This window comes from Humulus lupulus, chromosome 4 (assembly GCF_963169125.1).
Source record: "Humulus lupulus chromosome 4, drHumLupu1.1, whole genome shotgun sequence".
Taxonomy (NCBI): Eukaryota; Viridiplantae; Streptophyta; class Magnoliopsida; order Rosales; family Cannabaceae; genus Humulus; species Humulus lupulus.
The window spans coordinates 182872681-182944769 of NC_084796.1; the positions used below are offsets into that span (position 1 = coordinate 182872681).

General features: G+C 39.6%; 2 protein-coding genes across 3 annotated transcripts; both read left to right on the forward strand.

Moving 5' to 3' along the window:
* The first annotated feature begins 8795 nt into the window (after positions 1-8795).
* Positions 8796-11998, forward strand: LOC133831012 (uncharacterized). Its single transcript, XM_062261171.1, has 12 exons — positions 8796-9109; positions 9196-9414; positions 9507-9599; positions 9690-9800; positions 9894-10006; positions 10089-10339; positions 10438-10575; positions 10661-11007; positions 11189-11362; positions 11447-11551; positions 11647-11812; positions 11905-11998. The coding sequence occupies exons 1-6, from the start codon at positions 9002-9004 to the stop codon at positions 10327-10329; spliced, it is 885 nt and encodes a 294-aa protein (XP_062117155.1). The 5' UTR covers positions 8796-9001; the 3' UTR covers positions 10330-10339; positions 10438-10575; positions 10661-11007; positions 11189-11362; positions 11447-11551; positions 11647-11812; positions 11905-11998.
* Positions 11999-33837: 21839 nt separating this feature from the next.
* Positions 33838-51821, forward strand: LOC133831011 (E3 ubiquitin-protein ligase UPL4). Of its 2 annotated transcripts, none has more exons than XM_062261169.1 (17): positions 33838-34071; positions 34718-35362; positions 35448-35558; positions 35721-35837; positions 35938-36096; positions 36195-36356; positions 46815-46967; positions 47043-47164; positions 47248-48415; positions 48614-49912; positions 50013-50243; positions 50336-50440; positions 50674-50754; positions 50855-50923; positions 51013-51141; positions 51244-51327; positions 51446-51821. In XM_062261169.1, the coding sequence occupies exons 2-17, from the start codon at positions 34730-34732 to the stop codon at positions 51509-51511; spliced, it is 4689 nt and encodes a 1562-aa protein (XP_062117153.1). In that variant the 5' UTR covers positions 33838-34071; positions 34718-34729; the 3' UTR covers positions 51512-51821. The 2 variants fall into 2 exon arrangements, with proteins under 2 accessions (XP_062117153.1, XP_062117154.1); XM_062261170.1 differs by having other exon boundaries at positions 48638-49912.
* The last annotated feature ends 20268 nt before the right edge of the window (positions 51822-72089 follow it).

Consider the following 72089-nt stretch of genomic DNA (forward strand, 5'->3'; position numbering starts at 1 on the left):
TAAAATATGCTGCCCATGCAGCAAAATTAAAAAGAAATCAGTCTTTACATCACGACCCGTAGGTCGTGTAATTAAAGAAATATAAAAGAAAATTTTTATGGAGCCTGAGGAGCAGGAGGATCCTGTGGAGCATTCTGATCGACCACGTCTCCTGCAGCTTCTCCTCCCTCCACTCCGGCGGTCGGCAGAATTTCTGGGGAAGTAGGGACCCTGGCTCTTTCTTAGGCAGCCAGCCTAGCAGTGCAGCGAGCTAGCTCTGCCTTCCTAGCATCCTCTGGAAGATAGTTGAAGTTGGCACCTTGGTTGTGTTTCCAAAAATCATAGAAACACCGAAGTGTCGCGTTCTTATACCTCTCCAGGTCCTTGGCATTGGTAAGCTTAAGCTGCTCCACCTGACTCTTAAGGACAGCAATGGCCGTGTCCTTAGCAAGATGCTCTTCCTTCAGCTTTTTGACTTCGCGCCAAGAGGTCCGGTTAGCATCTTGATAGTCGTCCCTTTGCTTCCTGGTAGTTTCCAGAGAAGCTTGCTTCCCTGCCAGCTCTGCCACCAAGGCATCCTTCTACTGGGTGACCACCTCCAGCTCCCCAACATGCCTAGCCTTTGCGGCTTGAAGCTCCTCAATGACCTTCGCTCGAGACTGCTGGATACTTGCACCCGCGCGGGTACGAGCAGCAGTCATTGTCAGCATGGCTTGCAATCAAATAATAAGAGTTAGGCCAGCTGAAAAGAAGAAAAATCAAAACCATAATCACAAAAAGAGAAAGAGTACTTACACTGGCCACTTCATTAAGGGCTCGGTTGAGGAGCTGGTCGACCCCCATGTTTTCAGGCTCAGCCATTGCCTCCCTGCAACGGTCGTACTTCAGGATATGAGCGAGGCGATCCTTAGCTGATCGCAGGGAGCGGCTCGAGAGTTTGGCCCCAGGAAGTTCGGCTTGCTGGGCCTGTTCTTTTGGAGCCACGGGCGAAGGATTTGTGGCAGCAGGCGGGGTCTCCTTCTCAGCAGGAGCGAATGGTTGAGCAGAAGGTTGGCCAGAGGGCCCGTCCTTTGGAGGATCAGCTGCTCGACTCTTCTTGGGCGAGGGTGCTTGGCTAGACTCTCCATCTTGTTTCCTGGCCGATTTCCTCCGTCGGACCAGGGGAACCTCCTCCTCCTCCTCCTCCTCCTGAGTCTTATACAAGTCGAACACATTGGGGGAGGCCATTTCTGCAGAAAGATATAAACATGCAGATAGTAAGATAAAAATAGATGACAAGTTATGGCACATCAGAAAAGAAGTAAAGAAAATCACAAAGTCCAATACCCGAGCTACTACTACTTGTCGCTACACTACTGACTCTACTAGTCATACACTCACTCTCTGGCACGAAGAAGTCTGGCCCTAGATTTGGAGTATATGTAAAATTGTCGTCCCCATCAAATAAGTGATAGGGAATTGGCAAGCTATTTAAAAGCAAAATAACAGTACCGTTTTCGTTTGAAGACTTATCCAAGTCTACGACAGCTCTACTGCCTTTTGTTTCCCCTTCCCTTGGGGGGCAGAAGGCCTTTCTGCTGAGGGGACGCCAATCGGTTCCCTGATAGTAACCCCATTCGGTCTCCTTCGAGGAGGAGACGGGGGGGGTTGCTGCTCAAGATGCCCCTCAGCAATGGCGTCAACCACCGCAGGTTCCCTCATTTCCTGATGAGGGATCAGGAGGCCAGACAACCTCAAACTCTCATCAGTGACCAGAGACTTAACGCTCTTTTCAGCATCAGTCATTCTGGCCAGTGTATTGGACCTCAACACCATGTCTGGTGTTGGGTTTGGGCGTAGCCATGGTCCTGAAAGGCACAAGATATTTTAGAGAAATACAAGAAAAACTGCTGGGTATAAATAGCGACCAGTGAAAAGGGGCATTTACCTCCGCGAGCGAAGGCCAAGTTGTTTGCAGTCATGTCGGGCATGAGGAAATACTCCTGATTGTATTTCCCCACGTTGGAGATATGAGTAGTGTCACTCAGGAATGTGCGGTTTGTTTCCTGGTGACAAAAATGAAAAAATCCCGTCCCGGACTGTTGAGGGTTGGACTTGAGGTCAAAAAGGAAGTTGACCTCGTGAGGAGTAGGCTCTGGCCATTTTTTGAGTTTGTAAAGGATATAAAGTGCAGCAAGCATTCTATATCCGTTTGGAGTAATTTGAAAGGGGGCAACACCGAAGTAGTTTGCCACCCCCTGATAGAACGGATGTAGAGGAAGGGTAGCTCCCGCCTCTATGTGGTACCTTGACCAGGCGCTGTAGACGCCCCCAGGCAAGTTAGCCCTCTGGTCAGCAGTGGGGATCTTAAGGGTCACCCCAATAAGGGGATACTTTTTGATGTAATTAGCCAACATTCTGGGGGTCACCTGGCTGAGGGGAGAGAGATACCACTCGACATCCGGAAGAATTGAATGCATAGGACGAGCCCTGACCTGAATACGAGGGTCCGGGGTAATGTTTTCTCGACCACTAGCCGAGGGAACCCTAGCCTGCAAATCAGGTTGGGCAGGAGGATTTGGATTGTCTTCAGGATTTGGTTTCTTTTGACCGGGGGACTTGGAACAGGCCATTTTAGATGGTGATGGTTGAGGTCTGGAAGAAGAAAGTCTTGAGAATGGAATCTCGTGAACACGTTGAGCCGGCTGTTCTTCACCTTCAAGCAGTTGTGCAAGAAAATCGTCTTCGATAGGCCGCTCACCTCCCCACAAATCTGGCATTAAAATCTGCGAACAGAAAAATGGGGAGGTGAGGATGGAGAGTCTAGAAAGTTGGTTAGAATAATGTTGGTCGTGTATAAAAGTCAAACTTTTATACAACAGCATTCTAACAAAAACTAATTTTTTCACACAAACAGTTTGAAAAACAGATCAAAAAGTGAAAGCAAAAAGTTTTTCTAAAAAAGCTTTTTCAACTCCTGTAAGGGCGGGAAAAACTCAGTTTTTCGGCTAGCATAAAAATCGAATTTTTACTTCGATTTTACGTCCTAAGTTTATGATCTCGACTATCAAACTGATTCGTAACTCCTAAATGGCAAAGAAACATCATCCTACCTAGCATCACTCGATAAATCCCCTACTTTCATGCATCTCAACCCAAGAACACAGACAACACCAGAATCTAAAAGATAACTCACAGTGGCATGCACAACAAAAATAAAGAGTAGAAAAGTTATGGAACTTACCAAAGCAAATACTATGGAGGTTGAAAGAAATTTCAAGCGAAAGCGAATGAACGGTGGTTCTTGAAATTCTGAATGATGATCTTCAGAGAGAATGAAGGTTTTGATTTAGGGTTTCTTGAGAGAGAAATAACTTGCGTAAAAAGAAAAAGAAGGCTATATATATTTTGTCTGTGGCATGAAAAAAGAGGTAATCATCAGTTTCCTCTTTTCGAAGCATGGGGAAGGGCGATAGCCGTCAATAGGTTACTTGGGAACCGAAAAGCCGTGATTAGACAGGGGTAGCTCACTTTTTCTAAGAATGCACGAACTACTCTGACAGATCTGGTGGGGTAATCGAAGAGTCGTTTTCCTTAAAGTTTATTCATTGTTGGTCGTAATAAATAAACTTGGGGGGCAAATGTTATCCTAAAAACAGGCACGGGTGACGTGGCATACGTTTTCAAACACGTGGCTGACACCTGGCAGAGGTTCTGTTCGACCATCGACCAGTAAGATTCTTCTAGCGTAACATTTGAAGTTTCTATACGACCAGCGTGGTCGTATACTCCGCGTATTTCAAAGTGATCTTGGGTAAATCATAATCAATTCCGAGATTATCTCCTATGATTCCTGATTATCCGATTAATTAGGAACAAATATCTGTAACAAATTCATGTAATCCTTCTTGAGCCTATAAATAGAGAAAGATAGCTCAAGGAAGGGACTTTTGGCTTTTGGTTGATTGAAGCTATACACTTAGAAGAGAATTAGAGCTATTGTATTACGATTGTATTGTTTTATCTCTCTCAGGCTAGTGAAACTCAGAGAATCCTAGTTCTTTGATCACTCCTTTGAGAGCTCATATCAATAATAGCTTAAGTGGACGTAGGTCATTACCAGTTCTTGGGGCCGAACCACTATAATTTACTGTGTTCTTTACTGTTTTTGTCATTATATCTCTTCCAACACATTTATCCATATTAAGCGTTTGACTCCGTGTCAGTTGACCAAAACGAGGGTCAACACCCTCTCTCTCTCCTCTGTTGAAAAAAAAAACCCCAAAACCTCCATTAACAACCGTGAGCCAACACCATTTTCATTTTTCAAACCTTTTTTTTTTCTTTTTCATTATTTCTTACCATTTTCCTTGATTATAAACCGAAATATAGCCCCAAAATCCTTTTTTTTTTGTTTTTTAGAGAAAAAAAATACATTTGGCCGTGGGTATTATTTCTCATGGTTTCTTGGTGTTTCTTGTCGGATTTTGACCGGATTTTTGTCATTGCAAGGTGTTTTTGAGCTTCAAAATAGGTATGGATAACTAAAACATTGTTTTGATCATAATTTTTTTATTTTTCTATGTTTTTTTATATTATTCTGAATTTTATAATTAAAATTATTAATATTTTGTTAACTTTTCTAATTATTTGTTTATTTTATTATTTTAAATAATGTGATAAAAATTTGGTTTATTATAAATATATATATGTATATTAGTAAATTTTAGAAATTGTAACAAGAGATGAATTTGCTTTTTAAATATTTGAAAAAATAAATAGCTTGAAGATGATCAAAGTGTTGTTCATTAGTTTCTATAACTAGTTTGATTTTTTTTATTTATTGGTTTGATAATTAATTATGTAAGTAATGTTTTAGTAGGGTTATCGATTGAGTGGTGAACTTTGTTGTTCATTTCGGGTGAATTGAAGAGTAATATTGAAGGTTAGTTACTACAAGATTTATGTATAAAGATAAGGCTAATTAAATCATGCATATTGGATTCAGTGAAAGTTATGTTTGAAAATTAGTGAAGTAGGCTTTGGGAAATTTGCGTGCTGTGGTGATATAAGGATGGATTCATTAATGCTTGATTATTGTGTTTGTTTGTGTTGTTTTTATAGGAAATTGTGAAATTGCAGTATGTTATAGAACCAGAGGATACTCTGCCAATTTTTTAAAAAAAATTATAAGACTAGAAGCTAATAATGATGGATTCATTTATGCTTGATTATTGTGTTTGTTTATGTTGTTTTTATAGGAAATTATGAAATTGCGATATACTATAGAAACAGAGGATAATCTGCCGAATTTTTTAAAAATTTTATAAGACTAGAACATAATAATGATGGATTCATCTATGCTTGATTATTGTGTTTGTTTGTATTGGTTTTATAGGTAATTATGAAATTACGGTATGCTATAGAAACAGAGGAAACTCTGTCGATTTTTTAAAAAAATTTATAAGACTAGAACCTAATATAAGTTTTTTTCTAACTTATTAGGAATTTAATATTGTTATTAGTATGGATAAATCATGGATGCTTGAGAGGAGAGAAACATCACAATTTCAAGATGGATTCAACAAATTTTTAGAGTTTTGCCTAAAGAATTGTAGTGATCCACAAAAAATCTATTGTCCTTATATCGATTGTGGTAATGGAGTAAAGGGGAATATTACCATGATAAAGGATCGTGTATTTTGTCAGGGATTTGATATAAGTTATAGTAAATGGTATTGGCATGGAGAATTATTAAATGACTACCCATATCCATTAGGTAGGCGAGGTGTAGATGATTTTGATGATCATCCTATAGAATTGCTTGATGAAGCACAAGAAGAGTTTTTTCATAATCCATAAAAAATTGATAGTATGGTTAGAGATGAGATAGACAATTGTTCAGTGGTTGCAATAAACTAAGATTGCCAACAATGGTTAAATTTTATAACATAAGAGCAGAAAATGGAGTTAGTGATAAGTGTTTTAGTCAATTTTTAGCTGCTTTCAAGGAGATTTTGCCGCTAGAAAATTGTTTTCCGGAGTCTACATATGAAGTAAAGAAACCATTAAGTTTGATAGGGTTGAAGTATGAGAAGATTCATGCATGTCCAAATGATTGTATTTTATACCGTAAGGAGTATGCAGACATGGACACTTGCCCAGAATGTGGTTTTATCACAGTACAAACCTAACAAAAGTAAGGAGATTAGGAAACTTATTCCTCAGAAAGTGCTATGGTACTTAACTTTGATTTCACGGCTGAAGCGATTATATCAAAGCGCAGAACACTCTAAAAACTTAATATGGCACGAGACTGGACGAGTGAAAGATGGTAAACTCCGGCATCCTGCAGATTCACAGGCCTGGAAGAAGGTAGATTATATCAATCCATAATTCAAAAATGAGCCAAGACATCTTCATCTCGGTTTAGCTACTGATGGAGTAAACTTGCATAGATCTCTTTGTAGTAGGCATAATTCATGGCCTATCTTCCTGGTTATGTACAATCTTCCTCCTTGGTTGGTCATGAAAATGAAGTTTATGATGCTTTCATTAATGATTTCAGGCCCAAAACAACCAGGACACGATATCGATGTTTATTTGGCACCATTAATTGATGATTTAAAAGAGTTGTATGAAAATGGTGTTGAGACATATGATGGTTTTAAAAAAGAAGTATTTAATTTGAAAGTGTGTTGTTATGGATTGTTAATGATTTTCCAGCATATGGTAACCTATCAGGGTTGAGCACAAAAGGTTACCAAGCTTGTCCAATTTGTTGCACCAACACAAGGGCCCGTCGCTTGTTAAATGGACGCAAAATGTGTTATATGGGTCATAGATGATATTTGCATTTAATTCATCTTGACAAAAATAAAGAAAAAGCATTTGACGGTACTGTGGAACGAGACCTTGCTCCTTTGCCATTGTCAGGTGAGCAAATTCTTAAGGAAGTAGAAAAAATTGACTTTAGGTATGGGAAGAAGAATAAAAACAAAAAAGTCAATGGATGTTTTCAAAGAAAATCAATTTTCTTTCAACTTCCTTACTGGAAAGATTTACTCGTTAGACATTGCTTGGATGTCATGCACATAGAAAAAAATATGTGTGAAAGTATAATCGGTACATTACTTGATATCCCATGTAAAACCAAAGATGGTTTGTCTAGTCCTTTAGATCTTATTGAGATGGGTATAAGACACCGCTTGGCACCTGAAGAAAAAGGTAAATGCACATATTTGCCTCCTGCTTGTTTTACATTGTCTAAAGAAGAGAAGCAAGTCATATGTCAATCATTGGTAGAGATGAAAGTGTCTGATGGTTATTCATCGAATATTCGAAACTTGGTGTCTATGCTAGATTTGAAGTTAATTGGAATGAAAACATGGTTGTCATATATTAATGCAACAATTACTTCCAATTTCCATTCGATCAGTTTTACCAAAAAGAGTTCGAGATAGTGTGACAAGTGTGTGCATCTTCTTTAATCAATTATGTGGAAAAGAATTGGAAATGAAGAAGTTGAATGCATTGCAAGATAAAATAGTTGAAACTTTATGCAAGCTTGAAAAATATTTTCCACCATCTTTTTTTGACATAATGATACATTTGATGGTCCATTTAGTAAGAGAAGCAAAGTTGTGTGGGCCAGTTTGGGCGAGATGGGTGTATCCATTTGAAAGGATATGTACGTAATCACCATTGCCCTGAAGCTTTGTATGGTTGAGTGTTATTTAGCAGAAGAAGCTGTGGAATTTTGTTCAGAGTACATGTTTGGAGTCTACACAATCGGAATTAGCAAACCATGAAATAACTCGGATGGAGTTGATAGAGGATTACGAAGGAAAGGAACAGTAGTGACCATATCTCGTGCAGAATTAGATCAAGCTCATTTAATTGTGTTGGAAAACAATCCTAAGGTTCAACCATATATAACGTAAGTTATAAATTTAATAAACATTATGCTCATTTTTATGTATAATTGAAATTTTAATGTTGTACTTTGTATTTGCAGTGAGCACATAGAGTTATTACAATCAATGATTCCAAACAAGGTTAAAAATAAACAGAAATGGATTATAGATGAGCATCATAAAACATTTAGTCGATGGTTGAAAAATACTATTCTAGCAAGGTTGGGAGAAGAAAACCATGGAGTGTCGACAGAGTTAAAACGCATATTGAGCAAGTGTTCATGTAATAAAGCACCATGCTTACGTTGTTGGAGGAAAAAGATTTCACATAAAGTCAAGAGATGATGCTCGAATGGTTCAAAATGGTGGAGTAAGCATTGTTGCAGAAGCAATGCATTTCGCTAGTGCAAAAGATAATAATCCAGTAGCTGGTACTATGACATATTATGGGGTTATTGAAGAAATATGGGAGCTTGATTATTCCTTATTTCAAATTCCCCTTCTCAAGTGTTCTTGGGTGGACAACAATGTTGGGGTTAGAATTGATGAACTTGGATTCACTTTGGTTGATTTAAGTAAGAAAGGTCACAAGAATGATCCTTTCATCATGGCTACCCAAGCAAAACAAGTGTTTTACATAACTAATCCTATTGATGATAAATGGTCAGTTGTTTTACGAACCCTGGAGAGGAAATTTTTATAGAAGATGAAAATGAGGAAGAAAATGATGATTTGTTTCATGATAATTTTATTGTTGGACAACCAATACATGAGCAAGTTGAGCAAATCCATGATTTCAATGAAGATGATGATGATGGGGAATACATTAGAAATGATATTAGAGGCGGAATATGGGTAGATTGTGAATCAACCAAGAAAAGAAAAAGGAAAAGAAAATGTGTCCAGTGAGTAATGTATTAATTTTTATGTTAAATATGTATTTATTTATGTCATAATTGTAACGTTAATTTTTGTGTATGTGCAGATGACAAATTCTGAAGAGGAGAACACACCAAATAGGCAAGGCCCAACAAAGAATAACAATATAAATAATCAAAAAGCTAAGGGAATAAAGAGAAATATTGTTTAATGGTAAGGGTCAACCTATAGGGAAAGCATATGGCGAGATGCAATCATACCTTGGAGTTAAAAGTAGGAGAACATTCTCTCTCAATTATAAGGATTGGAGACAAGTCCCACAAGAATTAAAGAATAGAATATGGGAGGATGTATATGTAAGAAAATATTTTAATTATTTTAATATATTGATCATTTTCATGAATTACTTTGCATTTCATTAATCATTTTCTTTCTATTTCAGGGTGGTTTTAACATTCTAGAAAATTGGAAACCAGAATTAATTAAATGTGCGGGAAGAATGATGAGAGATTTTAAGACCAACATCACTAGCGACTACATCTACCATTTGGCAAAAGAGGGTATGATAGATGAACTCCAATTCCTTCCTAAGAAATATCCAGAACTTGACCTAGAAGATTGGAGGACCTTTGTTAGCCACCGTTTATCTCCTGAGTTTATGGTACTATTACGTATATCTATTATGTATATGATTTATTAGTTTTGTAAGTATTAATAATTGCTTAAAAACTTACCGTTACTTATTTTATGTAGGCTTTGCGAGAAGCACAACGTGAAAGAGCTCTCAAATATACTTCGAGGCATCGTACATCTCGTAGAGGGCTTGCCAATGGTAGAGAGGACTTGGTAAGTAATTCACATCACTATTTTACAACTGTCAACCTGTTATGAAGAATATTGCACTCACCAACTTTAATTAATTATTTTATGTTGTAGAAAAATGAACTAGGTGTGGCAGATGTAGAACGGTACCAAGTTTGGATAAGAGTACAAGAAAAGAAGAAGGTTCTTGTCACAGATTTGGACAAACAAATTGAAGCAAGAATTGTAAGTGGTTTCAAGCAAGTATTTTAAAGTAATGTAGGAATGATAAAGTTCTTATAAGTAACTAATATAAGCGATCACTGGTTTGTTTGACAGAATGAGCTGAAAGAAAAAGTTAGTAGTGGAGAAATCATTGCAAAGGGTCGGAATGACATATTAACGCAAGCTTTAGGGACACCTGAGCACCCAGGCCGTGTTAGAGCACTTGGGTATGATATTATTTTTTATTTGTTGCATTTAACTTCATTCTAAAATATTTTAGTTTTTAAATGATTGGGTTGATTATTGTAGGTCATTTGCGAAGATTTCGTCCGTCTTTGGAAGAAAACCAAAAATAGCAAAAGAAATGGCTGATGTTGCTAGTAAGAAAGATGCAGAAATTGCGAGGCTCAGAGCAGAACTTAAAGCTTTAGAGGAGGAAAGAGCTAAACAAGCAGGTGGGATAGATGATATGGATGAACACGACAACGATGACGAGCAGAATGACGAAGAATATCACACATCGTACATGCAGGATGACGTGCCTCCATAATTTACAACTGGTGTGTTACTTTGTTCAGATAATATTCATAATGTAGTGGCAGAGGGTGTTATCATTGATGGGTGGGTCCACTGACTATTCATGGTGTTCAACTGACAGACGAATACGCGAGGGTGTGAGTCACCAAAATGTTACAAGAGGATGCTGAAATCCCATGTTCTGTTGGGGAGATACGATGTTCGAGATACCTATGATGTATTCATTCCTTGGCCAAAAGAATTAATTATGACTGATCAGGTATAAAAGAATTCTTTAATTTGTTACCTATTAAAATATTTGTTGGTCCATTATTTTAATATTATTTTTACTTGATGTTGCCTAGGGTCCTATAAAAAAGAAACCTCCTATGTCAACAAGCCCATCCAAGGATAAGACGAACCGTAATTCTCTGACTAGCCCACATCTGTCATCAGCTGGATCTCATGTCAATCCAGAAAACACTCTGATAGAAGGCCAACCATTTCCCGATCACATCATGAATCGCATCCATGTTAGCCTTCAGTTTATGGTGAGAGAATTTTGCAGAGTTAAGGGAATAAACACAGTAGTCTCAATTCTAGTGGACCCATCATTCATGAATCGCGAGTCAATCTTTATAACTTCAGAGGATGTAGAACAAGTTGCTGCTTTGCATATGATTGGAGGCTCAACAATGATATTCGGACTAAGGTATCCCTTCAACTAATTCTTTGGAATGATATGAAATTTAGAATGGTTATGAGTAATGCTCTGTGATCTGTTGCAAATTTTCATAGTAAATTGAATGTTTACAGGTTTGGGTAGTCCTATTTATAGGGGAAACTCTGCCGAAATTTTTCAAAAATATTTAACACTTAAGAAAATTTTGCAGATGCATTTGAGAGTCCCTATTTCCAAATCAGTGTGTCTTTTACAAGTTTTTTGACACTGAGCGTCTTAGCATTAATAATGTTAACGATGTAGAACGATCAACCATTGACTTGGCAAATTGGTTGATGACCATGAATAGAGTTGGTCAACTATACTTTATACCTTGGAACATACGGTAAGAAATACTATAAACTTTTCTTATTTTATTATTCATATATTAAAATTTTAATTATTTTATTTAACACGCTTATTATTTTAGGGAACATTGGATGTTGGTGATTGCTATGCCAAAAGGAAAAATCGTGTTCGTGGATCCACTGAAAGCACACAAATGTCCTGAAGAAATTGATTCAATGATAATGAGGTAAGTTTTAAATTTTTTAAAATATTTCTTAATACGCAACAACTATTACATGTTACTACATTTTAATAACTTTTGTTATTTTTCTTTTTAAATAGTGCATATTATAAGGCTTCTTCCAATGAATTACTCGGCAATCCTACAAAGATATTCAATGTTTCATGTCCAAGACAACCACAAAGTCATGAATGTGATTTTTATGTGTTGAAGTACATTAGAGATCTTGTACGGACATCAAATGCAATAGAAACCTTAAAAGAAAAAGTAAGTTCATTTTTTATAACTTATTTTGGTATCGATAATCTATAAAATAATCAATGTTGTTATTAATTAATTTATATTTATTAATTTTACAGTTTGATGGGAAGAAGCAATATTGTGAGATTGCAGACCTATTGCCAATCCAACACGAATGGTTAGGTCGATTGATGACATACATTTATCAGTAAGCCTATTTTGTTTATGAATTCGTTTAGTTCTAAGTTTAGTTTTATGTAAATGTATTAATGTTAAGGCTAGCTATCTTACTTAAGTACTCGTGTTTTATATGCTTATGTATAACATTTTTAATTAATGAAAGTTAGCATATTTTCATTCAAAAAAAATTCATAACCAATTCCAATTGTAAAAATATATATAACTATAAATTCATATAATTAGACCGTTTAAAAAAAAATTAGGCAAAAATATATATATATATATATAAAATTAGACCATTTAAAAAAAATTAGGCCAAAAAAAATATATATAAATAGAATTTGGCCATTTAAAAATAATCATAAATAATTATTAAAAAAATGGGGGCTTTCTACTTCAAATTTTAGGTAAAAACCAAAGTAAAAAGCACTTTTTACTTCGGTTTTTACCTAAAAACCGAAGTAGAAAGTGCCCAGTAAGGAGGCGTAGCCCACTTTCTACTTCGGTTATTATGTAAAAACCGAAGTAGAAAGCCTATTTTTCACTTAGGTTCTTAACTACATTTTACTTCGCTCCGAAATACTGCGGTTGCGAATTTTAGCGAAAACCAAAGTAAAACCAGCTTAAAAACTGAAGTAAAAGCCATTTTTTTTTTCTTGTTGTGTTAAATTATATTTTAAATGTAAATTTTAATAAGATATGATATTTACCAATTATATTTTTGAGTTAGAAAATTTTATATTATCACTCTGCAGTTGTATTTAATTTAAATTATATAATTATGAATGAAGTAGTCGATAAGTATAAATTTAATTATTATTTTTTCAATTTTTTTTTTAAAGTTATTTCTTAGTTTCTAGTAGGGGTATTCATGTAAATCACAAGCCGTGGTTTGGAACCCAAACCGTACTACACCAAACCGCCAAAAACCACAACCGGTGAAATCGTTTCCGATGGTTCGATTTAACCGGACCGCTTAACTTTAATGGTTTGGTCATAGTTTTTAATATTTTAAAACAAATTAAACCGGACCGGACCGTAATTTTTTCTAAAAAGATAGATTTCAAAATGAGGGTGCAAAGTTTGAACCCATACACTTAAATTAATATAAAGTCTACTTTAACGCCCTACTGCCTTAGAGTCGTTACTAAGTGAGTTTAAGTCGTGCAATCACTCGCTAATCGAGGTTTTAGGTCAAAAGTGTAATTAAATCATAATCAGAGTACAAACTTTAGGAATAACTCTATTTCATTGAAAATTATAAAAGTTTAACAGTTGGGATCCCAAAATAAAATTTTAGAAATATTTACAACTCAAAAGTAGGAACACAGTCGACTAAACGACAAAATCCAGGTTTTATTACAATCATCTCCCAAAATCCACTGGCTGTGACAGCCAGGCAAGCCAAATATGTACGCGTCGCTTCACGCTCTCTGTACTCATGGTTGGTCGACCCTTCCTGTAACGCCCTGGCTACCCCAAAACAGTTACGGTGAGCAGTGAACCGGAAATTTGACTCGCTACCCGAGTCCTTCGGTTAAAAACGTGATCTAAGTATTATTATCAGGTTAAGGTGGAAAACTAGTAAAAAGGTAAGGATGCATTTCATTAAGTAAATAAACTGCTAATGAGCCTTTCAAAATGTTTACAAGTAGTTCATAATACAAAAGAGTCGCTATTGTTTCAAATTTATAGTCCCCGTCGGCCTAAGCGGCAAAAATAGGGTAAACCCCTAGTCCCTCTGAGAACTCCTTGACCGTGGCGGTCAAGCGGCCCTGTATGTACACCACATCACCCCAAGCTCTCCACTCAGGGTTGGTTAAGTTTTTCCTTCCCTTTACCTGCACCACATAGCACCCATGAGCCAAGGCCCAGCAAGAAAACACAATAAAGCATGATATAATATCAACAACGGTCATAATAACCATTCAGGACTATCAATCCAAGCAAATAGGTGGCAATAGCCAAAAGTCACAATAATGAGCATCGCTCCCTCTGGCCATGTGACGATAGGGTCACCAGGGCTTAACTGATAAGTGATTCTTTCATAAGTTTGTTCAGGACAGGTGCAAGGTGAATAGTCACCAACATAACCTTCCTCACGACTCTAGAGTCGAAGCTATGGACAACGTCCCTTAGCCATGTGACAAACGGTCACCGAGGTCATATACCTTGGCTATAGACATATGGTCGTAGACCAGGCAAGCGCTTATAAGTCCTTCGACCTTAGGGTCGGTCCCGCATTAATGCCATAGAGCCATTCAATGCGTGTTCATCGACTTTAGAGTCGGTCCCTGACTAGTCAGTGCCATAAACAGGTAATCAGCGTTCACTAGCATTTAATATGCAATCCATGTCCACATATATCTACCAACATGCCTCAATATCAAACCATGCATGTCATATACCTATACAGGGTGCAACTATATCCGTACACTGTTTTCTTACCTTAGGTTTGAGCGAGAAGTATGATAAGGAAGACCCTTGAGAACGATCGATCTTTTAGTTCCTTAGCGGTTACCTAATCACAACCAATTATAACCTCCATTATTGAGAATCCATAATAATAGGGTCTTAACCTAAGCACCACCCTCGGGACCTCAAAACATGCCCACACGGTGAGTAGATTCGATCCCGGGCCTTAAGGATTGAAACCCCAAGTCAAAAACCCTTAAAAACACTCAAAACGGGACTTAGAAGGAACAGGGTAGCGCTACAGCGCTCAACCCCTAGCGCCCCAGCGCTACACTCAGAACCACCCAAGTGCCAGAAAGCCTCCTGAGGAGCGCTGTAGCGCCCTAAGGTGGGCGCTATAGCGCTACCTCCAGACCCAATCTCCCCTGAACCGACCTTCTTCAACTCCTTCGATTCTAACTCGATTTCCAAGCTTCCAAAACCTATTCTTGATGCCAAATGATCCCAAAAACCACTCTAACACACCCCAAGCATCACAAGCATGGGAACCCTAGCCAAAACTCCCAACAAAACCATGAATTCACCCTGGAAATCTCAGCTGCAAAATAAAACCAAAACAGGGCAAACCAGAGAAAACCACGGTTAGAAACTTACCCAAGGCTCGGCTTATGATGGTCTTCAATGGTGGAACACACTCCCAAACTCCCAAGGCTTGCTTCCCAAGCTTGAATCCTCAAAATTGGTTCAAAAACCACAAAGAAAAGTGAAGAGAAGAAGGTACGGGAGAACTCTTTTGCATACTCTGTTTTTCCACTTTCTTCTTCAGCTGTCAAAGGTTATATCTATCCTAGGGGTGAAATGTCCATTTTACCCCTAGGTCAATTAATAGTTTCTAAAGACTCCCAAGGGCATATTTGGTACTTTCCTCCTATCTCGTTAATCATAATTAACGCTCTCCAATTCTCGCTATCCTCAATAATCTCAAACACCAATAATTCACAACCCGTTACCCTTTATCTCCCGATAACGCTCTAATCATCAAAATCACCCCGAGACTCAGCCCAAGTCCCGACACTTAAACCTGTTGTGACTAAACCGCTAATCATTATTCCAAGATCGTCTCATGTTGAATAACTCGAACAAACCCACATCATAATGTGGTCTCAACACATATCATCGACATGCATACAATTAACATTATATTATAATATAATTCTCATAAACATGCATAAACGCATTTAATGGCATAATTAAACAATTATGGCCCTCCCGGCCTACTAATCCAGCCATTAAACCACATTAGGGAATCCGGGGCATTACAACTATCCCCTCCTTACAGAAATTTCATCCTCGAAATTTACCTGAACAGCTCGGGATACTGACTCCGCATATCTGACTCCAGCTCCCAGGTCGCCTCCTCGACCCTGCTGTTCCTCCACAACACCTTAACCAAAGGTATTGTCTTGTTCCTGAGGACTTTATCTTTCTTGTCAAGTATCTAAACAGGCTGCTCCTCAAAGGAGAGATCTGGCTCAAGCTCCAGATCCTCATAACTCAAAACATGACTCTCATCAGATACATACCTCCGAAGAGCGGAAACATGAAATACATTATGCACGGCCGACAATGCCGGATGCAAAGCTAGTCTGTAAGCCACTTGACCATTCCTTTCCAAAATCTCAAATGGACCTACAAACCTGGGACTCAGCTTACCTTTCTTCCCAAACCTTCTCACCCTTTTCCATGGTGAGACTCTGAGGAAGACATAGTCTCCTACCTGGAACTCCACGTTCCTGCGTTTGGGATCTGCATAGCTCTTCTGTCTACTCTGAGAAGTAAGCATCCGAGCTCTAATCTTGTCAATAGCCTCACTGGTCCTCTGAACTGCCTCAGGACCTAAGTATCTCCTTTCACCTGTCTCATCCCAATGAATGGGAGATCTACACTTCCTACCATATAGCATCTCGTAAGGTGCAACACCAATGGTAGATTGATAACTGTTATTATAGGAGAACTCTATCAAAGGCAGATACTTACTCCATGACCCACCAAAGTCCAGCACACATGCCCGCAGCATGTCCTCCAATATTTGGATCGTCCTCTCAGATTGCCCATCTATCTGAGGATGATAAGCTGTACTGAACTTCAGTCGTGTACCCATGGCTGTCTGTAAACTCTTCCAAAACTTGGAAGTGAATGTAGGGTCCCGATCTGACACGATCGACCTAGGAGCCCCATGGAGGCGCATGATCTCCCTCACATAGAGATCTGCATACTGGTCAACAGTATAAGTAGTCCTCACTGGTAGAAAGTGAGCTGACTTGGTATAGCGATCCACTATCACCCAAATGGAATCATGCTGACCAACAGTCCTGGGCAAGCCCACCACAAAGTCCATTGTGATGTCTTCCCACTTCCACTCCGGGATATCCAGAGGCTGCAATAACCCTGCCGGCCTCTGATGCTCAGCCTTGACCTATTGACATGTCAAGCACTTAGCCACATACTCTACTACATCTCTCTTCATCCCTGGCCACCGGTACAATGATCTCACATCCTGATACATCTTCATGGTGCCTGGATGCAATGAGTAAGGTGTAGTATGAGATTCATCCAGAATCTCCCGCCTCAATGCAGTGTCTAACGGAACACATATCCGTCCCTTGTATCTCAGCAACCCCAAATCAGACACTGTATAATCTCTGGATGCTCCAGCCAAGACATCCTCTCTAATCTTGATCAGCTGTGGATCACCCAACTGACCCTCTTTGATCCTCTCTAGCAGCATAGACTGTAGCGTAATATTGGCCAACTGGCCCACCAGTAACTCTATACCAGCTCTAGTCATATCGTCAGCTAACTCTCTGGCTATCAGCCTAATACCATGAATCTGTCCCGGACCCTTCCGGCTTAAAGCATCAGCTACCACGTTGGCTTTCCCTGGGTGATACAGAATCTCACAATCATAATCTTTTACTAATTCCAGCCAACGTCTTTTTCTCATATTCAAATCCTTCTGAGTGAAGAAGTACTTCAGGCTCTTGTGGTCTGTATAAATCTCACACTTCTCTCCGTAGAGATAATGCCTCCATATCTTCAGAGCAAAGACCACAGCTGCTAACTCCAAATCATGGGTAGGATACCTCTTCTCGTACTCCTTCAACTGACGAGAAGCATAAGCTATAACCTTCTCTGATTGCATCAAAACACAGCCCAAACCCTGATGAGAAGCATCGCAGTATATCACAAACTTCTCCTGGTCTGTAGGAAGACTCAGAACTGGAGCTGTAATCAATCTCTGTTTCAACTCCTGGAAGTTGTTCTCACATTTGTCTGACCACACAAACTTCTGACCCTTGCATGTCAGCTCAGTCAATGAAGTAGTAATCTATGAGAACCCCTCCACAAAACGCCTGTAATACCCTGCCAATCCAAGGAAACTTCTAACCTCAGAAGCATTCTTTGGCCTTGGCCAATCTCTGACCGCTTCAATCTTTGATGGATCTACTTTAATCCCCTCCTTACTGACTATATGCCCAAGAAAGGACACCTGAGACAACCAGAATTCACACTTCTTGAACTTTTCAAGCAACCTGTGTTCCCTCAATCTCTGTAGAACTAACCTCAGATGCTGCTCATGCTCTAACTCAGTCTGAGAATATACCAGAATACCATCGATGAAGACGATCACAAACTGGTCTAAATAATCTTTGAACACCCTATTCATCATATCCATGAAAGCGGCAGGGGCATTAGTCAACCCAAATGACATAACTAGAAACTCATAATGCACATACCTAGTGCGAAAAGCGGTCTTCGGTATGTCTCCCTCCTTAACCCTCAACTGATGATAACCAGAACGAAGGTCGATCTTAGAGAATACCGTCTTACCCTACAATTGATCAAACAGATCGTCTATCCTTGGCAAAGGATACCGGTTCTTAATTGTCAACTTATTCAGTTCTCTGTAATCTATACACATCCTCAGAGAACCATCTTTCTTCTTCACAAACAGAACTGGCGCACCCCAAGGTGAAAAGCTAGGTCTGATAAAACCCAAATCCAACAGCTCTTGCAACTGTACCTTTAATTCTTTCAACTCAGCTGGGGCCATTCTGTATGGTGCTCTAGACACTGGCTCCGTCCCTGGGGCCAATTCTATAACGAACTCAATCTCTCTGTGTGGTGGCAACCCTGGTAAATCTTCCGGAAACACGTCCAGAAACTCACATACAAGTCTAGTATCCTCTGGTCTCACTGGCACGACCTGGGTGGTATCAACCACACTGGCTAAGAACCCAATGCAATCCCCTTGCAACAAATCCCCAGCCCTCAATGCAGAAATCATAGGATTACGGGGTCCATGCACATCACCAACAAATACAAAAGGATCCTCATCTTCAGGCTCAAAGGTGACCATCTTCCTTCTGCAATCGATGGTTTCCCCATACTTGGCTAACCAGTCCATCCCCAGTATCATATCAAAGTCAGTCATAACTAACTCTATAAGATCCACTGACAACTCTCTGCCCTCCACTATCACTGGCAAAGATCTGGCCCATCTCCTGGATACAACCAACTCCCCAGTGGGTAACAGGGTACCAAACCCCACAGCATAGAAATCACAAGGTCTACACAACCTATCAATAACACTACTAGCAACAAAGGAATGTGTAGCACCAGAGTCAATCAATACATTATAAGCAGTTCCTGCACTAAGAAGCTGACCTGTAACAACTAAGGGGGAAGCCTCAGCTTCTGCCTGAGTCAATGCAAACACTCGCGCTGGGGCCGAGCTGTCTGCCTTCCTGGGCTCTTCCTTTCTTGCCTTAGGGCAATCCTTTTTTAGATGACCCACTGCTCCACAAGAGAAGCAGGCCCTTGCCTTACACTCTCCCAAGTGATGCCTCTTGCATCTAGGACACTCGGGATAAGACTTCCAGGCTTCATTACCACCTGGACGACCCACAGAAATACCACGGGGCCGTCTGTCAGGACCTGGAACTAGGAAGGTGTCAGGAACCTTCCTCTTCTGATCACTGGGGCCAACACCCCTACCAGAACCCACAAATGGAGGACCTGGCCTCCTAAAATCCCTTCTGGCTGCATTGTCACGCCATTTCTTAGTCTCTGCAGTTTCAGCTGTAAGTGCCTTCTCCACCACCTGTGCATAAGTAGTAACTCCTGCCACAGTGGTGATACGTACATCTCGGGCTAACCTGGGCTGCAACCCCTGTAAGAAACGCTCTCTCCTGGTCCCATCAGTGGGCACCAACTCCTTGGCAAACTTTGCCAAACAGTCAAACTTTAAGGCATACTCGGTTACTGATAAGCTTCCCTGAAGTAGCCTCATAAATTCATCAGCCTTCGCCGCTCTAATGGCGTCATTATAGTACTTTTCATTGAACAAATTCTGAAATTCCTCCCAGCTCAGGAGATTAACATTCTTGGTCTGGCCAACCACTTCCCACCAAATCTAGGCATCATCCCGAAACATATAGGCAGCACAGGCCACCCTCTCAGTACCAACTACCCTCATAAAGTCCAGAATAGTGGTAATCATGCTCATCCATTGTTCAGCTTTGGTAGGATCGACACTGCCTTCAAACACAGGAGGTTGTTGTTTCCTGAACCGCTCATAAAGAGGTTCCAATCTGTTTTCAACCCCAGGCAGTTGCCCAATAACTGGCACCGACACAGAAGGTGCCTCTGCAACACTGGCAACTATAGGCACTTGCTGCTGTCTTAGGAGACGAAGCTCCTCCCCCTGCTTTAACACTGTAGCCTGCAACTCCTCAAACATCTGTTGCCAGTTTGCAGGTGCTGGCTGTGGAATCTGAGATTGGTCATTCTCTTGACCCTGACTGTTATTATTCTGGCCTGGATCACTCTGGCCAGCTGATATGTCTGTTTGTTCTGAGTTCATTCTGTCACTGATACCTTACTGAAACAATAATCAATACGGCCAGTCAGGTAGTAATAGCTAAACCTCTTGCCGCCTCACGGTCCAAGAACAACAGACAACTATCACATTCCACAGTCATTCTGTATTCACAATCAGATACATGTTCATGGCACTCAGCACTCAGCATGTATCACATAATAACTTATAAACAACCATACTAATAAGCAGGTGTAACGACCTGGATTTTCAAGACTCGATAATGTGGAAATATAAATGTTTTCATTTAACAAAATGTCTCAAAAACCCATAGAAAAAAAAAACTTTTTAAAAAGTAGTATGGCCATACTTAACATTTAGTTACAAACATGTTTTATAAAGAGTAGAGTGAGCCTAGTTTAGGAAAATTACACAACATTTCCAAAAATAAAACAGCTTCCCAAAAGGTCGGTCCACATGTACATTTGCAAGTAAGACTCCAGCTCTCACTGCTCTGCCCTGCCCTTGCACTTACCTACAACATGAAACAACTAGGTAAGCGAAAACGCTTAGTAAGATCAACCTTCAAACAAAGCAGGTAGAGAAATAGGGATCCGGACCCTACACAATCAATTTCAAGAATGCTAAAGCGTCCTGGCAAACTTATGGTCATGCCTCATAACCAAGGATAAATTAATTCATAACTAGATAAAAATCCTGCACTCAGAAAAATCCCAGAACAAGCAGATATATTATATCACAACTATATCTTATCAACAAATATATCCCTGCACTCAGAAAATCCCAGAGCAAGCAGATATATATATCACAACATAATTCGAGACCAACGCTCGACAATTTCCAACAATTCATGCGTAACGCGCCCTCCAACATAATTGCTAATCTGTAAAAGAGAACTGAGTCCCCACACTAAGATCTAGCCAATAAATATTCTCATCAAGGGTAACTATCGTGTTACCTAGGGCATCGCTACTTATTCAAGAGTGTAATCCAATTTACACGGTTTTACAGAGACTTCTATGTTAATCAGTGGTGCTGGTGAGCAGTTGCCCATAGGGTGTTCAGCCTCACTCAATCTTGGCAACCCCTAGTATCTCTAGGCACTCTCACTGAATGGCCAATATTCACAGCTGCTATCCGGGAATAACTTATCAGAGCACTTGCTCGGATTCTAACCGTCCAATGATTAAGTAAGCATGAGGGCCCCTAGGTCCCATTTATCTTGACGCCCCTAGGTTTAACCAGCTTATCCTCATCTCATGGCCACCCGTCGCGGTAATGAACCGGACATAAATAAAATCAAGCAATGTGACGGGGATCAACCGTCTAGGATATGACGGACTTCTACCGTTCATATTTTCTAAATCAGCACTCACTAGACTAACGTCTCTAAGCAACTTTCTATGACAACCTATATATATGCATGTATCCCTATACTAACATACAACACAATAATCATTTCATGTTGCAGCCATACAATATAAGTTGACTTACTTGGAGTCCTTAGCGCTCAGCAGGTTTTCACCCTCCAACGTTTAGTCCAGTTACGCTTAGTATTGGAAAAACTTATACAGGATCTTTATTTATTTTCATGTATATCTGATATTAAACAAATTAATACGAGATAGCCTAAAACATGTTTCTAAATTGAATTCAAAGAGAAACAAACAATATAATACTTACAGTATACGCAGCGGAATTAAGAGTCCTTCCTTCAGTTTCTCTAACTCTTGTATCCTTTCTGTCGCAGAGTATTATCAAGAAACTGAACCGATCTTCTATTTTCTTCACGATCTTCCAATGTATCCTTAGAACCACCTAGACTAGTGTGGGCAATTCTCAACACATGAGATAGATATAGAGAGAAGAAGAGAAAATAACAAAGAGGCTTAGAAAAGGACTTGTGTTTAGAGAGAATATAAAACTATCAGAAAATCTGACTTATCAAAAACCCCTCTTTGACTTCTCTATAAGCACTCCTTTTATAGACTCAATTAGGCCATTTAATTTAATTAAAAAATCAATAAAATAACAGCCATTTTGAAGCCCTAGGTCGAAATTATCATGGGCTATAGGCCCGTGAAATTTCCCATTTGATTATAAGCCCATTGGACTTAAAATCAAGGCCTGTATTATTTTCTATTGATTTAATTAATTAAATAATTATTTAAATCCTTTATCAAATTAATTATTTATAATTTGAACCTTGATTTAAACTTATTTATTAATTTAGATATCAATTTATCTTAATTAATAAATCTGCCATAATTTCTCTTTTCTTCTCAAAATTACACAACTCTGTGAAACTATCCAAAATTGACCTGGTCAACTTTGATAATTCTAATTGATGATTAAATCAATTAATTGAGACTATCTAGATGATTTTATCCAAGGTACAATGGGGACCATGGGCCTATGAAATCAAGTTCCAATAAGTTATCATAAATCTAACAAATAAATTTACTAACTTATTAATTCCTCGTGACTCCACTATAGACTTGGAATTGCACTCTTGAATTCATAGAACGCTCTATAACAAATATAGATACGCTATTAATTATCCATTGTTACAACCATAATTGTCACTCAATCCTCTATAGACGGTCTACAATGAGATAGGACTAAAATACCGTTTTACCCCTCATTGTATTTTATCCTTAAAACACTTAGTTACTTGTAAATGATATTTCAGTAAACTAATTCAATTACTGAAATGAGATCTCTATCATTTAACAACTTGAACCAAACTAAAAGGAAACCATCATTTCACTTCTTCATCAGAAGCTATAGATGTTCATATCTATGATTAACACTCCCACTCAATTATACTACCGAGTTCCCAAGATGTAAGTATGGGCTAGTCCGTAGGGTAAGCTGGTAACGAACAAGTCAAAGAACTCAAATAATAAAATCAGTTAGAATACTAACCACTCAGAATTGAGATTGAATTGACCTATGGCCAACTATATGATATGACTAGAATAGATAATAACGGTATGTTTACTTATCTTATCAACTGTCAATATCGGTCCTGTCCGATGTAACAAATACATCCGATCTTATCTACTTTGCTAATGTTCTGGAAAGAACATAACACTGTAATGTGTAAGTAGATCATATCGTAGATTGGCAAGTCAGTGTAAATCCGGTGCACTGACTAATCTTAGGACTAACTTATTTTGAACATATAATCATATTTATATTCCACTGTGATTACGTCACTATAAATAAGATTAGTTATATGCTCGGGATTTAATAGAAGTTTATATTAAACAAATAATCATGAAAATAAAACATGTGAGCAAAGTGATTGACCAAGTCAAAAAATGATTTCTATTCTTTTATTGATAATAAAATGAGATTACAAAGAATTTGGGTTTTAATTAGGGCATAAAACCCCAACACTTAGCCAATACTGTAGTTATCCATACAGTATACTCGGATTAATTATGGCACTCATAATTCATTATTATTATTTTGGGCAGTTTGGTCATTTTAATAAAAGTCATTTGTAAGGATTTATAATCCTTATTTGGTTTTAAACCTATTAAGGAAAGTGATACAAAATATTCGAGACTAAACCCTAAGTCTCGGGGAGACCTATCCTAAGGTCTCGATACCTAGGCTCGGGTATCACAATGGTATTTCCCCATAACCCGCTAAAAATCTTATTCTTTCAAGGTATCGCTATTAACCCGCACTTTCGACTAGTCGGTTAAAATATGTAAGATTTTAGCCGGTATTATATCCAGAAAATACAAATAAATTCCTTAATTATTTTTAAAGAAAATAAACTCTTTAAATTTTCCTTTTATTTTTCTTAAGGTTTTAATATCTAAAAACCGTTTTAAGAAAATTGCCTAATTTGTCTTAATTAGGAAAACCATAAAAAAATTTATCATCTTGACTAATTAATTTTCCAAAAGCAATTAATCAATTTTAATTACTAGAAAAATAATTCATTTAATTATTTTCTCAAAATAGAGGGTTTTAAACCCTCTTTTAATTTATTAACTATTAATAAATTAAATCTCTTATTTTTAAAAAGAATAAAAACTCTGTTGACGGTGAAATCTCGTCAACGAAATTAGATCGGAAAACTCAAAGGTAAGTCAGGTGATGTTTATATAAGAACTGAGAATAAACTTTAAGGAAAAGTAAACACAGATAAATGATGGAGCAAGTCCTGGTATATTTCTCAATAGCCTCTCCTTACAATGAATTTTCCAACCCCTCATTCTGAGGGGTCAAGCCCCTTTTATAGCTGGGCTCTCATGGCCCCTTATACATGGTGGTCCCGTGAGACAAAATAGTACAAAAGTACACTGTTAGGGTAATAGCACAGGTGGCAGTGGTGTGGGAAGAGTGGTGGAGCAGAGGATCATAGTGTCAGCCTGGTACATAGTCAGAGGCGTGCATATAGTGCCTCCACTCTCTGGACTGATCCGTACCTCCACTACCTGTGTGTTACAGGTGTCAGGGTCATGCTTCTGTCCTCCCCATGGTTGTACGTCATGCACCCGTACACGTACGGGTACTATGTACCCAATGGTTATTCCACGTCCTACTAAGTGTAGGGAAGCTAAGGAAGAGAGATAAGGCTTCTTCAACGGGGCCTGCTGCGTGTGTGATGAGGCATGACGCCTACAAATGAGATGAGGGGCTTATCTTGTGAAACCATCACTTTGCAGCCCCCATACTACGAGGCTCCTGATATATGGTCGAAGGGTGTTTAGTGGAGGCTATGTCTCTTGAGGCCTTTGACGTGGCCGGTGAGCGAGGCGAGGCACACGTGGCCCTTGGGCGAGGCCTTTGGGGACGAGGCCGCTATATACACGCGTGATCCTTGGGCGAGACCCTTGAGGGCGTGGCCGCTAGGCATGCGTGACCCTTGGGCGAAGCCTTTGGGGGCGAGGTGAGGTGACCTCACTGCGAGCCCTTGGTGCGCGCGGGCGCGAGGCCCATGTACGCGCGGGCGCGAGGCCCCTGGTGCGCGCGGGGCGCGAGGCCCCTGGTGCGCGCGGGGCGCGAGGCCCCTGGTGCGCGCGGGGCGCGAGGCACATGTGCGCGCGGGGCGCGAGGTCCCTGTTGCGCGCGGGGCGCGAGGCGCATGTGCGCGCGGGCGCGAGGTCCCTGGTGCGCGCGGGCGCGAGGCCCCTGGTGCGCGCAGGGCGCGAGGCGCATGCCTTGGTGAGACATGGGATACGTCCTAGGTGCGAAATGTCTTCTTGGCGTGAGGTCCTTGGTGTGGGACACCTCGAGGCAAGGCTAGGCGCATGAGGTGTTGGCATGCGCGGGGTGCAACGGGGTGCTGCTGGAGTAGTGTTCGCGAGGCTGGGGCCTTAACTTCGAGGGGCATGGATAAGGGCCATGTGTGCATGACAAAGGCGTCTAACAAGGTGATGCGGCTTGGGGGCCTGGAATGACCTCGTGAGGCCTAGAGCCCTGCGAGTGTTCAACACTTTGATGGCCTATAATAACCTTCTGCCTTCATCGCGTACTTGGCGCCTTTGGTGCCCCTTAGTTGCTTACTTCTTTAAGGGACTAGAAGCTTCTTTTGTTTTTCTTATTTGGTGGATTTTTGGCATCCACAAACTCCTTAATAAAAATAATTCATTTAAACTCAAAGGGGTAATTTTAGTGAAAATATGATTTCAAGACTTACCATTTTATATCTTGAAATAAACAAAATTTTACTTTTTACCTTATGTTCCAAAATCTCATTTTTACACTAAGTGTGAAAAGCCCATTTTTAACTACATACTTCGTTAGTTCATAACTTGAAATTTACTTACCCAATTGTTACCAAAATTTCCCAATTCCATTTTTGTTATGCCATTTAGGTCTTTGTAAAATCTTAGGTCAAAATGAGCATTTTTGATTGGTGAATTCATTTTCCAACAATGAGGTAAAAATGACCTTATTTTCAAGTCCTTATTTTTTCAAAACTTTGACAGTTAATAACTTTCAAACCGTTAAATATTTTCTTACCAAATTTTACAGTGGAATAATAGGTTATGCCAGCAATATGTCCACAAAATTTTAGAAAAAACTGGGTTCATTTGCCCTATACAGTGGCTGTCTAAACTTGGTTGCGAAAATAAGAATACGAAAAAAAACTGTTTTATACCTAAACTTTGAAATAGCATAACTTACTCATTTGTAAACATTTTTTAGTGTTTCAAAAGCTCAATTTTATGTACTCAATCTCAACAACATCACAGTACAATTTAATTTTACAAAACCAATATACAGTGGCTGCTTGACCCCTTGGAAGTCACAGCTCAAAACATGTTTTGTTTTAGGGTATCCTACAAAACCCTTGGGGGTTTTGGTTCCCATTTTCAAACATCAATACACATGCATCATAAAAATTATTAAACAACTACCATAACCTTATTACATCACCAACAAGAAACTTTAAGCATTAAATATACAAAATAATGCTTAAAACTAAAAACCCTACAACAAAATCATCAAAAGTAAACTTTTACCTCTTTGGTGTTCTTGCTCAAGGTTTTGACCTTCCTATTAGCTTTGGCTCCTCCAAAACCTTTCAAAAACCCTAACCAACTTCCCCCAACAACATAGGTAATTAGCTATTTGAAACTCTATGATTAAAACTTGACAAAAGTCTAGATTAATGAAACTTTACCTTAGGGAAAACCCTTCCTAGACCAAGACTTAGCTTCCAAGTTTCTTTGGTGTTCTTGGGGTTGAAAATGGAGAGAACACTTGAGAGAGTCTTCAAAAATCAGATGAGAGTGAATGAGAGAGGGAGAGTGGTCGGTTCTTAGGGTTGGAATTGCTCACAATACTCTTCAAAATATCACAAAACACTTGAGTGCTTTTCTACCCACTTGCCCACTTGACTTCTTAATTAAATGGGATTTGAATTATATAAAATTGGGTTCACACAACTCTAAAAGACCACATGGCCGGCCACCATTTTCATTTTATCTATGTTATATATAATTTTTTTTTTTTTATAAAGGTTAATAAAGGTTTCATAAGAAGAAAAGTCCAAATTGGCTTTTGACACCTTTTTTCACTCTTATTAAGTTTTAATCACCAAACTTAACATTAATTAATTAAATTTAATGTCTCTCACATTTAATTTAATTAATCACATAATAAAATTTAACCTAAGGTCCATTCATGGAATAAAATTCCCCATTTCGGCAAAATTAGGCATTTAACACAAAATGCCTTAAAATTTCCATTTTCTTTTAGGTTTATTATTTTTTACCAAACTTTAACTTTTATGAATGTATTTTATGCCCAAAATATAATTGCCATGATTTTTCATTTTATTTTCCGAGATTTTTACCCGATCAGGGTTTTTGTGTCGGTCCAGGACCGAAAGTCTTATCTTGACTTTTAAAATCACAAAATTCATATTTTGGCTAGCAATAACTCATGGAATACTTACAAACAAAATATAATATTATTTAAAATAATATTCTTAACCCGGGGGAAAAATACCGACCCGAGTCGTTTAAAGATACCTGAAAACGTAGGACGTTAGAACAGGCACCAGCAATCTCAGTACTAATTAGCACACATTTGCTGAAGATGTGGTATTTCAGGGCACAGGCTCAACATGGTATCTCATGCACACAGGTAAAGCATATATATCACATTTAAACAATTATACATGTAACCACATAAATAGTTACCAAACCATGAGTCGAGCTTGACTTCGGTGATGTGTGTACATACCCAGCCAGTCTACAGGAACCCTAACCTTGGCATTGCTCTGATACCAAGTTGTAACGCCCTGGCTACCCCAGAACAGTTACGGTGAGCAGTGAACCGGAAATTTGACTCGCTACCCGAGTCCTTTGGTTAAAAACGTGATCTAAGTATTATTATCAGGTTAAGGTGGAAAACTAGTAAAAAGGTAAGGATGCATTTCATTAAGTAAATAAACTGCTCATGAGCCTTTCAAAATGTTTACAAGTAGTTCGTAATACAAAAGAGTCGCTATTGTTTCAAATTTACAGTCCCCGCCGGCCTAAGCGGCAAAAATAGGGTAAACCCTAGTCCCTCTGAGAACTCCTTGACCGTGGCGGTCAAGCGGCCCTGTATGTACACCACATCACCCCAAGCTCTCCACTCAGGGTTGGTTAAGTTTTTCCTTCCCTTTACCTGCACCACATAGCACCCATGAGCCAAGGCCCAGCAAGAAAACACAATAAAGCATGATATAATATCAACAACGGTCATAATAACCATTCAGGACTATCAATCCAAGCAAATAGGTGGCAATAGCCAAAAGTCACAATAATGAGCATCGCTCCCTCTGGCCATGTGACGATAGGGTCACCAGGGCTTAACTGATAAGTGATTCTTTCATAAGTTTGTTCAGGACAGGTGCAAGGTGAATAGTCACCAACATAACCTTCCTCACGACTCTAGAGTCGAAGCTATGGACAACGTCCCTTAGCCATGTGACAAACGGTCACCGGGGTCATATACCTTGGCTATAGACATCTGGTCGTAGACCAGGCAAGCGCTTATAAGTCTTTCGACCTTAGGGTCGGTCCCGCATTAATGCCATAGAGCCATTCAATGCGTGTTCATCGACTTTAGAGTCGGTCCCTGACTAGTCAGTGCCATAAATAGGTAATCAGCGTTCACTAGCATTTAATATGCAATCCATGTCCACATATATCTACCAACATGCCTCAATATCAAACCATGCATGTCATATACCTATACAGGGTGCAACTATATCCGTACACTGTTTTCTTACCTTAGGTTCGAGCGAGAAGTATGATAAGGACGACCCCTGAGAACGATCGATCTTTTAGTTCCTTAGCAGTTACCTAATCACAACCAATTATAACCTCCATTATTGAGAATCCATAATAATAGGGTCTTAACCTAAGCACCACCCTCGGGACCTCGAAACATGCCCACACGGTGAGTAGATTCGATCCCGGGCCTTAAGGATTGAAACCCCAAGTCAAAAACCCTTAAAAACACTCAAAACGGGACTTAGAAGGAACAGGGTAGCGCTACAACGCTCAACCCCTAGCGCCCCAGCGCTACACTCAGAACCACCAAAGTGCCAGAAAGCCTCCTGAGGAGCGCTGTAGCGCCCTAAGGTGGGCGCTATAGCGCTACCTCCAGACCCAATCTCCCCTGAACCGACCTTCTTCAACTCCTTCGATTCTAACTTGATTTCCAAGCTTCCAAAACCTATTCTTGATGCCAAATGATCCCAAAAACCACTCTAACACACCCCAAACATCACAAGCATGGGAACCCTAGCCAAAACTCCCAACAAAACCATGAATTCACCCTGGAAATCTCAGCTGCAAAATAAAACCAGAACAGGGCAAACCAGAGAAAACCACGGTTAGAAACTTACCCAAGGCTCGGCTTATGATGGTCTTCAATGGTGGAACACACTCCCAAACTCCCAAGGCTTGCTTCCCAAGCTTGAATCCTCAAAATCGGTTCAAAAACCACAAAGAAAAGTGAAGAGAAGAAGGTACGGGAGAACTCTTTTGCATACTCTGTTTTTCCACTTTCTTCTTCAGCTGTCAAAGGTTATATCTATCCTAGGGGTGAAATGTCCATTTTACCCCTAGGTCAATTAATAGTTTCTAAAGACTCCCAAGGGCATATTTGGTACTTTCCTCCTATCTCGTTAATCATAATTAACGCTCTCCAATTCTCGCTATCCTCAATAATCTCAAACACCAATAATTCACAACACGTTACCCTTTATCTCCCGATAACGCTCTAATCATCAAAATCACCCCGAGACTCAACCCAAGTCCCGACACTTAAACCTGTTGTGACTAAACCGCTAATCATTATTCCAAGATCGTCTCATGTCGAATAGCTCGAACAAACCCACATCATAATGTGGTCTCAACACATATCATCGACATGCATACAATTAACATTATATTATAATATAATTCTCATAAACATGCATAAACGCATTTAATGGCATAATTAAACAATTATGGCCCTCCCGGCCTACTAATCCAGCCATTAAACCACATTAGGGAATCCGGGGCATTACACTTCCCTTGCCCTTACCTGCACCACAGAGCACCCGTGAGCTGAAGCCCAGCAAGAAAACCCTCACAAGCAGAAAACATATGCATAACAAACACATAGCATATTAACAGGCCATCAATAGGCTAAACACATACGGCCAAGCCGTCCCAAGCGCTCTACCAGGCCCTGGGTTCACGGTCCACACCGTGAGGATATCCCAGGTATCCTTTAGGGTCTCGCCCTGGCAACTCGCACTCCACGTGCTCAACGCTGCTCCCGGCCCCTTGCTGTACTCGGCCTTGCACTCAACGTGCCCAACGTCGTTCTTGACCCTTTGCCGTTCTTGGCCCCTGCCGACCTCAGCCTGCGCCGTTCCCGGCTCTTGCCGAACACTTACACAATTGCATTCTTAGCATAATAAACATATACTTAACATTAACAAATTCAAACAAAGGGCTACGCCTTGCAATTCAAACATATTGGGCTCAACCCTGCATACAAGCTCTATGGAAACAGGGGTTTTCTTACCTGCGTCCCGAGCTTTCCGAGCACCGATATCCCGAGCACAGTCCTCTAACTTGAGCCTCACCGAAACCCTAGTCACAAAACATTAACAATATTCACCCATCAAGTTCTAATTCATTAAATAACTTTGAGCCATATCCCCAATCTCCGGGACCTTGAATTCTATCAATCCGGGTGATAAAATCCATCCCGAGCCTTAACCTTCGAGTTCCCAAGCCTAAACACACTTAAAATCACAAAATGGCACTAAGAGCCGCTGCCCTAAAAGACCATGCCGCGGATAGCCTTGAAACAGAGGCTAACACCTCCCTGAAACACGCACGGGCTGCGGCGCACTTAACCAAGCGCCGCGGCGCGCTTCAAGCACCATGGCCTCCCAAGGCCGCGCGCGCACACGGGCCGTGGCATGCCCCTCCTAGGGCCGCGACCCTCGCCTCCAAACCCAGAAATCTCCATCTTTTCCTGCATTTTCTTCAAACCATCTCACCCAAAATCAAACTAACAATTCCAGATAATCATCACAAAGGTTCTAGCCCAGTTTCAACATCAGAACCTGCTCCACAAACTCAGCTAAACACCCTAGAACAGTTCAAATCCTACTCACATGCATTTCCTTAAGAAAACAGTAGAAATCAACCATAATTCTCAAAGTTAGAACTTACCCTTGCTGAGTTATAATTCAGAGTTGATCCCCTAAATTCCCAACTTCAATTCCTCAAGCTCCAAGCCCTGGTTTTTTGGTTAGAGTCTCCCAAGCTATGCCCCAATTCTTAGTTCTTGGCTGTTTTCTTTTCCTTGCTTATTTCCTTGAATTGTCTTAGAGAGTAAAGATGAGAGAGAATAGAAACTATCTTCAGCTGATGAGGAAAAGTGAATGTCAGTTTCTAAGTCTCCAAAAGCTTCCTAGGCTTTGTTTTATTTAACTTAAGCTTTAAGGTTACCTCAAGGCTCGGGGTGCCAAAAACGTCCCTGAGGGCAAAATGGTAAATTTTCCCCAATATCTCATCCTAGACATTCTAACCTCAAATATATCTCAGAATATTTATTTCCATAGCCCGATAACCCCATAATACATCTAATACCCAAAATACTCATCGACTCGCCCCGAGTCGGATTCTCAACCCCATTGTGACTTTCTGGCTAACCGCTCCACAGGACTGTCTCGGATCGTGCTACATAGAAATATATCACATGCATATCATATTTATCACATTTACGCCCTCAACGGGCTAAAATCACAAACATACCCCAAATACCCAAACGAGGCCCACATGCACATCTAACTCAACTAAACATGCATCTCTATCACATACTCACATAATTTCACATATTAACATATTAAATCATTTATTGCCCTCCAGGCACGCTAATCAAGGCCCCATGCCCTATTAGCAAATTTGGGCCGGTACATCTACCAAACTATCCAAGACAAAAAATTTAATTGTTTAGAATATGTTCTTAGTAGTATTTAATATATGCACAAGCTTCCAAAACTAAAAAAAGAGAAATGTAAAGTCTCACATTTTTTAGAAAGTAAACTTTTTTTTTTCCCACTTTTATAAAATGATTCAAAATACTTACACTTACAACACCAAAGACAATATGCTTCTTGTAGACTTTTATGATTTTAAAAGTAAAGCTAAAATTATTATTATTATTTAAATACAATTATTTAGTTAATTATTTTATAATAATTTAATTTTTTTTTAATAATTTGGTTATATGGTTAAAACAGAACCAAATCGTACAAAACCGTTTATTTATAGTTTAGTTTTTAATTTTAATAGTTTGGTTTTGTTTTTCACTACATGAGCGACTTAGTTTCAAAATTACTTTAAATCGCACCAAACCATCTACACCCATAGAGCTGTAAATACGGACCGGACTTTCTAGCACGGCACGAAACCGGCACGAGCATGATACGACACGAAAAAAATATGGGCCTGGGCCAGGCACGACACGAATTGAAAATTGGCACGGCACGACAAGCCTGAAGGCACGACACGAAAGCACGAATAAACTAGCCCGAAAGCACGACACGATAAAAAACCCGATATTTTGACATTAATAATCATAATAAATTTTTATTTGCCAATTATTAATAAATTAAAATGATAATAGAAGTCTTATTTTTCTCAATGTTTATATTTTTATAATTATATTAATTTATTTTAAGATTTGTGAGTTAATTTTTTAACATTTATTAGTAGGTATTAAAATTCTAATAATTATCTTTGATATAATTTTGTGTAAAATATTGTTAAAAAGTATATAAAAATATCTAAAATCATAATTTAAACAAAGAAATATATTTAGTTTGGTGGTAAGTCCATTGATAGTTAAAGAGGAGGTGGAGGGTTCAATTCTCCATCCTCACATTTATTTGGCAATAATAAAGTGAGCCCGAATAAGGAAAGTGGGCTAGCCCGACTTGGGCACGACCCGACATGACATGGGCTGAGCCTACTCTTTCAAAAATGGGCCGGCCCAGCTCGGCACGAATTAAATAAGACCCGGCCCGAATTTATCAAAAGCACGACCCGGCCCACATTTGCAGATCTGCACCCCTAGTTTCTAGTCGTATAAGATATCAGGCTTACACAGGGCCAATAAGAGAACAATCTAGTAACCATGTACACCCCTAGTTTCTAGTCGTCTAAGATATCAGGCTTCCACAGGGCCAATAAGACATCATCAAAATAGCAGTGCTACTACTGTTACTTTGTACACGATCTAATCAGGAATCACATGGTAAGTTTCCAATCACAGTTCTTTTACCATATTGGGCGTGCCACGTCACCCATTACAAGTAAAAAAAGGTGCCTCTCCAAAAGGTTATCATGACCAGCAAAATCCAATCAAACAATCAGAGCCCTACATTTGTACACTATATATTTCTTACAATGCACCTCATATACACACAATTAATCTTCTTAACCTTCAGAATCCTGATCAAAATCCAACCATTAATATAATATAAGATGCACACTTATGTATATATAAAGCTTTCATGGTAAAAACTTAGCCTGTGCTCTCGCAAAATCTCCTTGTTCATCATCGTCATCACTATCTCCATCATCGTCCTCCCTGACCAAAGCGACGGCGTTTAGTCTCTCTCTGCCGAGCGAAAGAGATATTCTTTTGAGGTCTTCGAATAACTTATTCGAAGACCGTTAAGTAGTAAGGAAATTCGGTGCCAAAAAAGAAATAAAAAAAAAAGTTGAGAGAAAAATAATCGATGGTATTTTCTATTTTGATCACTACTTAATTTGATTAACTTTACTATATTGATCTCTTTTCTCTCGGTTGGTAAGGTTTTCGTTGTTATTATACATGCATTTGTGTGTAATATTATGAGTGTTCTAGTGTTTATTTGTTTATATGTAATGTCTGTTGTATATTTGCATTACCCATGTTGTGAATCTGTGATGAGTTTGTTGATGTGGGAATAAGTGACACTAACGTTTGGTTCTTTTATGTGGTTTTAGAGTATTTCTTTTGGTTTTCAATGTTTATGGCGGTGATTGTTTTGTTTTCCCCTCAATTCACTGCATCAAACTTACTAAAGTTAATATTTCTATGTTTGGCTGGAGTCATTATATGTTTAAGAATCAGGGTTTTTGGATTCAAGAAAAATTGGTCATTCAATTGAAAGGTTTTAATTATTATTTAGTGATTGGATTTCTGGGTTATTGGCATTTTGATGATTTATTGCTTGTAAATTTGAGTTATATATATATATATATATAGATAGATAGATAGATAGATAGATAGATATAGATATTTGATTGGTTTTAGATATAGATATTTGATTGGTTTTATCAATGGAGAAGTGTTTTTTGATCATTGAGTTGAGTATTCATTGAAGTCTTATGTTTTTGTTTCAGGTTGGGTACTGAATGGGAAATCGTGGGCAAAAGCGTACAGAAACAGTGGAAGAATTGCCGGCCGATAAGCGAGTCTGCAATTCTCTTGAGTTCAGACCGAGTTCATCAAACTCATCGGTTCAAACTCATATGAATTCTACTAACTCAACTGCTGAAACCGGTGAACATGATATGGATACCTCATCTTCTGCTTCGGCCTCTAGCCGGTCTGAGGGAGAACCCGAAAAGGATTCAACGTATGGGTCTTGTGATTCTGATGACGCAGAGCAAAGACACTCTGAGCTTAGAGACTACCAGAGGCGGCGATCTTCTGGTGATCATGGAAAATTTAAGAGGATCTTATCAGTTCTGAGTGAAGAAACAGAGGAGTCTGGGCAGTTAGTCGTGCTTACTGAGCTATGTGAAGTGCTGTCATTTTGTACAGAGAATTCACTTTCTAGCATGACGTCTGACTCCCTATCTCCTTATCTTGTAAGGCTCTCAAGACACGAGACTAACCCAGAAATTATGCTATTGGCTATAAGAGCTATAACTTATCTATGTGATGTTTATCCCCGATCGTCGGGTTTTCTGGTCCGACATGATGCGGTTCCTGCTCTTTGTCAAAGATTACTGGCAATTGAATACTTGGATGTGGCAGAGCAGGTAAACTTGACGTTTTTCTTGTGTTTGTACTAGGAAAGGATGTTTTTTTTGTGGGTGTCTTAATACATTGCTTATCTACATGAAGTGTCTGCAAGCATTGGAGAAAATATCGCGCGAGCAACCACTTGCTTGTCTGCAGGCTGGTGCAATAATGGCTGTCCTCAGTTTTATCGATTTCTTCTCAACAAGCATGCAGGTACGATAGTATCTAATATGTTTGTGAACTCTGAAATTTTTTGTGTCACGTTTACTGCAATGCCTTTTTAATTATGTATTCCTATGCAATGCTCAAATTGATTTACTTGTTTTCTTGGAGACCTGTGGAATTTATTTAAGTTATTTATTTTTTCTGCATCAGAGAGTTGCTCTTTCCACTGTGATGAACATATGTAAGAAGCTTCCTTCTGAATGTCCCTCACCTTTTATGGAGGCTGTCCCGATATTATGCAATCTTCTTCAGTATGAAGATAAGCAGGTAGTTGAACTGTTCAGGGATTTTCAGAATTTCCTCACAGATTTTCTTGTTTTGAGACCTATTATCGACCATCATGCTCATACTTCTGCTTTGTTTTCAGCTTGTTGAAATTGTGGCTCTCTGCTTGATTAGAATTACAGAGCGAGTTAGGAAGTCTTCTGAGATGCTGGATGAACTTTGTAAGCATGGGTTAATTCAGCAGACCACCCATTTTATAAACTCAAGTAGCCGAACTACTCTGTCACTACCAGTTTATAATGTATGGTACTTATTGTTACTCATGTCTTTTGGGATTAGCTTTATGTCTTGCATTGCTGACTTTTAGTGATGGTCTACATATTCTGCTTTGGATGGCAGGGGTTGCTAGGGGTGCTAGTCAAACTTTCCTCTGGCTCAGTTGTAGCATTCAAGACTTTGTTTGAGCTTAATATAAGTAGCATATTGAAGGATGCCCTGTCTAATTATGATATCTCACATGGAGTTTCTTCTCCTCGTACAGCTGATGGGCAGGGAAATCAGGTTCGCATCTTAACGTGCTGGCAATGCTTTTCCTTCTATGCAATGGTCACATAGTTTATCATCAACTTTGTTCCTTTGAGCATAATAAATGTGTTTTGGCTTTGACTACTTTATATGGAAAAAATTTAAGATATATATATATATAATTATATATCTATGTATGTTTTGGAGGAGATGACATTGTTATCTAGTTTTCCTGGTATGAATTTTTGCTGGGGGTATGACAACCGGAATCACCTTAGTATTCCTCCTTGTAACAGTATTGGTTTCGGATTCACTGATGATATGGTGCTACTATTTCATTATTTCATCCTTTCCCTTAAGGATCTTAGTTTCCTTTAGATATATAATAAAAATAATTATTCATGCAAAAATCATGTATGGTCACTTAAAATAAGATTAATAAAGGGGTCAAGGCGTGTGAAGAACCTCTCTTCTCTCCCACAATGAAGAAGAAGAAGGTTACTCGAAAGCTTGCAACTCGAGCTCGTATTGAGGAGCCCCCTTCAAACGAGGTATCTACGATTATGATTGAATCTCAAGCTACGGATCTAGAACGGACTACTCAGTCAGATTTAGACTTACAAAAGCAGAGGGTTGACGAGAAGAAACTGATGGATTATCCAATTTCGAATTTGGATGATACTTCTGTGGGTGATAGTGGTCAGAAGAGTTCGGAGGAAGCATTGCTGACGACGAATTGGGCGGAGGAAACTGAGAAGGAAGATTTTCGCTCATCAGCTCAATCTCATTGGGCAAAACTCAAGGAAAAACATCATTATGAGGAACCAATTTTGAAAAATGGAAAGCGTGTTGCTCAAATTGATATGGCAGAGGTTGTAGAACAAGCACAAAATTGGAACTCTGCAGTGATTTGTATGGTACTGGAGCTAACCCCCCATTTGCAGTTTTTGAAGGCTTTGTTAAACGAATTTGGGGACACTTAGGCATTGAACGAGTTGTGCGGATGAATATGGGGCTTACCATTGCCAAATTTAATGATGAGGCCACTCGTGACTTTGTGCTGGAAACAGGAATTGTGCAGTTTGACAAGAAGCCAGTTATAGTGAGACTGATGAAATGGTGAGGAAAAACTGTTTCTTACTATATTTTTATTCACTGATTGATTCTGTACAACCTAGGACTAGAGGTATATATAGGAAATACATAAGTAATTACATTAAATACAGGAATAGGAGCCGATTCCTATTCCCAGGAATCCCAAAGATCAAAACATTAAAATCCTATTTTCTTCTAACTGTCAACACTCCCCCTCAAGCTGGACTATAGATATTGATGAGTCCAAGCTTGTTTACAAGAAAATCAAATGTTTGTTCAGATAGTCCCTTTGTGAGAATATCAGCAAGCTGTTGATTAGTATGCACATATCTAATGCTGATAACTCCTTTGTCAATTTTTTCTTTGATGAAGTGACGGTCAACTTCCACGTGTTTGGTTCTGTCATGATGTATAGGGTTATGTGCAATGCTGATAGTAGATTGGTTATCACAGTAGAGCTGAATAGGGGCTTCATATTTAATCTTCAATTCTTCTAGTAGACGTTTAATCCATATAGCTTCACACACTCCATGAGCCATGGCTCTATACTTTGCTTCTGTACTGTTTCTTGCAACCACAGTTTGCTTTTTACTTCGCCATGTGGTGACATTCCCCCATACCATTGTGCAATATCTAGATGTAGACTTTCTATCATCAATTGAACCAGCCCAGTCTGCATCTGTGAACACTTCAACCTTTCTCTCAGTTGTCTTCCTGAAAAAAAGGCCCTTTCCTGGAGTTTGCTTGAGATATCTCAGAATTCGATACACTGCATTGAGATGTCCTTGACACGGATCATGCATGTATTGACTGACTAGACTCACTGCAAAAGCAATTTCGGGTCTAGTATGTGAGAGGTAGATGAGTTTTCCTACCAGCTGTTGGTACTTCCCCTTGTCAACTGGACTTCCTTCAAACATTTTCTTTTTGTCTCCGAGCTCAATTGGAGTTTTGCTGGTCTGCTTCCGAGCATTCCTGTCTCCTTTAGAAGATCTAGAGTGTATTTTCTCTGGGACACGGAAATACCTTTTTTACTTCTAGCAAATTCCATACCCAGAAAATATTTGAGAGCACCGAGATCTTTGACTTCGAACTCCTTTGCCAACATTTCTTTGATTGAGTTTATCTCCTCAATGTGATTACCAGTGATAATTATGTCATCAACATATACGATTAGTACTGCAATTTTTCCACTTCCCAAGTGTTTGACAAAGAGAGTGTGATCAGTCTGGCCTTGTATGTATCCAAGCCCTTTGACAACTTTCAGGAAACGATTGAACCATGCTCGGGGAGATTGTTTCAAGCCGTAGAGAGATTTGTTCAGTTTGCAAACTGTGGTTGTCTTGAGAGATTCTTCAAATCCCGGAGGCTGACTCATGTACACTTCTTCTTCAAGTTCCCCATTCAAGAACGCATTCTTTACATCAAGCTGATGTAATTCCCAATCCATGTTAACCGCTAGTGAGAGAAGAACTCTGATAGTGTTGAGTTTGGCAACTGGAGCGAATGTTTCCGTGTAGTCAATTCCATAAGTTTGAGTAAACCCCTTGGCAACTAACCGAGCTTTGTACCTCTCAATAGATCCATTTGCATTGAATTTGACGGTGAACACCCATTTGCACCCTATTACCTTCTTGTCTGGTGGTAACTCTACTAATTTCCACGTTCCATTATGTTTAAGTGCTCTTATTTCTTCAAGCATTGCTGAGGAGAATCAAGAGCTTCTTCGATATTCCTGGGAATCACAATATTTGATAGATTCGAGGTGAAAGTTTTAAATGGAGATGACAATTTTGAGTAAGAAATGAACTTTGAAATGGGGTGTTGGGTACATGATCTGGTTCCTTTCCTTAATGCAATAGGAATATCTAGATCTGACTGTTTGTTAGATGGGAGAATACCTGGATCTTTTGAGGGAAGCGATTCCATCACCGGATTGGGCATTTGATTGTGCTGAGGATTCATAACTTGTTTATTTCTCCTGGAATACACCCGAATCTCTTTTTGTACGTTTTGGTCTTGAGGATGTTCTTCTGGTTCAGTGTTTTTAGGAGAGGTTGGTGGATTTTCTTGTTCAGGAGGGAGAGTCTGGATATCTGGTTAAGAAGAAAGTGGAGTGGAAGAGGTAAATGGAAAAAGAGTTGTTAAGGGTAGTTCTAACCCCCACGACCACTGAGCTTCTTGCTGGTGATGGTTGGACTCCCCCTGAAGCGATGTGGGAGTGAAGTAAGGAGTATCCTCGAAAAATGTGACGTCACATGAGATGAATGTTTTTTTGGTGATGGGACAATAACACCGATAACCTTTTTGAGTGGGAGAGTAACCCAAAAACACAGTCTTAATGGCTCTAGAATCAAATTTACTCCGATGGTGGGAGTGAACATGCACAAAAGTAGTGCAACCAAATACTTTAACAGGTAGAGTATTTGTAGAGATGTGAGGATGTAGAGATTGAAGAATAGAATATGGTGTTTTGAACTGAAGGGGTCGACTAGGGAGGCGATTAATGAGATAAGCAGCAGTAAGGATAGCGTCGCCCCAAAGATGTTTAGGGACATGCATAGTGAACATAAGAGCACGAGCTACTTCTAAGAGATGGCGATTTTTGCGTTCAGCAACTCCATTCTGTTGCGGAGTATCAACACACGAGCTTTGATGGACAATCCCATTTTTGAGAAGATAGGGACCAAGAGTGGTATTGAAATATTCAATACCATTGTCGGTACGGAGTATTCTTATAGATGTTTGGTACTGTGTTTGGATCATTTGATGAAAGTTCTGAAAAATTTGGCATGTTTCAGACTTACTTTTAAGAAGATAGACCCAAGTGAGACGTGTGTGATCATCAATGAAAGAGATAAACCATCGCTTACCATGAGAAGTATTGACCTTGGAAGGTCCCCATATGTCACTATGAATCAGAGAGAATGGGTTGGAAGGTGTATATATTTTGTGAGGGAACGAAATTCGTGTGTGCTTGGCAAATTGACAAATATAACAATGAAAATCAGTAATATTCTTATTTACAAAAAACGATGAGAATAAGTGTTTTAAATATAAAAAACTTGGATGCCCAAGTCGACAATGCCATAACATAATTGTTTTTGAAACAGAGTTTGAAACAAACGATGAACTTGAACAAGAATTAGAAATAGAACTTGAACCCAAACGTAGTAGAGAAGAGAGCTCGTTAACTGGATGTTGCCTTTCAAAGAAATAAAGTCCGTTATGAACCCTAGCACTGCCAATCATCCTCCCCGATGATAGATCCTGAAATTGACAAGAATTTGACATGAATTTAGCGAAGCAATGATTATCATTGGTTAATTTTTGGACAGAGATTAAATTGCATTTCAAAGAAGGAACATAAAGTACTGATTTAAGAATGAGGTCAGCAGATAATTTAATAGTGCCTATTCCAACAATAGGAGAATGGGTGCCGTTTGCAATTGTGACACTAGATTTAGTGGAACATGGAGAATAAGTATCAAACAAATGTGGTAAACCTGTCATGTGATCAGTGGCGCCCGAATCGATGATCCATGGTGTGTTGGAGGTGGAAGAAAAATTACCAGAGTGTGCAACAGAGGCACTATGAGTCTCAGGACCGGAACTGGGTTTTATGGATGATTGACTCAAAAGAGTGTATAGGTGGGCAAGTTGTTCCTTACTGAATGAAGGGGTACCAGCACTATTCTGATCATTGGTACTCTCAGTTTGAGTTTGAGTTTGATAGGCCTTTCTTTCATTTTGGCGGCGAGGGGTCCAATTGGGTGGTTTACCATGGATAACCCAACAAGTAGATTGAGTATGACCGTGATGTTGGCAGTGATCATACCAAGGTCGATCACCCTTACGATTAGGTCGAGGGTCGGGAGTGGATCTGCCATGAGGTGGAGGGCCAGATTTTGATTCGAGAGCTGAGCTTTCAATGGGTTGCAGGTCAGGAGTAGTGAGCATGACACGACGACGTGCTTCTTTACGTCTAACCTCAGAGAAGGCTTCTTCAGTGTCAGGAAATGGGGCACGACCCACCAGACAACCTCTAACTTCATCAAGATTACTGTTTAACCCCGTAAGAAATTCAAAGACTCGTTCTTTCTCTAACTGCTGCCGCTGGATTGTAGTGCAGTTAGCACATAGTGGTGTGGTATCCAGATACAAATCGAGCTCCTTCCACAAGTCTTGTAAGTCGGAAAAATATTGGGTAACAGTTTGATTACCTTGCTTGATTTCTTTAAGCTTGGTACGGATTTTGAAAATCTGAGAGGCCTTACCAAGGTCAGAATACATTTTTCGGGCAGCGTCCCACACCTCCTTAGCAGTCTTAAAGAACAGATATCTGCGGTTGATTTTTGAGTCCATTGAATTAATTAACCATGCAAGTACAATAGAATTTTCAGCTTGCCATACGCTGTATGTAGGATCATTGAAAAGAGGTGCAGGGAGATCACCAGTAATGTATCCTAGTTTACCACGACCACAAATAACAAATTTGACAGATAGGGCCCATTGTAAATAATTTTTGCCATCAAGTTTATGGGTTGTAATATTAAGTGAACCACTATCAAGGTTATAAAGAGAGCTCATAGACCCACTGGGTTGAGTGTGGGCTGAGTTGGGGTTAGGGTTACCTTCATTGGGCTGGGTTGAGTGAGGCCCAATATTTTGAGAGGTAACTTCCTCACTATTCGACATCATAGAGAGATAGGCTGCTGTGAGGGAGAGGGCCGGGAGAGGAGCGACTGAGGGCTACGGGGGCCGACTGAAGCACTGAGAGCTGGCCGAGAGCTTCTGAGGGCGACGGGGGGGCCAACTGCAGCGCCGCCGGACTGGACTACTGCTGGATTGGACTGGCCGAGATGCTGGAGATGATGCCGGAGAGGAGCGACTGGAGGTTTGAGCGCCGGAGCAGGTGCCAAATGAAGGCCTGGAGTGTCGCCGGACTGGTTTGCGACTGGAAGGAGGGACGACCGCCGGAAAAAATGGAGGAAAGCTGAGGGGGGGACAGAATCGAGCCTTATGGCTCTGATACCATGATGAAATAGTGAGGAAAAACTGTTTCTTACTATATTTCTATTCACTGATTGATTCTGTACAACCTAGGACTAGAGGTATATATAGGAAATACATAAGTAATTACATTAAATACAGGAATAGGAACCGATTCCTATTCCCAGGAATCCCAAAGATCAAAACATTGAAACCCTATTTTCTTCTAACTGTCAACAGAGACCTTGGACTCAAGATTTAGATAGAGTAAGGTTAGTTTGTTCTATGCCTCTTTGGATCCGATTGCCTAATCTAGGACTGCAATATTGGGGTCAAAACTGTCTTAGTGCTTTAGTTAGCACCATAGGAAAATCAATCATGGTGGATAAGTTCACTAAGGAACGATCAATGATTAGGTTTGCAAGAGTCTTGGTTGAAATGGAGATAACAGATGATCCCCCGTTTGTCATTTACTTTGTGAATGAGAAAGGCCAAGTGCAAGAACAATTTGTAGAGTATGAATGACTTCCCATCAAATGCAGCAATTGCAAGGGATATGGCCATAATATGGCAGAATGCAAGAATCATGGTCCAAAAATCTGGGTAAAGAAGAATGTGACTGATAAGAATAATGTTGGAGTTAATGCATATGCTGAGATTCAGGTGAATGCTGCAATATCAGGTGATTCAGCTAGGAATACTATGGTAACTAAAGAATCTAGAGAGAAACCAAATGTGGCAGGGGCAGCAACTCGAAAGGAAATTAAGGAAGGGGGAAACAAGCAAGGAAATCTCCAAACTCCTGAACATGATAACAAAGAAAATTGGGAGGTTCCTAAGAGAGTGGGGAACTTAAAGAGCATTGGGAAGTTAGTGATGGCAGATATAGGAAAAAGACAGAACTCTTTCAAGGTTCTTTAGGAACAGGGGAAAAGAGAGATAAAAGGGAAATTAAACCACTTGGAGGTTGATGGACTACTCCAATATAATTAGTTGGAATGTAAGGGGTATGAATAAGAGGGATAAGCAATGTGCTATCCTGAGTCTTTTGAAGATAAATAAAGTTGGTATTGGTGCCTTACTAGAGAATAAATTGAGGAAGGAAAAAGTTGAAGATATGATGGCTAAGTTGTTTCTTGACTGGGATTGTTATAGTAGTAATGCCATTGAAGGAAGAATCTTAGTTATTTGGCAGAAATCGTTTATCAAAGTTCAGATTTTGAAGGAACACCAACAGTTTGTTCACTGTTTGGTTAAGATTACTGATGTGCCGACAAATTTTTTGGTCTCTTTTGTCTATGGCCTAAATACCATGGAAGAGAGATTGGAGTTATGGAAGGGTCTTTCATGTACACCTTTACCTGAAAAACTTTGGTTGATTGTTGGAGATTTCAATGCTGTTTTTCACTTTGATGACAGAGCTGGTGGGAAGACAGTTAGTGCTGCTGAGATTTATGACTCCACTGTCTGGATAGCTCAAATGCAGGTGGCTGGTCTCAAGAGTATTGGTTCTAAGTATACTTGGTCTAATAGGTAGGATGGGAAGGATAGGGTGTACTCGAAGATTGATCATGCTTTTATCAATGAAAAATGGGTGGATGCTTTGCCTAACACTATTGCTGAGTTTCAGTGGGATGTGAACTCTGATCACTATTATTGTCTCATCAAAACTCACAAACATGGAAATTTGGGCACAAAACCATTTAGATTTTTTAATCTTTGGATTGCTCACCGAGGGTTCAGGGAGGTTGTTCGAAGTAATTGGAACAAACCTATGGCGGTGAGGGGATTACAGGGTGTGACAAAAAAGCTGCTCCGGCTTAAGCATGTATTGAAAGCATTTAACAGGGAGGAAATTGGAGATGTAGAGAAGGGATATCATCAAGCTAAAGGTGAATATGAATTGGCACTAAACAGAGCTCAAGCATCCCCAATGGATATCTCTGTTCAGGAAGCCAACTATCAATATCACCATGCAATGTACAGAAGCTTTTTGATTCAACGAAGTAAAATCACTTGGCTGCAGAAGGGTGATGACAACAACTCATACTTTCATGCTTGTATTAAAAAACGAAGAGAGGATAATAGAATTGTGTCATTTCAGAATGAGCAGGGGGTTATTATTGATGATTACAGTCAAGTAGTTAATCATTTTCTGGACCATTTCCGCGGGTATATGGGAAGCACCAGTTCAGCAACAAGTAATATTAATTCTCACTGTATTGATTTTGGTCCTTGTCTGGATATTGAGATGCAGCTGAAGCTTATCAGGAAATTTCGAAAATCAGATGTTAGGAAGGCATTGTTCAGCATTCCGGGTACTAAGAGTCCAGGGCGTGATGGCTTTGGCTCTGAGTTTTACAAGGCTATGTGGCAGGACATAGATGATGAAATCTCTGAGGCTATTCTTGAGTTCTTTAACTCTGGGAAGATCCCTGCTGAGCTTAATAAAACAGTCCTAGCTCTAGCTCTGGTTCCTAAAACTGATATGCCGTGCCGAGCGATTGACTACAGGCCTATAGCTTGCTGTAACACAATCTGTAAATGCATTTCAAAAATGATATGTAGTAGGCTATCAGAGGTTCTTCCTAAATTAGTTAGTCCGAATCAAGGTGTTTTTATTAAAGGGAGATTGCTAGCTCATAATATTTTAATTTTTCAAGACTTGATCAAGAATTACAATAGGAGGAATGCTTCCCCGAGGTGTACTTTGAAGATCGATCTAAGCAAAGCCTATGATACGGTTGACTGGTGCTTTTTGGAGGGGCTGTTGATCAGTCTGCGATTTCCTACCCGGTTCATTTCTTGGGTGATGGTGTGTCTCCGTGGCACTTCTTATGTACTTATGATGAATGAGAGATTGCAGGGGGGATTTCAAGGTGTTAAGGGTCTGCGTCAAGGAGACCCTATCTCCCCATTACTGTTTGTCCTGGTAATGGAATACCTCACCTGGTTACTTCAGCTAGGAGCTACTCAGTATAATTTCAAGTTCCATCCTCTAAAAACCTCAAGATAATTAACCTCTGCTTTGCTGATGATTTAATTATCTTCTGTCAAGCTAATAGAGAATCAATTCAATGTGTTAAAAAGATTTTTGAGGACTTCTGCAGTAGTACAGGGCTGAAGGCTAATCATAGCAAATCACATGTTTACTTTGGAGGTGTTCCGAATATAGAGAAGGTTCATGTGCTTCAGGTTTTGCAGATTAAAGAGGGAACATTTCCTCTTAATTATCTTGGGGTTCCTGTGAGGCCAACAAAATGGAAAGTGGCAGATTGTGATGTGATCCTCAAAAAAATTAAACTTAGGCTTCACACATGGGCTTGTAGGCATCTCTCTTATGCAGGGAGGACCCAACTCATTACTTCTGTCCTTCGGGTTTGCGAAACTATTGGATGAATATCTTCATGCTCCCACAAAGTGTAGTTAAGGAGGTTGATAAACTTTGCATGTGGTTCTTGTGGGGTAACAATGGAACCCAAAGCAACTTCCGTCTTGCCTCTTGGTCCAAAGTCAGCTTGCCAAAAGCTTTTGGGGGTTTGGGTTTTGGTGAAGGAGCAAAATGGAACAAGGCTATGCTTGCTAAATATATTTGGGCTATAAGTCACCAGCCAGAGACATTGTAGGTGAAGTGGATAAATTCTGTCTATTTAAGAGGCCAATGTTTCTGGCATTATCAACTCAAGGCCGATTCTAGTTTGTATTGGCGTAAACTGTGTCATATCCGCGATGCCTTTACTGGAATGGACATAGATGCTGCGGCCAGTCAAGGGACATTCAAGATTGGTATGTTCTATAAAAGAATTATCCACCAAGATCAAATCAAGGATCATCATTTTGTGTGGAATAGGGTGAGTGTACCCAAGCATCGTTTTATTATTTGGCAAGCGGTGAATGACAATTTGCTAACTCGGGACCACTTGCAAAGGGTGCTTCTGCATCTTGACAGCAACCTTTGCCCAGTTTGTAGTCAAGCTGAAGAGAGTCATGACCATCTATTTTTTAATTGCAAATGTTCTCAGCAGGTGGTTCACCTTATACAAACTTGGGTTGGCTGTAACTGGCCACTTAGGTTCAAGGATTGGACCCATTGGATTGAAGATATGAGGAATGGTGTTAAGGCAGCGGCTGTGGCAGCGGTGTTTTCAGCTACAGTATATCATATTTGGCAAAACAGGAATTTTTGTATTTTTAATAGATGCTCTTATAGGGTGAATGTTATTGTAGACATGATAAAAATAGATATAGTGTATAGAGTTAGTTACTTTACTCAAAAGAAAATGAAAGAAAAAGAGAGACTCTTTGTGAGGCATATATGTTCCTTGTAATGTTTCTGGAGCCTTCTCCTTGAGGGAGGTTTTTGTTTGTAATTGGGTTTGTAGTTAATTCCTATAATTTCATCTACAGGTATATGAAGTGCTAAACTTAATAAATGCGCTTCTTCCTACTTCAACCAGAGATCAAGATGCACCAGAATTGTTGGATAAAGAATCTTTTCTTAAACACCAGCCTGACCTTTTGAAAAATTTTGGGATGGATGTTCTTCCCTTGTTGATCCAGGTTTTTATATGATAGATTACAGTTAAATTCTGAATATTATGCTGTATACTAATGCCTGCTTAATTCTTTGTATAGGTGGTTAATTCTGGGGCAAATTTATATATTTCCTTTGGCTGCCTTTTTGTAATCAACAAGTTGATTCATTTGAGCCCAGCTGATGTGCTTGTTGAAGTGCTCAAGAATGCCAACTTTTCGAGGTAATTGATATTCTCTTATTCTTAAACTACTAGTGTTTGAAGAAAAATGTACTAATGCTTACGGTCCTGTTTTTATGCGGCAGTTTCTTGGCTGGTGTATTTACTAGAAAGGATCCTCATATTTTGATCTTGGCCCTGAAGATAGCTGAATTGGTTCTACAAAAGCTTTCAGATATTTTCTTGGACTCTTTCATAAAAGAAGGTGTTCTTTTTGCCATTGATGCCCTGTTAAAATCAGAAAAGTGTCCAGATTTAAACCCAGATAAATATTCACAGTTGATGGTCCCTGTGTTTTGTTCAACACAGTTCTCATCTGATTCGAGTCAAAAGTCTGTTTCCAGGGAGTCTCTTACATGCTTATGTTACACTTTTGCTTCTGGTAGTGCAGCTCCAACAGTGGAAAGTAATAACTGTAAGCTTGAAAAGGATTCTGTTTACAATCTTGCTAAGCATATAAGAACAAGTTACTTCTCAGCTGATTTATTTGACTCTGATAAAACATTAACTGATGTTCTTCAAGAGCTCAAAAGTTTTTCTTTGGCATTAAATGATTTGTCGAACATCTCCATGAACAATGAAGCCTTTGATCATCACGAGGAGAGGTTCTATGATATATTGTGTCAAGTGATCACAAAGCTTAGTGGAAGTGAGCCCATCTCCACATTTGAGTTCATTGAAAGTGGAATTGTCAAATCATTGATTAATTACCTGTCAGATGGCCAGTATTTGAGTGAAGAAAGAGAGTGCTGTGTTAATCACTGTAATATTGATGCCATGGAGAAAAGATTTGCAGCATTTGCAAAAGTGTATTTGCTTTCATCAGACTCATTTTCTCAAGATTTTCCCCTATCAACCTTCATACTTAAATTACAAAATGGACTATCTTCTTTGGAAGCATTCCCTGTTGTTTTGAATAATGCCAAGATGAGGAGCTCGTTTGCTGCTGTTCCAAGTGGACGTTGCATAATGTATCCATCTCTAACAGTTCGTTTTGTAAGAGGTGAAGGAGAGACAGGCCTTAGTGACTACACTGAAGACTATCTGACAGCTGACCCCTTTTCCTCAGTGGATGCCATTGAAGGGTTTCTGTGGCCTAAAGTCAAGAGTGAAGTGACGAAGCCATTGATGCAAGCTTCGGGCCAAATAGAAAAACTACCACTTCAATCATTAGCAGCTGCAAGTTCTAGCCCAGATGGACGTCTGGATGACAGGGGATCAGACAGCATGTTGACAGATTTGACTAAGACGCAGGTATCATTTTTATATTTCTCAAGATAACTGGACAATGGCCTTCTTTGTCCATACTCACAAATTTAAGTTCCTTTCCTTCCTTCTCTTGAAGGAACCCAAGTAGGTGTAGGTTTTTATGGTTAAGGGTTGGGGTTGTTTATTGTTTGCATTTAAGTTAAGGCTGGGTGCATCCTTTAACTTTTGTTTCAATTTCTGCAGGAGATTCATGCTTCTTTGTCACAGGCTGCCCATGAACAAACGGTCAATTCTAGCGAGGCAACTCCTGGAGCAATGTCTCAGGAATCTGCAGAGGAAGGACAGTTTTATCCAAAGGCAGATATTGATATGGAAAGGGAATTCTCTGCATCTAGTAGTAGTACAGATACTTTGCCCAACCTGTTATTTTTCCTTGACGGGCAACTGCTAGAGCGGGACTTGACATTATACCAGGCAATTATTCAAAAACAAATTAGAGAGCATGAAACTGTTGCCAGCACGAGATTGTGGAGTCAAGTTTACACCTTAACATACAAAAAATCTGCAAATAAACCTTATAATATTAAGGAATGCTCTTGTTCAGTTAAAAAGTGTGGTCTATCTGATGCAATCAAGAAGTACGTGCAGCAAACTTCATTTTCCTCCAGCATGTTCACTTCTGATCTTGCTTCTGACTTGGAGAAACCAAGCCCTACTTATGATATAATGTATCTGCTGAAATGCTTGGAAAGGATGAACAGGTTTCGTTTCCATCTGATATCTCAAGAAAGAATGGGTGCTTTTGCTGAAGGAAAACTTCATGATTTAGATAGGTTAAAGATATCAGCAGTACCTTCAGTGCCGCAGAATGAGTTTGTAAGTAGTAAGCTAACAGAAAAACTAGAACAGCAGATGCGTGACCGAATGGCTGTGTCCATTGGTGGTATGCCTTCATGGTGCAGTCAGATAATGGCTTCGTGCCCCTTTCTATTTAGTTTTGAGGCAAGATGCAAGTACTTTCGTTTGGGAGCATTTGGTCAGTTGCCACTATCTCATAGTGATTCAGGCATGGCAATTGACAGGCGACTAAGATCTGGTGGTTTTTCTCGTAAAAAGTTTTTGGTTTCTCGTGATAGCATTCTGGAATCTGCTAAACAAATGATGGAACTGCATGCCCGCTATAAGGGACTACTCGAGGTAGCATTTAATGATGAAGTTGGTACTGGTATTGGTCCAACATTGGAATTCTTTACCTTGGTCAGCCATGAATTTCAAAAGACTGGATTGGGCATGTGGAGAGATGATCATGGATTTACTTCTAATACTAGTTTGCAGCTTGAGAATCAAGAGTTTGTGATGTGCCCTTTGGGTCTATTTCCTCGCCCATGGTCATCTTCTAAAGATGTCTCTGATGGGATTCAAATTAGTGGCGTGATGAAAAACTTTGAACTCCTGGGGCAAATTGTAGCAAAAGCTCTTCATAACGGACGAGTTTTGGATCTTCACTTCTCAAAAGCCTTCTATAAGCTTATTCTTGGACAGGTAGTGAGCTAATTTTCTTTTAAACTACATGTTCATTTGTTGTGCTTGTGTTTTATTATTTACCTTCTTCTATTGAATGCTTACGTTTATTGTTCTGTAGGAACTTGGTATGTTTGATATCCTGTCATTTGATCCTGAGCTTGGAAGGACATTGCTAGAGTTCAAGGCTCTTGCAGAGAGGAAACTCTTTCTGGAATCCACTGGTGGAGACGTTTCCACGTTTAAGTTTGATACGTGCTTCCGGAATACAAGAATTGAGGATCTTTCCCTCAATTTTACTCTTCCCGGGTATCCTGATTTTTTTCTTGCTTCTGGACCTGATTATGACACTGTAAGTTTCCACTTATTATGAGTTCACTTTTGTTTCTTATGCCTTTCAAATTTGCTAGACTTAAACCTATAATTTTGTCTATGTTTTCTTAGGTAACTATGAGAAACTTGGAGAAGTATGTTTCACTTGTTGTAGATGCAACTTTAAGTGATGGAATATCAAGACAAACGGAAGCATTTAAATTAGGGTTTAATCAGGTATGTGCAATCTCACTTTCTTTACCAGAGTAGGGTGAACTTTAATAAATTTGATCCTTACCTGGTGCAATGGTCAAATGTAAAACAGAACTATCCTTCATTGTAGTATATAAACCTTGGCATGGAATATGTGTTTGGATTTATCTTTTTTGGAAGTTTTTTTTCTTCTTCTTTTAGAAAAGTCTATTGCCATATCTTTTTCATGCAACTTTGGTTGATCTTTCATTCTTCAGGTTTTCCCTCTAGAGCAACTTCAGATCTTTACTGAAGAGGAATTGGAACGCTTACTATGCGGAGAACACAATTCTTGGGCTGTATGTTATTTATTTCACTTTAATTGATCAAATTACTTCATGAGAATATATATGAACGAACTTCACTAGGTTTTGATTTTTTTTTTTATTTTGGCAATAGGCTGACGAGCTCATTGATCAAGTGAAGTTTGATCATGGATACACTGCTAGCAGTCCTCCTGTAGTTTATGTTAGTACTAATTGTGCCTTTCTGTCTATTTTATGCAATTACATTGCATGCCTTCAAATTCTCAAAAAATTTTACGTCGGGATTTTCAGTTGCTAGAGATTATACAAGAGTTCGACAAGAAACAGCAACGAGCATTCTTGCAATTTGTGACTGGAGCACCTCGTTTACCTCCAGGAGGTTTGGCTTCTCTTAATCCAAAGTTGACTATCGTTCGAAAGGTTTGTACATTTTAATATTATCATCATTCATTCATAACTTCCCCCTGTGACTTATGTCCTATCACTTAATCTTCTCACTATCTTTTCGAGAGTAATCTGCAGCATTGTAGCGGCTGTGTAGATGCAGACCTCCCAAGTGTCATGACATGTGCCAACTATCTTAAACTGCCACCCTACTCGTCAAAAGTAACAATTACTTAACTCACTCTATTCTTCATCTGTCTTCTAATTCAAAATCATTGCAGAGGAACATATAACAGATTTGTCTTGACTGACACTAATTATCTCTGTTTTTCTTGTTCAGGAGAGGATGAAAGAGAAGCTATTGTATGCAATAACAGAAGGACAAGGATCCTTCCATCTTTCGTAGGCGAGAACTTGCTCAGCTTAGAACTGTGAATTTGTAAGTATTAGAGTAGGAGGGGCTGATGTGATTGCTGGATTGGTGTATAGATAAAAGAAATGGGCAGTGATGACTGAAGAAGATAGGTTCTTTTTCTTTACTGACAATAACTGGTTGAGGTTGGTTAATAGTTGGTGGTGAATGTGGATAGCTTAATTTAGTTTTACAGAGAAAATTTGTATAGATGGTTTCAAGTTTCAGAAGCATTTGGTTTACAAACCTGTACAGAAGAGATGTTTGATCTCATAACATCAAAAGCAGTTTCCTTTCAAACGAACTTTGCTGTTTATATTTTGCTATTATTGGCTCAAGGCAAATGGCTTATTGTCTAGTAGTTCAAATCTCAGTAAAATTTGTCTAAATTTCCTTAATACTTCAAATATTTTATTTTCAGAACTTTTTAATAGGGAAATTTGAGTATTTATGCATTTTATGGGGTCACTATGTTATGCTAGTATTCCCATCGATTCCAAAAATGTCCCAATCATAAGTTATATTTTTCTCTTTTTCTATAGTCTCCTCTTTCTATCTGTCTCACACAATTTTCTCTAAGCTCCCTCACTAAAAAAAACAAGGAGGCCACCACCATTTATTCTCTCAATCTATGATAACTTTGGAGCATATCTAATTTTTGTTTTAAAGTTCTTTGGGCAAGTGTGAACCCGATCAAGGAAAGCAACTTCCACTTTGGGGATTAGATTTTGGAGCTAAATTTTTATGGATAAGTATATTTTTGTTACATATAGTAATGAGGGTTGTTTATTTACATTGCTTGAATTATTTCGAATAGATCTGTTTTTTTTTGTTTTTAATCTACATTGATGATTTTTTATGAAACCCGACATGCCTCGATAGATTTAGGGAATAAAAACTTCAATCTTTTTTCGATATGCCTCGATGGACCTCGACAAGTGAGTCTAATTTCATCACGGTGTGGCTTGATATACCTCGATGGACCTCGATAGGTCTATCTGCTTTCACCTCGATTTGATTGGATATGACTCGATAGGCCACCTTGATAAGATTCTATATGTCTTGAGGACAATCGATATTTTATATTGCAACTCGATGTACCTCGATTAAGCTTGATAGGAGTCGATTTTTTGTTGTTTTTTAATAATATTAATTTTTTAACTGATTTTTTTTTTCAAAACAGATTCGACTGTTTCCATATTTGTTGCATATAATGGTGTTTGGGAACTGGAAGATAGGGATTGCATTTTCAGGGAAGTTGAAAATCAAGTGCTACCTTTGGAGAAGGGTGTGACATATGTGCAACTGCTTGACATTTTGTACGAAGAGCATCAAGTGTATAACCATGTGCACGACTTGAAACTTGAGGTCCCATACACATGTCTTTCACAACTCTTCAGATCTACCGTTATGAAAAATGATATGCATGTTCGTGCATTCATTGGGATAGCATCGAAATCTGTCGAGAAAATAATTCATTTGTGTGTAACCTTGGTTCAGAAGAACTGTTTAGTAAGTGCATCGACCTCTCCCAACGTTAATAAATAAGTTTGATTTAAGGAAAACATTTCTCACCCATGTCTTGGTATCAAAGGCTCGAAGTGAGGTTGAGACATTTGTTCTAGAGACAAATGTTGAGGTTATTGTCCATGATGATATTCCTGTTAGAAATCCACCCTATGTTTCTGACATAGTGAAATACGATCCCTATGACTAAGATTCTTATGTCAATGACGATCCTGTTGTTGATGCACAGCTGATGTTGATGGGCCAGCTAGGGCAGATTTTCCAACCCAAAGTTAAGATGTTATGCATGTACAAGTAACATGGCAGAAGACAAGGTCACCAAACACCTGGTACCAGCAGTAGTCGTCCATGTAGAATTAAAGATGGCACTAGATGGAGTTCTCCATTGGACTCAAGCGAAGATCATAATACATGGAGTGCTCCCAAGTTTACAAAATAAGATATATTTGCCTCTTATCAAACTCATCATTCCTCAACATAATTACACATTGAGAAGTTATTTCAGAACAAGATTGAATTGAAAACCAAGGCGACCATCTTTGCAATGAAGAATAATTTTGAGTTTATGGTGAAGAAATATGGTACTGATGTGTTGTACATTACCTGTAAAGACCCTGATTGTAGTTGGAGATTGAGGGGTAAAAAAATATTGTGGTCTGAAATGTATGAGAATACTGTCTACAACAATATACACACTTGCTCACAAGAAATCTGAGAGAAGGACCACCGTCAAGCAGCACCGTGGGTCATTGGCCACTTGATTAAGAGGAAATTTGCTACCGATGGTACTAGGTACATGGAAAACAACATAAAGGAGGATATGAAACATCTTTTTTGGGTCGAAATGAGCTATGAGAAGGCACGAGGATGCAAAGAAAAAACACTTATGTATGTCAGAGGCACACTTGAGGATTCATACCAAGTTACCTGGATACTTGTGTATGTTACAGCAAAATAATTCTGGAACAATTATTGATTTTGTCACAGAAGATAGTCGCTTCTTGTATTTCTTCTTCCCTCTTGGTGTTTCTAGAAGGGCATTCTAGTGTTGTCGTCCTATGATTTGTGTGGACGACACATTCTTGAAGACCAAGTATGGTGGGCATATGTTATGTGCGTTATATTATTTTATAATATAATGTTTTAGATTAAATAAATGTGACAAAAAGTGTCACATATTGTAACATATAATAGAGTGTTACAATATTTAGATATATGTGAAATATCCAAATATGTAACATATTTGGTGTTACAAATTTAGTCACAAATTTGTAACTTCTAAATATTGCCCATTATTGTGTAGATTTGTTGTTACATAATATTGAGATGAATTTCTTAAAGCCAAATGTAAAATTGCTGCTAGAGATATGATTTTAACCCCAATAATGTGTTTTGGGGGTTACAAAATCAATTGGGAAGGTGTTGGAATCGTTTGGAAAAACTAAACATTTTTGTGCGCTAAAATTGGTCAGTGGCCGCGACCACAGGATGTTGGTGGTCACGGCCTGGGGAACAGAGGCTAGTGGCCGCGGCCACTGATGTTCTTGGCCACGACCACAGGTGAAAAATGACCAAGTTGTTTTAGTTTTTTCCAACCTTTTTTAACGGCTCCAAAAACCCAAATAACTCTCAAATGTCATTTTTAATTCCATAAACATCCAATTAATCATTGGTAACAGCCATGGGGTTGGTGGAATTCGAAATTCAAATGGTGTCTCTAAACTCTATAAATAGGAGCCTATTGCTCACTTGTAAGACAGAACTTTTCTATCCATTAGAGCACTTGGCTAGAAAACACCTAGAGGCTTGATTATTCCATAAAACATTTCCAAAATCTGTGAGAGATCTCTTAGTACTTCAGTTAGGGGAAATAAGTTTTTGGACAAAGGTTTTAAACCTTGTTCAAGTTGGTGATCTCCAACACTCTTCACTTTGGTTGTGTGAGTGAGAGTTTCTTGGTTTTGTTCTTAATCTTACTTTTTCTTCTATTGCTTTTCTTCTCATTATTCTTGTTCTATTTACTTGTATCTTTGTTTAGAGTTGTAATCTTTTATTTCTTTTGTTTCAAACACTTTTACTATATTTGTATCATTTTTCTTAGAGTTGTATTTCTCTATCATCTTCTTCTAATTATTCTATTGTTTATTTGTATTTTCAGTCATAGAGTTGTAACACTTTTTAATCAATAATTATTTATTTGTATTTTCAGTCATAGAGTTGTAACACTTTTTAATCAATAATTATTTATTTGTAATATTTTGTCTAGAGTTGTATTTTTCTTACTAATTTCCATTGAGGCAAATTACTTAATGAGGAGGTCTATATGGAACAACCCGAAGGATTTGTCCTACCAAAATATGAACATAAAGTATGTAGACTTGTAAAATCCTTATATGGATTGAAACAAGCTCCTAAACAATGGCATGAAAAATTTGATCAAGCCATCATGTCTAATGGGTTTAGACATAACAATGGAGACAAGTGTTTGTATTCCAAAACTTGTAAGGGATATGTAATCATTGTTTGCTTATATGTGGATGACATGCTTATTCTAAGTGATAGCATGAAAGGGATAAAAGAAACGAAGAGGTTTCTATCATCAACCTTCAAGATGAGAGATCTTGGAGAAGTTGACACCATACTTGGTATCAAAGTAAAGAAACATAGTGGGGGGTTTTGTATTAGGGCAAGCCCACTATGTTGAGAAAGTATTGAGCAAATTTAAACATCTCAAAGTTAAAGATGCCAATACTCCATTCGATCATAGAGTAAAACTAGAGAAGAATGAAGGAAGAGCGGTGGCTCAATTGGATTACACAAGTGCTATAGGGAGTTTGATGTACGCTGCCCAATGTACTAGACCTGATATAACATTTGCGGTGAGTATACTTAGTAGGTTTGCAAGTAATCCAAGTGTGGATCACTGGAAGGCTATTGGAAGAGTCCTAGGTTATCTCAAGAAAACGAAAGGACTAAGCCTTCACTACTCAAAATTTCCTTCAATCTTAGAAGGATATACAGATGCAAGTTGGATATCCCATCTTGGGGACAACTTGTCCACAACTGGTTGGGTATTTACACTTGGTGGGGGTGCAATTTCTTGGGGTTCCAAGAAACAAACCTGTATATCTCATTCCACTATGGAAGCAGAGTTTATAGCTCTAGCTGCTACCAACAAAGAGGCTGAATGGTTAAGGGATCTATTAATAGAGATACCCCTAATTAAAAAAAATGTATCCACTATATCGATACATTGTGATAGCCAAGCAACATTGGCTAGAGCATACAACGAAGTGTATAATGGGAAGTCTAGACACATCCGTCTAAGACAATGATATGTCAGAGAATTGATTCAAAGAGGAGTCATCTCAATATCCTATGTGAGAACAAGTGAAAATCTGGCGGATCCTTTCACTAAGTTACTAACGAAAAATTTAGTGGCTACATCATCTCGAGGGATGAGACTTAAACTTCCTAAAGAGATTCACGATTGATGGTAACCTATCTTAACACTAGTTATTTAACTAGTTTTAGGTTCAATAGGTAACAACAAGTCAGTCAAGTGAATATTAGTTGTACTCAAAACAAGTCCCATCTAAGATGTTGAGTACTTGTGAGTTACCAAGTTGAGGGTTAAAACCGAGAGGTTTTTTAATAGAATTCAGTCTTGTGAAGAAAGTATTTTTTGGTAACAAAATACTGTAAGAATTCTACCTATATGGACCTAGGGGTGGTGCCACATCTCATGAGAATTGGGAGTATTCTCAAGAACGTCCATTAATGGAAAGTGCACATGGCCATTAACGGTGCAAAGCGAGATAGAGGTCTCGAGTGAACACCACAAAGGTGTGTGTGTTATCATCGATTTGTTATCATGAAAAGATGGTTCAATGCCTAGTGCAACCAAATTTTCGACAAATTTTGTGATAATTGCACTATAGTAAAGTTCAAGTTGAAAAACACTTTATTTTATGCACCAATGCAATGACTCCTATAAGAGAGAGTTCTTATTTAATCAAGTGGGGGATATGTTATATTTTAAAATATAACGATTGATTAAATAAGTGTTACAATAGATAACTATTTATTCTAGTGAGGGAATATTATATTATTTTATAATATAATGTTTTAGATTAAATAAATGTGACAAAGAGTGTCACATATTGTAACATATAATAGAGAGTTACAATATTTAGATATATGTGAAATATCCAAATATGTAACATATTTGGTGTTACAAATTCAATCACAAATTTGTAACTTCCAAATATTGCCCATTATTGTGTAGATTTGTTGTTACACAATATTGAGATGAATTTCTTAAAGCCATATGTGAAATGACTGTTAGAGATATGATTTTAACCCCCAATAATGTGTTTTGGGGGTTACAAAATCAATTGGGAAGGTGTTGGAATCGTTTGGAAAAACAACACATTTTTGTGTGCTGAAATTGGTTAGTGGCCGCGGCCACAGGATGTTGGTGTTGGGGTTTTATGCCCTAATTAAAACCCAAATTCTTTGTAATCTCATTTTATTATCAATAAAAGAATAGAAATCATTTTTTGACTTGGTCAATCACTTTGCTCACATGTTTTATTTTCATGATTATTTGTTTAATATAAACTTCTATTAAATCCCGAGCATATAACTAATCTTATTTATAGTGACGTAATCACAGTGGAATATAAATATGATTATATGTTCAAAATAAGTTAGTCATAAGATTAGTCAGTGCCCAGGATTTACACTGACTTGCCAATCTACGATATGATCTACTTACACATTATAGTGTTATGTTCTTTCCAGAATATTAGCAAAGTAGATAAGATCGGATGTATTTGTTACATCGGACTGGACCGATATTGACAGTTGATAAGATAAGTAAACATACCGTTATTATCTATTCTAGTCATATCATATAGTTGACCATAGGTCAATTCAATCTCAATTCTGAGTGGTTAGTATTCTAACTGATTGTATTATTTGAGTTCTTTGACTTGTTCGTTACCAGCTTACCCTACGGACTAGCCCATACTTACATCTTGGGAACTCGGTAGTATAATTGAGTGGGAGTGTTAATCATAGATATGAACATCTATAGCTTCTGATGAAGAAGTGAAATGATGGTTTTCTTTTAGTTTGATTCAAGGTGTTAAATGATAGAGATCTCATTTTAGTAATTAAATTAGTTTACTGAAATATCATTTACAAGGAACTAAATGTTTTGAGGATAAAATACAATGAGGGGTAAAACGGTATTTAGTCCTATCTCATTGTAGACCGTCTATAGAGGATTGAGTGACAATTATGGTTGTAACAATGGATAATTAATAGCGTATCTATATTTGTTATAGAGCGTTCTATGAATTCAAGAGTGCAATTCCAAGTCTATAGTGGAGTCACGAGGAATTAATTAGTTAGTAAATTTATTTATTAGATTTATGATAAATTATTGGAGCTTGATTTCTTAGGCCCATGGTCCCCATTGTACCTTGGATAAAATCATCTAGATAGTCTCAATTAATTGATTTAATCATCAATTAGAATTATCAAAGTTGACCAGGTCAATTTTGGATAGTTTCACAAAGTTGTGTAATTTTGAGAAGAAAAGAGAAATTATGGCAGATTTATTAATTAAGATAAATTGGTATCTAAATTAATAAATAAATTTAAATCAAGGTTCAAATTATAAATAATTAATTTGATAAAGGATTTAAATAATTATTTAATTAATTAAATCAATAGAAAATAAGACAGGCCTTGATTTTAAGTCTAATGGGCTTATAATCAAATGAGAAATTTCACAGGCCTATAGCCCATGATAATTTCGACCTAGGGCTTCAAAATGACTATTATTTTATTGATTTTTTAATTAAATTAAATGGCCTAATTGAGTCTATAAAAGGAGTGCTTAGAGAGAAGATTTCAGAGACGACAGATAAGTCATAAGTCATATTTTCTGATAGTTTTATATTCTCTCCAAACACAAGTCCTTTTCTAAGCCACTTTGTTATTTTCTCTTCTTCTCTCTATATTTATCTCATGTGTTGAGAATTTCCCACACTAGTCTAGGTGGTTCTAAGGATACATTGGAAGATCGTGAAGAAAATAGAAGATCGGTTCAGTTTCTTGATAATACTCTGCAACAGAAAGGATACAAGAGTTAGAGAAACTGAAGGAATGACTCTTAATTCTGTTGCGTATACTGTAAGTATTATATTATTTGTTTCTCTTTGAATTCAATTTTAGAAACATGTTTTAGGCTATCTCGTATTAATTTGTTTAATATTAGATATACATGAAAATAAATAAAGATCCTGTATAAGCTTTTTCCAACAGTTGGTGGCCGTGGCCTGGGGAACAGAGACTAGTGGCCGCGGCCACAGGTGAAAAACTAACCAAGTCTTTTCAGTTTTTTCCAACCTTTTTTAACGGCTCCAAAAACCCAAATAACTCCCAAATGTCATTTTTAATTCCATAAACATCCAATTAATCATTGATAACAGCCATGGGGTGGTGGAATTTGAAATTCGAAGGGTGTCTCTAAACTCTATAAATAGGAGCCTATTGCTCACTTGTAAGATAGAACTTTTCTATCCATTAGAGCACTTGGCTAGAAAACACCTAGAGGCTTGATTATTCCAGAAAGCATTTCCAAAATCTGTGAGAGATCCTTTAGTGCTTGAGTTAGGGGGAAATAAGTTTTTGGACAAAGGTTTCAAACATTTTTCAAGTTGGTAATCCCCAACACTCTTCACTTTGGTTGTGTGAGTGAGAGTTTCTTGGTTTTGTTCTTGTTCTTACTTTTTCTTCTATTGCTTTTCTTCGCATTATTCTTGTTCTATTTACTTGTATCTTTGTTTAGAGTTGTAATCTTTTATTTCTTTTGTTTCAAACACTTTTACTATATTTGTATCATTTTTCTTAGAGTTGTATTTCTCTATCATCTTCTTCTAATTATTCTATTGTTTATTTGTATTTTCAGTCATAGAGTTGTAACACTTTTTAATCAATAATTATTTATTTGTTATATTTTGTCTAGAGTTGTATTTTTCTTACCAATTTCCATTGAGGCAAATTACATTTTCCTAACAATGTGCTATAGTTTTAGATGCAAACAACCACTTGTTTCCAATTGCGTTTGGACCAGTGGATAGTGAGAACCGTAACTCTTGGACTTATTTCATGAGAAAAATGGAGGAAGTCATTGGGAACATGGACAACCTAGCTTTTATATTAGACATGAATGCTATCATTACTCATGCTTTGGAGGTTGTGTTCCCAGATACCTACCACGGTGTTTGTTACCACCACGTCTGTATGAATGTGGCTGCCAAATTCAAAACCGACCACTGTCATGAGATGATTTGGCGTGTTTTCCTTTTTTTGATCTATGAAGTATTAACATTTTTTTCTTTTACATATTATAATTTATATACATTTTATATGTTATACATATACTCTTTACTCATCTTTTACTGTTCTAAAAAAATGGTACATCTCCATATACTTAAGATGGATAAATATGTATCATGATCTATACTATGTATGGAATATGTATGTGGATCTATATTAATTAATTTATAGAATAGATAATCATACGAATCGCTCATGTGCCAGAAACTAGATTTGAACTGGTGACATGAGGATTTTAGTCCTTTGCTCTACCAACTAAGCTATCTCGACCATTCATAATGCATCATCATCATTTTACTATAGGATTATTTGGTGTGCAGCGTGCGCGTTTCGAAAGACATATTTTCACAAGTACTTTGAAAAGATTTAAGGAAATGGATTCTCCCATTGCTGAATATCTCAAGGGTATTGGTTTCAATAGGTGGAGTCATGCTTACTTCCGTGGAAATCGATACAATATCATGACTAGCAACTACGCATAAATCTTTAACAATAAAACTAGGGAGGCAAAGACATATCCAATCACTACTTTTGTTGAATTCATTCCCTTCACTCTTCATACATGGTTTGCTAATAGATGTGAAAAAGCAGCGAAAGAAACAAGTGTGCTATCACCATAATGGAGGCGGATTTGAAGGGAATTGGTGAGAAAGCAAATTTCCTAGATGTCCAAGTCCTTGGTCATCATGATTTTCTTGTTGTTTATGGTAATGGTGATGGAGATATGAACTTGGTAACATATTCATGTTGGTGTGGCATGTTCCAAACCATTGGGATACCGTGTGTTTACTGCCCTGGTAATCCAGGATCGTTACACTATTTGTTTAAAATAGTGCTTAACTCGTTAAGCGAGTGATTTGGACTTAAACGTGTAACTAAAGTTAATTAATGGTTTTGGTATCAAAATTTTGGTCAAAGAAGTCAACTTATTATTAAAATGGTTTGATTGTTTATAAGGGATCCTAAGGATTACAAACCAAATTACAGTTTCTTTACAAAATTACAAGTTGGCTGACCTAAGCGGCAAAATCGGATGGAAAACTCGTGTTCCTCAAAAATACTTTGACAGTGGTGGCCGAGCAGGTTGAGTATGTACACGCCACTTCAAACTCATGGCTGGTCTAGCTTCCCCTTTTGTTTACCTGCACCAAATAGCATCTGTGAGCCAAGGCTCAGCAAGAAAACCCAAATAATCAAACAACAGACAATCAACGAAATATAGAACATAACTAGCATGCTTAGCAGTTATAGCTAAACCCATGAAAGCACACAGTACAATCGCAAGGCCATAAGGTCGCACGAGTGCATATCGTACTCCGTGATTGGTCCATTCAAACTGGCCAACATTCTACATGCTACTGCTAACCACAACTTATTAGCCGGGCTTTCCAGACAAATACAGCAGGTAAACATCTCACATATATCACAGTTATACATAATCCAAATACATTCATATTCAACAATTATGTAAGGAGTGGTTATAATCATGTTCGGTAATCGAGCCAAGGCCCTAATCTAAACACATGTGTCAATTTTCTAAAACCTCAGGTCCTGGCGAATAAATAGTACGACCCCGAGCACGATCATTTTCCGAGCCTTGCGGTAGACCTAGTCACAACATGAATAGTAATCTTGTTAAGAACTAAATCCAATTACTAAATTTAGGATCAATCTCATGCTCTCAAGACCTCCAATTCCACCAAATGGGGTAGTGGAATCGTCCCCCTGAGCCCCCAAGTTCTTCTTAAGCCCTAAAAATTACTCATGCTGAAATGGGCATAAGGCAGGGGTGCCCAAACAAAGGGTAGGGGGCCCTAATTGGGTAGAGACACCCCAAGCACCCCCCTGCATAGCGTAGGGGTGCCCAACAATTCAGGGGCTCCCCAAACTCTCCCACGCATAGCGCATGGGCACTACATCGCGAACCTAGAATTCTGGGTTGCGTTTTCTGTAACTTTTTCGACCCAAACTCACCCCAATCCGACCTAAGCCCTAAAAATCACCAAACCAAGTTTCCAGATCATATTTTTGACTCCAAAACACCTCATACCACTTTTAGAATAAAACCCATACCTCGAAGTATGAAAAACTCAACCAAAAACACCCAAAATAAGAAGATTACTGAAGAGTTCAAACACTCCTCCAGAACACCAAGAATAACAAGTGAAGCCATGATAATTCATACCTTAGCTGCTATAGCTGGAGAATTCAGTCTGTAATTTTCCACCCAACCACGTTCTTCCAACAAAATCCAATTCCAACACCTCCTAGAAACCTCAAATCAGAAGAACTTAACTTAACCTCAACTCATCCAAGAATACCAAAAAAATATGAGATGAAAAACAGGGTAATTGGTTCTTACCTTCTCAAATTTAGAATTCTTGTGGTGATTATAGTCCTAGCAGCTTCTAGCTCTAATGGTTAGCTTGAATCATCTCATTCCCTTAACAAATTCCCTTAGAAACCCAAAGCCAAATGTTGAGAACCTTTTGACAAAAATTAGAAGAAACTAGAGGGTAATGGAGAGGAAAACACATGAATGCCCAGGATACTTAGCACTTGGGTCAATTACTTAGTCCAATAGGTCAAACGCTCAAAACCAAACCCAAGGGCATTTTGGTCATTTTACCTAAATCTCCACCAATCATCAAATTATACCGCTAATTCCTAATTAAATCATTACTTCCATTTTACCAATAAATCATGGTAATTTACCAAATACCCTTAGGCTCACCTTGAGCCAGGCATTTATCCCCGTTATGACTTTACCACTAAATTGCTCAAAAGGATCGTCTCATGCCGAATATCTCAATTATATCCACACAATAATGTGGTCTCAATCACATAGCATATATAATTACAATTATACCCTCAACGAGTTAAAATGATGAAAATGCCATTTTTTAGCCTAAAGGGGCCTATAAGCACATTTAATACATCTAAACATGCATAACTAGTCATATCATAATATAACTCATATAATTCACATAATCACAATTAAATCATATTAACACATAAAAATCCAATTATGTCCTCTTGGCCCACTAATCAAGGCACTAAGTCTTATTAGAAAATTTGGGACGTTACAACTATCCCCTCCTAATAGGAATTTCGTCCTCGAAATTTACCTGAACAGTTCGAGATGCTGACCATGCATATCTAACTCTAGCTCCCAGGTCGCTTCCCCGACCTTGTTGTTTCTCCACAAAACTTTAACTAGAGGAATCGTCTTGTTCCTCAAAACCTTGTCTTTTCTATATAGGATCTAAACCGCTCGCTCCTCATAATAAAAATTCTTCTGTAGCTCTAGATCATCATAACCCAGCACATGGGTCATATCCGACACATACTTCTGAAGCATTGAGATGTGAAACACATCATGAACTTCTGATAATGACGGGGGCAAAGCCAATCTATAGGCTACCTACCCCGATCCTTTCCAGGATCTCAAAAGCTCCCATAAACCTAGGGCTCAACTTGCCCTTCTTCCAAAACCATTTCACTCCACGTGATGGTGAAACTCGAAAAAAAAACGTGTGTTAACTTGAAACTCCACGTTCCTACCCTTAAAGTCAGCGTAGCTTTTCTGTCTACTCTGTGAGGTGAGCATATTTTCAATAGCCTCACTAGTTCTCTGAACCATCTTAGGACCCAAGTACTTCCTCTCTCCCGTTTCATCTCAATGAGTGGGTGACCTACATTTCTTGCCATACATCATCTCATATGGAGCTACTACAATCATTCATTGATAGCTGTTATTGTATGTAAACTTAATCAATAGGAGATACTTACTCTAGGACCCCTCAAAATCTAATATACATGCCTTAAGCATGTCTTCCAATATATGAATCGTCCTCTCAGACTACCCATTTGTCTAGGATGGTAAGCTATACTGAACTTCAGCTGAGTCCCCGTAGCCTTCTACAGGCTTCCCCAAAACTTGGAGGTAAAGATGGGATCCCGATTCGACACTATGGATTTCGGAACCCCATGGAGACGTACAATCTCCCTCATGTACAATTCTGCATACTGTCCACTGTAAAGTTTGTTCTCAGAGGCAGAAAATGAGCTTACTTGGTATATCTGTCTACAATCACCCATACTGAGTCATGTTGCCCCACTGTTCTAGGCAAGCCCACCACAAACCTGACTTGAAGAAGGTTTGACTTGTTGAGTGAATACTTTCTCCTTCAGGACATCCTCTTAAAAAAATAGAAGCTAATTTTTCAACCTCAGCCAGCTTCTCTGCCACTTTCTCTGGATCTACTTCTTCTTCCACTTTAGTCTTAGCTCAAGGAATAGATCATCATCAACATCTGTGAGGCTATTGTAGTATTCTACCTCACCAAGACATGGCTCCAACATGGAAAATACAACCTGTTATGATTAATGCCCTAAAATCATGTAAAGACATTTTATTCAATTAAATATAAAAGAATAATTTTATTATATTTGAATATTATAAATATTGTTTGAATTAATTATATGATAATATCAAGAAAATTCCTTATTCATTCATGAGAATATGATCTTGTATTAGTACGGGAGAATTAATATCATATATATTGAATAAAATAGTCAGTAACATATTAAAGTATGAGATCTTTAATGAATGGTTACTAGTGCGGTTTACTAAGCATACGAGATGCAAATGATCTAGATTCAGATTACTGATGTTGATAGGCATCTTAGAAAATGTATTGTGTATAATAGAGATTATATATGACAAGGTTGATAAAAATCAATTATCTTTTGTTGACGGTAAGAACTCATCAACGATACAAGGTTAGAAAACTCAAATTATATTGTGAAGGATAGTTGAAAGTAACCTAGAAAGAACTTGAAAGAAAACACAGAACAACAATGGAGCCAAGACCATATATTTCTTAATTGTTTTTCATACAAAGAATTTTCCAACCCCTTAGCCTGAGGGGTCGGACCCTATTTATAGGTGGGCTCTATTGGCCCCCAGATACAAGTAGGTCCCAGGGAATCAGGTCGTACGTAGGTGCATGGTCAGGGTAGTGGCTTGGGACATAGTGGTGTCTACCCTGACATTACCAGAGTAGTAGTGCAGGACATTGTACTGTCGGCACTGTCATATGGCCAGGGGCACCCAGGTAGTGCCTCCACTCTCCGTACAAATTCGTACTGCCACTACTCGTTAGACGTGGATGGCAGGGCCACACCCCTATCCTCGTCATGGTCGTACATCCCATATCAGTACGCATATCTGGTACCCTATGATCACATGGCACTTCTACTTAGTATTTCCAAGTGTTCCTCGTACGCATATTGAGGAGGCTCCACACTTTACATGTCAAGAGAAGACAAGGCTTGGGGGTGCCTCGCTGGTGGCACCTACTCCTAGAATGGACTAAGGCCACTTTGGCGAGGCACGGGGTGTTTGAGGCGAGACAAGGTGCATGTGGGAGGCCTAGTGAAGGCCTCGCATAATGAGATGCTAGGGATCCTTTGAGGGTCTGACATAGCGAGTCGACCAGTAGTACCATCATGTATTTCATACAGTACCTTCACAGCTTCTTCCTCATCAACACATCGCAAGAGTGGCACAGAAAATCCCCTCTTGTATAAGATCCCATCTACCAAGGTGTATCGAGCTGCCTTATAAACTAGCCTTCGAGCCTCCCTCTTGTCTATTGGCACAACTCCATCCTTCAGGTAGCTTATAATTGGGTTGGCCCATGAATCCTTTAAGATGCTGACCATGTGAACATCTGGATTAACAATGCTTGGCCTTGGTAAGTATTCCATAGGCACTGATTCAAGGGTATCCCCATCTTTAGTGGAATCTAGCTTCGCGAGGGCATCAACATGGGTATTCCTCTCTCTCAGGATTTGCTCTATGCTATACTCCACCAACTGCTCCAAAAAGCCTCTTACCCTTTCCAAGTATGCAGCCATCTTGGGACCCCTCACTTGGTACTCCCCCTTCACCTGGAATACCACCAACTGTGAGCACTAAAGATGTGTAGATGCGTTACCTTCAGCCCCTGGGCCAACTGCAGCCCTGCTAGAAGCGCTTCATATTCTGCCTCATTGTTCAAGGCTTCGAACCCAAACCATATCGCGCAGTACATCTTGTGTCCTTCGGGTCCAGTCATCATGATACCTGCTCCAGATCCTCCTTCGTTGGATGCTCCATCCACGTGTAGGCTCTATTCCTCATTGTCCTTGGCTCTCCTTCTATGACTGATTCTCCTTCTTCTTCATCTCCTCCTCCATTTGGTCGATAGGTGAATTCCACTATGAAGTCTGCGAGCACTTGCCCATTGATGGAGGTCCTTGGGGTAAAAGCGATGTCGAATTGACTCAACTCGATCGACCACTTCATCAGTCTCCCCGAGGTTTCAGGTTTATGCAAGACCTGCCTTAAAGGGCTATTGGTGAGTACTTCAATCGCATGGGCATGGAAATAGGGCATCAAATTCCTTGAAGCCACAACTAACGCGTATGCCAACTCCTCTATCTCCGGGTATCGGTTCTCCGCATCTACTAACCGTTTACTAACGTAGTACACACGTTGCTGGTGTTTCTTCTCTCCTTTAACCAGAGCGGCACTTATGGCATGCTCGGATATTGCCAAGTATAAGTATAGCCTTTCGCCCCTTTCAGGTTTCGCCAACAAGGGTGGCTTCCCTAAGTGCTCCTTCAGCTTGACAAAAGCATCCTCATATTCTTCATCCCAAGCGAAATTTTTGCTCCCTTTTAGGATATTGAAGAAGGGGAGTCACTAGTCCGTAGACCTCGAGATGAACCTATTAAGGGCTGCCACCCGTCCCGTTAGACATTGCACCTCCTTCCTGTTCTTAGGTGGGCTCATTTCTATTAGGGCATTTATCTTATCAGGATTAGCTTCGATGCCTCTGGAGTTGACCATGAAACCTAAGAACTTTCCCGAGGATACATCGAAAGTGCACTTGAGTGGATTCAACTTCATTCGGTACTTCCTGAGTGTGTCAAACATCTCTCCTAGGTCTTTGTTGAGTTCTGTGACATTTTTGGTCTTCACCAGCATATCGTCAACATATACCTCCATGTTCCTCCCTATCTGGTTAGCGAACATTTTGTTCACCAATCTTTGATAGGTGGCACCCGCGTTCATTAATCTGAAAGGCATCACCTTATAACAGTAGAACCTTTTATCCGTTATAAATGACGTATGCTCTTCATCGGCTAGGTTCATAGGTATCTTATTGTATCCAGAGTAGGCATCCATAAAGCTAAGTAACTCGTGCCCGGCCGTTGCATCCACCAGCTGATCTATCCTTGGAAGCGGAAAACTGTCCTTAGGACAAGCCTTATTGAGGTTTGAGAAGTCAATGCAAGTCCTCCATTTTCCATTTGGTTTCGGGACTAGCACTGGGTTCAACACCCATACAGAATAGAAGGATTCACGGATGAACCCATTGGCCTTCAACTTGTCCACCTCCTCCTTTAAGGCTGCGTACCTCTCTGGATCAAGTGCTCTTCTTTTCTGCCTGACGGGCCTTGCCTCAGGGGCGATATTCAAATGGTGGCACATGATGGCTAGATCTATTCCTACCATGTCTTCGTGACTCCAAGCAAATACATCCAAATTGTCCTTCAAAAACCTTACCAACTTCTCCTTCACGTCGCTTTGAAGGCCTTTTCCCACCTTCAACTTTCGCAACGGATCTTCCATCACCATGATCTCCTCTAACTCCTCCACAGGCTCAGCCCCTGGCTCCTCCATGATTCTGGGGTCTAGTTCCTGCGGGTTTGTGCCCTCATGCACCACCATCTCCATCATTTCTCGCGGTTTCACAGACGTGTGAAGGGAGGTGTTATAACACTCCCTTGCCTTTCTTTGTTATCCTTTCATACTCGCTACTCCACCAGGAGTTGGGAACTTGACGGTGAGGTGATATATTGAAGTGATCACTTTCAATTCTCTCAGGGACGGTCTCCCCAGTACTGCATTGAAAGCTGAAGCACAATATACTACGATGAAGTTTGCCATGACTATGGTCTGTCGGGGTTGTTCTCCCATGGTGAGTGCCAATTCGATCACCCCTAAGGGTTGTATCGAGTCCCCCGTGAACCTGTATAAGGAGGATTGACAAGGTTTCAAGTGTCTGACGCCCAAACCCATCTTCTCCAAGGCGGGGCAATATAAGATATCTACGGAACTTCCGTTGTCTAAGAGGACCCGATGCACCTGCATGTTGGTCAACTGAACTGTCAACACCAAAGGATCATTATGGGGAAAGTGCACCCCTCGTGCATCCTCCTCTATGAAAGTGATTGAGTCATTTTCTCCCTTAAAGCTTTTCGGGGGTTGCTGCTCCAAACTCATGACACACGGTGGTGGACTCCGTCTGGCTTCTCTAGCGTATCTGTCTCGACCCTTCCTGGACTCTCCCCCAAACCCCGAACCTCCGAAGATCGTTCTCACCTCCCCTTGTATCTCTGGGGCTCCTCCTTGTGTCTGAGGTATCACCGGCACGTCTTCCAATTTCTGCTTCTCCCTTCTGACATATCAGCCCAGGTGTCCCCTTCAGATGAGCTCTTCAATTTCTTCCTTCAAATGGGTACATTTTGCCGTGGTATGGCCAATATCCTTGTGGTATTGACAGTATTTGCTAGGGTCCCTCTTGGACCGGTCTTTTCTCATCGGTGGGGGCCTTTTGAAGGGAACCCGGTCCTCATTTGTGAGGTAGATATGCTCCCTGGTGTCCGTCAGGTTTGTATAGAAGGTGTAGGCCGTTTGCCTATGGTCGCTTCCACGTTTGGTCCTTCTATGTTTATCATCTCTCGACCCTTCATACGCCCTCTTTTTCTTCGCTCCATTCGACCCTTCATTAGCTAGGGGCTTTACATGGGACTCACTTTTTCCTGCCTTTAAGTTTGCATGGCCATCCTCCACACGAATGTACTTTTGCGCCCTCTCGTAGAAGTCATCTAGGTCAATGACTTCCCTTTTGAGCATATTATCCCACAATTTGCTTCTCGGACGCACTCCAGTTGTGATGGCCATTTTTAACTCCCTGCGGGTCAAGCTCCCTACTTTGGCTGCCTCCATGTTAAACCTGTGGATGTAGCCCTTTAGAATCTCGTTTTCTCCCTGCTTCACGTCGGCGAGGCTGGTGCCCGACATTGTGTAATCACGCACGGCGTGATGCTGTTGGAGAAATTCATCAGAAAACTACTGCCAAGACCTGATGGACCTTGGTCGAAGTCTCCTGAACCATTTGTAAGCAGGTCCTTTCAATGTGACAGCAAAGCAATGGCACCTAGCTCCGCTACTAATCCCCCTTAACCTCATCAGGTCGTTAAACGTGTCCAGATGGTACTTAGGATCTGTGTTTCCTTCATAGGGGGTCATATGAGGCTCCTTGAAATTGGCTGGGAGTCGGATGGCTTGGATCTCTTTAACGAAGGGAGATTCATGGTCGAACTCATCCTCGACGGCTTGTCCTCTAGATGCGGTGAAGATCTTGTTCTGCAGGCTTCTCATCTCTGTGTCTAGGTCTTGTCTCCTCTTTTTCAAGGAGTCTCTCAACATGGATGTGCTTGCATCTCCCTTTCTTTTGCCTTCCCGGGGCGCTATAGGAGGTGTAGTTCTTTTATCCGCCCTTTTCTTGTTGAGTTCCTCTTGTAGATCTGAGGGTGTCCTCCTTGAGGTGACCTCGACGTCGTTATGAGGGCCAGCGTTGTTCTTCTGCTCTGGCCTTGGAGGCTGCTTCGGTGGTCTGGGACGTTCGTGCTGCCTCGGTGGTCCGGGACATTCATGCTGCTTCACCCGGGGGGTATTACTGATGGAGAGTCGAGTCCTCCCATCGTCTACTGGGACGGTGGTCTCTGCCCCTTCTTGGCCTCTCTCTTTTTGCTTAGGGAGAGATATGTTTGACTTCCCTTGCAACAGGCCATTCAACACCTCTTGCATGTTCTCTAAGGTGGTTTCAAGCCTTTGGTTCTTGCGATGCAGTTCATGTATCTCCTCTTCATAGAATCAAGACCTTGAACTCGAGCTCACGGAATGGACTCAGGGATGCTTGTCAGGTCTGCACATCGATGGGCCCGGATCCTACCGACCGGAGTTTGGCACCTGTGGCGGCCTTGGGGGCGGGAACTCGCCGGCATCTTTTGCAGGGGCAGCTGTTGACCTTGGATGATTCTCATTGGGAGGGGCGACCGGGGATGAACCCTCCCTCTCTACTTCGTGAACTTCGGGTTCCTTTGGGGCCTCCACATCTCTAGGCAGAGGAGGGTTCTTCATGGAGGCCTTCAGCTGATCTCCATCAAGGCGGACCTCCACCTCTCGTGGCTCTCTCAGTCGTTTAGAACGTCTTGGCATTTCTTCCTGTCAGAACTAATGGAAGAATAGTGGCTTGACACTTATCCTTCCCACAGATGGCGCCAAACTGTTGGCGGTAAGAACTCGTCAACGATACAAGGTTAGAAAACTCAAATTATATTGTGAAGGATAGTTGAAAGTAACCTAGAAAGAACTTGAAAGAAAACACAAAACAACAATGGAGCCAAGACCATATATTTCTTAATTGTTTTTCATACAAAGAATTTTCCAACCCCTTAGCCTGAGGGGTTGGACCCTATTTATAGGTGGGCTCTATTGGCCCCAGATACAAGTAGGTCCCAGGGAATCGGTCGTACGCAGGTTCATGGTCAGGGTAGTGGCTTGGGACATAGTGGTGTCTACCTTGACATTACCAGAGTAGTGGTGCAGGACATCGTACTGTCGGCACTGTCATATGGCCAAGGGCACCTAGGTATTGCCTCCACTCTCCGTACAAATTCGTACTGCCACTACTCGTCAGACGTGGATGGCAGGGCCACACCCCTATCCTCGTCATGGTTGTACATCCCATATCAGTACGCGTATCTGGTACCCTATGATCACATGGCACTTCTACTTAGTATTTCCAAGTGTTTCTCGTACGCATATTGAGGAGGCTCCACACTTTACATGTCAAGAGAAGACAAGGCTTGGGGGTGCCTCGCTGGTGGCACCTACTCCTAGAATTGAATAAGGCCGCTTCGACGATGAACAGGGTGTTTGAGGCGAGACAAGGTGCATGTGGGAGGCCTAGTGAAGGCCTCACATAATGAGATGCTAGGGATCCTTTGAGGGTCTGACATAGCGAGTCGACCCTTGGAGACCCTTGTTTGGATGCAATGGTCTACGTATGCGGGACACGAAGGACATAGCGAGGCTGCTTTGGTGGAGTGACGGGGCGAGGCAAGGTTGCTCCCTCGCATAGTGAGGCTACATGCGTGATCCTACGGGGGCGAGGAAAGGTTGCACCCTCGCATAGCGAGGCTGCAGGTGTAATCATACGGGGGCGAGGCACGACGCCTTGTGTGGACACGGCGCGCGCGTGCGTACGGGAAGCCATCCGAGGACCCTCACATAGCGAGGGTGGCGTGCGCATGGGTTGCTTGCCAACGACCCTCGCATAGCGAGGGTGATTTTCCTACCCTAACGCCTCCGATGCCAAGTAAGGCCCATTCCTCTTCGTCCCACTAGCATGTGTCTCATAATCTTTGAGGTGCCTCATAATGTAGAGGTTCACTTGAATGGAATTCACAAGGGAAGGATTCCTGTATTCACATCTTTATAAAC

What these genes read in the sequence shown, in the direction of transcription:
- LOC133831012 (XM_062261171.1), top strand. Translation starts at nt 9,002, where the DNA reads ATGCAATCATACCTTGGAGTTAAAAGTAGGAGAACATTCTCTCTCAAT. An exon ending in GAATATGGGAGGATGTATAT is followed by an intron (nt 9,110 to 9,195) that starts GTAAGAAAATAT and finishes TTTCTATTTCAG; the next exon opens with GGTGGTTTTAACATTCTAGA. An exon ending in GTTTATCTCCTGAGTTTATG is followed by an intron (nt 9,415 to 9,506) that starts GTACTATTACGT and finishes TATTTTATGTAG; the next exon opens with GCTTTGCGAGAAGCACAACG.
- LOC133831011 (XM_062261169.1), top strand. Translation starts at nt 34,730, where the DNA reads ATGGGAAATCGTGGGCAAAAGCGTACAGAAACAGTGGAAGAATTGCCG. An exon ending in ACTTGGATGTGGCAGAGCAG is followed by an intron (nt 35,363 to 35,447) that starts GTAAACTTGACG and finishes ATCTACATGAAG; the next exon opens with TGTCTGCAAGCATTGGAGAA. An exon ending in TTAAATTAGGGTTTAATCAG is followed by an intron (nt 50,441 to 50,673) that starts GTATGTGCAATC and finishes TTCATTCTTCAG; the next exon opens with GTTTTCCCTCTAGAGCAACT.